This window comes from Nicotiana tabacum, chromosome 7, assembly GCF_000715075.1.
Source record: "Nicotiana tabacum cultivar K326 chromosome 7, ASM71507v2, whole genome shotgun sequence".
Taxonomy (NCBI): domain Eukaryota; kingdom Viridiplantae; phylum Streptophyta; class Magnoliopsida; order Solanales; family Solanaceae; genus Nicotiana; species Nicotiana tabacum.
The window spans coordinates 147584732-147656820 of NC_134086.1; the positions used below are offsets into that span (position 1 = coordinate 147584732).

Here is a 72089-nt window from a genome sequence, read left to right on the forward strand (position 1 = left end):
CCTTCCTCCTCGACGAGCAGCTGCTCGACGTCCAGTCGTCCCCAGCTGTCGCGTCTCCGCTGTCCGTCAACCTCTCATATGGGTTTGTACTGAAACCTCGTCGTCCATGGATGCTGTGGCTGCTTCATCTTCTCCGAACAAACAACCAAACGTTGCTTCTGTTTCGCGTAAATTATTGCTACTGTTTCGACGTTACTCAATAAAGTCGAGTTCAAGCTTTTGTTCGAGCTTTGGTTGATATTTGTCAAAACAGTCCATACATGGTTCGAGTTCGTCGTTGTTCATCTCCGGTTAGTTGTTCTAAGTTTTATTTTTTTTGTTCATATTTTTGTTTGGTATTTTTCGGATCCAAAATCGATAAATGATTCAATTCTTGTTTGGTTTGTTCTTCGTCGAAATAATTTTCTAGTTTGTTCATATGTTTTGATTGAATTAATTTTCAGATTTCAAATGGAAAGTTAATTAGTGGTTTTTTCATGTTTATTTCATGTTTGTTTTATTGTTAGAATAAATATTTGTTAGTTTGATGTTTGTTAGATTCAAATTGAAATTTAATTGATTATTTCTTCAATTTGTTTCATGTGTTTATGTATTTTTAGAAATTGTTAATATTGTTAAGTTCAAGTTTAAGTTCATAATTGTTTCTAACAACAAATCTTGTTATTTGTCTAAAAAATTTTAGTTGTGTTGAAGGAAATATATTGATTTAATCGTTTGAATCCGTCATGTTTGTTGTTTAATATTGATTTAATTCATGTTCATACTTTGTTTGGATGATCTTGAATCCGAATTTTGTATAGTTTGATTTCTTGTTTACCATTTATGATTATTTCTTGAATTGTTCTCATAATCTTGTTTAAATTTTAATATAAGAATTGTTTGTTGTAATGATTTGATTTTAAGTTCAATATGATTGAATTTAGAAATCTTCATACTTTGTTTGTTGTTGGTGTTGAATCCGAAAATAGGATTGTTTGTTGCTAAAATATTGTTCAATCAAATTTTAGTTGTTCTTGGTTGTTCAATTTGTGTTCATGTGATTTGTTGTTGAAATGTTGTTAAAATCATGTTCATATGATATTGTTGTTATGATGTTCATCCGTGTTCATATTGTTGTTTGAACATTGTTAGAAATTGATCATATTGTCTATATTTTGGTTAAGTTTGATTAATTGATGTATTATAGCTGATGGGTAGTTTGGTAAATTTGTAATACGTTCAGGGGTAGTTTGGTAATTTCAGTAAGGTCGGAAGGGGTAGTTTAGGAATTGTACATTTTGTAATTGTTTATTTGAAGCATGGGGGACAAAATGAAATGGGGTGGGTTGTGATATGATTATTTAATATAAAGGGGAGACAAGATTTAATTTAAAGGGGAATCTTGCATTATTTTAAATAAAGCATGGGGGACAAAATGAAATGGGGTGGTGTGATATGTTATTTAATGTAATGGGAATGAGTGGGAAGATAATGGGTTTGGTAGAGAAAATGGGTTGATTTTAATTAATGGAAGGATTTTATGAGATGGGTTATAAGAAGTCTTGAAATCAGAAACACAAGAGGGGGGAAAGACAGAAAAAACGGGAGAGAGAAACAAATCTGAAAATAAGAGAGAAAAGGGCTGAACATTTAAGAGATAGAAAATTCCGAAAAATATTTAAGCTTTCAAATAAAATAAAAAAACTAAAAAAAATATTATCCTTTCTTTTGTTGTTTGAAATCAGAATTGATTGTTGTTTCATAAAAGCTGAAGCTTTTGTTTTTTTTGGATTACTACTCCACCGGTCTGTTACTGGGTTGTTATTGTTGTTGGGCTATTGTTGCTGTGTTGTACTGATTTTACTGCTGCTGTTGATTCTCATCTTCATTTTCTTTTGCTTCCAATATCAGGTACACAACTGACACGCTGGTTATTGTAATCCGAAATATGAAGCATGAATACGAAAAAATGAAGAGTTGAAATTTTGAATTATATTTAATTATATTCTGAATTTTATTTGTATGTATAAATTATGTAGTTTGCAAAAAATCAGAATCATGTAGATATTTAATACATATAGTGGAACATTCGACGATAGCTTAACAAATGAACTATCTACATCTATTGCCTAAAAAATAAATAAATGGTGTAGTAATTCTGTTGAATAAAAAATCAAACGAATAGGCCATCTAGTAGGAAGTTGGTAGAAATTTATTTAGTTAAATAATATTGGTTAATTTCAGCATATAAATGGTCTAGGATTAAAATTAGAATTGCTATGTTTTTTTTAATTTGACAAACTGAGAACATGCCTAGTATAATGTAACTAGGTAATAACATGTAAATAAATTAAGATATTTCTCCTTTATTTTGTAGAGACAAATTTCAATAAAAAATGTAGGCATTTTAGGACTGTCCTTTTAAAAATAAAATGAGATGAGCCTCGCCCAATAAAATGCACTAATTGCGGGGCCCTCAATAAATATTTAATTGAGTATTTAGAATTCGGGATAGACTGTTTAGTGAATTCCACAGTCTTATCCATAAATAATAATATGCTAATCGCTTTAGGCACGATTTAATAATAATACATTCTTAAACATGGGTGCGCATTTATGCGACCCAAATCCAAATCCTAAAACATTGAATAAAAATACGTTCCGGATCGCGGGTGCATTTTATGTGACGCAATCCAAAGACATGTTTTTAAACAATGTTCACATTCTTGTAAAAATAATAATAACAATTATGAAAGCGGTAAAAAGATAAAATTTGCACATAAGTTCATATTTGTATAAAATCAGATAATCAAGCCGAATATAACAGTTGAGCGACCGTGCTAGAACCACGGAACTCGGGAATGCCTAACACCTTCTCCCGGGTTAACAGAATTCCTTATCCGGATTTCTGGTACGCAGACTGTAATATGGAGTCATTCTTTTCCTCGATTCGGGATTAAATTGGTGACTTGGGACACCCTAAATCTCCCAAGTGGCGACTCTGAAATAAATAAATAAATCCCGTTTCGATTGTCCTTTAATTGGAAAACTCCCCTGTACCCTCGCGGGTGTGGAAAAAGGAGGTGCGACAGCTTAATCACAGGCAAAGATCCAAATAGTGGATTAATAGTATTACAAAAGAACGCTTTAATAAAATTAGAACAATTAAGTATAAGCAGTTGGTTTCATATAAAAAAGTTTTTAAATGATTATTTTTATTATTGTACTATTAGTGGAAACGCTTCTGATCAAGATCTAGGTAAAAAGTTATTCAATAAACTACCAGGAGTCTTAGGAAGAGAAATAGAAGAACGATGGTATAAAAGAGAAGATGTAATACAAAATCCACATGCAAAATGGTCTATATGGCACAAAGTACAACATATAATGAAAATACTATAAGAAAAATGTACCCATATACAGTTACAAAAACAACTAAAACAGAACAATATGAGTTTTTGTAGATCAACTGTATATACAACACAAAGTTATGACAAAAATGAATGTAAAAAGAAGAAATATAAAAAATATAAACCTCAATACAACAAGGGATACAACAGAAAAAATTATTATCTTAGAAAATCATCAGCTAGAAAACCATACCTGGATAGGGATAGACATGTTAGAAAGTATAGAGCAGATAGAAACTATAAAAATAAACTAGAATGTTTTACTTATGGTAGTGTAGAAAACACTTAGCAAATACGTGCCAAAAAAGAATTAATAATAAAACAAGAAATTCACAATTAATAGAAGATTTTCAAGAAACCCTAATAAATGTAGACGAACATATGTCAGATAATGAAAGTATATACTCTATAGTAAGCGTGGATGTAGAAGAAAAAACTCAAATAGATACCTCAGAATCAGAAGAAGAAGAATTAATAAATGAGATAGGATTAGAAAAATTAGACTTAGAAGAAAATACCTTTGTAAATATATCAGAGGAATGTACCCATAATTTTGAAAGAAATAAAGGATTAGATAGTAATCAGTGTTTCATATGCAAATGGTACCCTAGTAGAAATAAAAGAGCTAAATGTAAATTATGTTATCTAGAAGGATGTATTTCATGTATAGAAAAAGATTTTGAAACAAAAATAAATAAAGAAGAAAAATACCAAGAAATAAATGATCATACGATGAATTTGAGAATAATGACATTAGAAGGTAGAATAAATGAACTAGAAAAAAGAATACAGAAAATGGAAAAGGGAAAAGAGAAATTAGAAAATATAAAATAAAACATAACGGTAGTAGACGAAGAACTAATGAGTATAGAAAAATTATGACGCGCTGATATGTAATGAAGATAAAAAATTAAGTACAATAAATTTTTTAGCAAGAATCAAAATAAAAGATTACGAAATAGAAACATTAGCTCTAGTAGATTCCGGATGCACAAGATGTATAATAAATAAAAGGATAGTTCCTCCAAATCTAATCAAAACCTTAGATAAGCCAGTTGCAGCTATGCAAATGGATGAAACCCATAATATATACAGACATTATGTAGATAAATCACAGACCAACTTTATAAATACATGTTTAGATTTCTATAAACCTAGCTACAAGGTAGACAAAATCTGGGTAAGAGACTTAAACATAAATGTAGTCTTTGTATTAGGATTAAGTTTTATATTACATAATAATGGTAGCTGCCTACTCAGTAGAGATGGAGTAATATTCTTTAAAAATATTACACAAACGCTCGTACAAACAATAGAAACTGCAACCAGGATAAGGACACGACTGAACACAAGCCAGAAAAACCTGCAAGAAAATCAAAAAGAATGTTGTAAAGAGTGTAAAGATAAAAATACATGTTGTAAGATTAAAGAAGAATCTAAGACCTTAATACTAGAAGAAAATGAAGATAGAGATATATTAGAAAAAGACTATACTTTAATAGATATCGAAACAGAATTATACAATTTTAAAATAGGAGTACAAAAAATATGAATAATAAAGAACGAAAAGGATCTAGATAATATAATAAAAATATTAGATGAAATAGAAATAATAGGAGAAAAATCTTTAAAACATTGGGAAAACAATAAAGTTATGTGTAAACTAGATATAATTAATCCAGAATATATAATTAAAACAGCCTCAATAGAAGCTACAAATCAAGATCTAGAAGACTTCAAAATTCAAATTAAAGAACTTATGAATTTAGGAATAATAAGAAGATCCACTTCTAAACACAGGTCAGCATCCTTTATGGTTAGAAATCATAGTGAGATAGTAAGAGGAAAAACAAGAATGGTAATAAACTATAAAAGACTTAATGATAACACTAGAACAGATGGATATAAGTTACCTGATAAAACAGAACTAATAAATAGAATACAAGGAAAAAGGATATTCAACAAGTTTGACTGTAAATCAGGATATTGACAAGTAAAAATGCATGACGAAAGAATTGAGTGGACTGCATTTACTTGTCCAGAAGGACATTTCGAATGGTTAGTAATGCCGTTCGGACTAAAGACAACTCCACCAATTTTTTAACGAAAAATGGATAGTATATTTGGAAAATATAAAAGATTTGTTTTAGTATATGTAGATGATATATTAGTATTTAGTAAAGATATTAAAAAATATTTAGGACATCTACATACAGTATTTAGATTATTTGTAGACAATGGAATAATAATTAGTAAAAAGAAAATGGAACTATGTAAAAATTATATAAATTTTCTAGGAGTAATTTTAGGGGATGGGAAAATTAAATTGCAACCCCATATAGCCAAAAAGACTCTAGAAATGCCATATAAATTAGATAATACCAAAGAGCTACAAAAGTTTTTGAGAATAGTAAATTATGCGAGAAATTTTATAAAAGACTTAGGAAAAATAGCAGGACCATTATATGCTAAGACAGGCTCTACAAGACAAAAATATTTTAACACAGAAGACATTAAATTAGTACAAAAAGTTAAAGAAAAAACAAAAAATATTCCTGATTTAAACATGCCACTAGAAACAGACTACTTGATAATAAAAACAAACGGTAGTTTTGAAGGATGGGGAGCAGTTTTAAAAGTAAAACCAAATAAATATAGTGACAAGAACACAGAAAAAATATGTGCTTATCAAAGTGGTAAATATAAAGAAAAAGTAAATATGAGTAGTATAGATGCAGAGATATTAGCTGTAATTTACGGATTAAATAATTTTAAATTATATATATCAAATAAACAAGAAGTAACAATTAGAACTGATTGCGAAGCCATAGTTAAGTTTTACTAGAAGATAAACGCAAAGAATAGTAGTATAAGAAGATGGTTAAATTTTATTGATACTATATCAATATATAATTTGGTTTTTGAACATATTAAAGAAAAGATAATAACTTAGCAGATCAGTTAAGTAAGCTTAAAATTACTATCAATTAATAAAAAAGTATTTTACATGTACAACATGAGACCAACAGTTTCCAAGACTGAAGACAAAGGGAAGGGCATTCAAGCCTCACCCTCAGATAGATACTTGCAGACAATATTAGGTAATCTTCATTTTAAGCCACACTCTTTTGCAGAACAGACTAATATGGAAAGAATAAATTTTGGAAAACATAATTTAATATTTTTTCCACCATCAAACATGTCGTTTAGAGTTTTACCAGAATGTGTCATAGACAGACCTCAACAGTGTTTAATTGATAACTTATGGATATCATATAATAAGAAAGACACTAAATATTTTATAGCGGCTCTTAATGCCTTAGGACAATATTTTACAGATAAAAACCAAGACAAAAGATTTAAGTATTATGTGGTTATACATGGTAAGACAAATGGTATTTTTCACACATGGCTAGAAGTACTAGACTCTATTAAAGATATAGAAAAACCGCTTTTCAAAGGTTTTAATGATTTTACTGAAGCATTAGATTATGCAAGACCAAACTACTATATCTCCCCAACACTTAGACAAAACCTAGAAAATCCCCCAATACAACATCCGAAAAGACAACGACAAGATAATATTCTGTGATCATTGCTCATCAATGACGGAAGCCTTTAAAAGAATAAACCAGAAAAATGAAATCCTGGCACAAGAAAAGACAAAACTTATAGAGCAGGTAAAGGTATTAGAACACAGGGTACAAGCATTGAGATTTGAATTGACACAATCACAGACTCAAGTTATTCCTCAACAAGACACAAAGATGAACAGTCCAAAACAGAGTTCTCCATCACAAGCAAAAATGGATGAGAAGGATGTGCATTCCCCAATAAATGCAGCAAGATCTACTGTATTGGATAATGATATAGCTAGTCCGGTTCAAACGGTGACCGGTAAAGACATATCAAATCTGTTTATGGCTGTCACTTTGCCAAAAAGTGAAGATGAAGGTTTATCGAGACGAAGACTACCCAGAATATTAACACAAGGAGAAGCATTTAAAAACAAGGGTATAATTTCAAAAAAGAGAAAAAAAAGAAAAAATAGAAAATATAATCAAACAAACATTAGAAAATTTCTTTCAAGAAAAAGAAGAACAAGACAAACATATGGTTAAGAATCCAAGTCCAAATCCAGAAAGGACTCAAAGTTCAGGAAAAGATGATAACTACTCAAGACCCATATGAAGATGACTCAGGAATGAGTTTTGATTCAATAGCTATACATAATTTAGACACATAAAAGCAAGGTCTTAGTGAAAAATTAAATACAGACGTGACAAGTGACATAAAGTAGAAAAGATGTGACAAAAAGTAATGCTAGCTGTACTAAAAGACAAGCTAAGTTTTTGAGTGGAAGAAAAAATTACAAGCACTAAGGGAATCTCCGACCAAGCCATGTGAAGATGGAGCCCAATGAAGTACCCTGCAAGGTTGGACAAGATAGATTTCTGAAGAATTTGAAATCCATTTTTCAAATCCATTCCAAAACTTAGCTATAAAAAGGAGAAGATACAAGAAGAAGGAAGTCAGAGAAGAAAACCCATCTCAACATCCTTTTCATCACCAACCATCTCCAAAACAAACACTTTGTAAAATATTTCCTTATGAGTACTTTAGTAGTTCCTCATCTAAGCTTGTAAAATAAATAAATCCTTATGCTTATTTGTGATCGTTTTTAATTCCCAAAGCTCAATAGACTTTTTTGGGTTTCCTGAAAGGGAAATCTCTCTCCTATAAGCATGTAAGTTACTCATCTTTATCTAAATTATGTTTCTGCTAGATATTACCCCCGTTAATTTTACAGTTTTATGTTATTCTGTATAGTTTTATGTTCATATGTTCGATTATTAGTTTGATAACAACCAGATATCACTCTTAGTATATGGTTAGATTCCCAATTTCTTAACAATTCTGATGGATTAACCTGTAAATTCCTAGGAGATACCGGTTAAGTAAAACCCGAAAATAATTAAGAAGGGTATAAGTGTTTAACCGTGACTGGGGTGAGGTTAAAGAAATAAAGGTTAAGAAAAGAGTTAAAATCTTTAAAAGATTGGGAAGACGAGATGAACAAAGTGAATTAAAAAAAAAGAGTAGAAAAGGGGTAATCTCAATTCATAATTTGGATAATATTGTAACTATACAAGTCTATAGAATGAGAGAGAGGGAGTACCGAGTAGGATTTTCACAACATAAGAGTTTAATCACAAAAAATAATTTTATTGTTAATGTCCATTAATCGTAATAATTATACCCATCCAGAAAATTTTGCTAGGAGCCTTACCCAAAGTTTAGAAGAATTTATATTAGACATAGAAACCGGATTTTATTCGATAGTAGATTTGGTCGTACATTTTATATACCTACAACACAATAGTAGTATCTGTTCAGATATATATAGAAAACAACTGCATCTGCTATTGTTAATATTATCATACCATCAATCATATCATCTATACCATCTAAAAAGAAGATTTTAACCCTATTAAAGACAGAGACTATTTTCTTTACAACCCCTCTTGTATATTAGGATATTATATTGGCAATATATATATATTGGCAAAATACATGGCCAATAAATTCAGACATCGATCCATTAAATGAAATTGATCTATTCTTAAATTATGAGAAAAATATACAAGTTTTACATTATAATCCTGACATAATTTAGTTCAGGAACCAAAGAAAGTAATCAACATTAGGTGACATTGTCCCACTCCACGTAGAAGATACAGATATTATCTACTTCTCGGGGTTTTTACCCTTTCTGATAAACCCTAACCATATCAACATCTCCAGCATCCATAGCTCTGCTCGAACCACCCGAAGGTCAGTGTATCCTCTTCTTCTCTCTTTTCTCTCACACTGCTTAATAAAACATACGTGATTGTTATCTTTGCTATTTAAATTCTGCTTAAAATCTTAATTTTCATGTTTTATAATCTGTTCGTTTTATAATTCCACCAAGAATTGGGACTCCTCATGGAACCCAAGTTTCTACTTTCCACAGCATCAAAACCCTTTGCTTCAAATGGAGCTTTTCCTTTTTCCCTTTCCCATAAATCATCTTTTCTTCATAAAACCAGACTTTGTCCAGTGACCCATCTGGCTATATCAGCAGAGCATTTAGGAAAGACTCAAATTTTGGGCAAAAGTGTATCGTTTGGAGATAACAATGTATCTTTGTGTAATTTAAGGAAAGCCCGGGTAGAAAAGACTCCATTTTTGGGCAAAAGTTTATCTTTTAGAGAAAAGAATGAATCTTTATGTAATTTAAGGAAAACCCAGGTGCCGAATTTTCCCATTAGAGCAGCTGGTGCTGTGAAGAGAAGGAAAGAGCTTCCTTTTGATAATGTGATTCAAAGGGACAAGAAGTTGAAATTGGTTATGAAGATTAGGAAGATTCTAGTGAGTCAGCCTGATAGAATTATGTCGCTTCGCGAATTGGGTAGGTATAGAAGAGCATTGGGTCTGGAGAAGAAAAGGAGATTTATTGCTTTATTGAAGAAATTTCCTGGTGTGTTTGAAATTATGGAAGAAGGGGCTTACTCACTTAAGTTCAAAATGACTCCTGAGGCCGAGAGGCTTTACTTGGAGGAAATGAAGATTAGGAATGAAATGGAGGATTTGTTGGTTGTCAAGTTGAGGAAACTATTGATGATGTCTTTGGACAAGCGGATTCTGTTGGAGAAGATTGGACATCTGAAAACTGATTTAGGGCTTCCTTTAGAATTTCAGGATACAATCTGTAGGCGATATCCACAATACTTCAAGGTAGTTTCAACTGGACGAGGGCCGGCATTGGAGTTGACTCATTGGGACCCTGAGCTTGCTGTTTCTGCTGCACAGATTGCAGAAGAGGAGACTAGGCAAAGAGAGCTGGAAGAGAAGAATTTGATCATCGATAGACCACCAAGGTTCAATAGGGTGAAGCTTCCTAAGGGTCTTAAGCTTTCAAAGGGTGAGATGAGAAGGATTAGTCAGTTTAGAGACATTCCTTACATTTCTCCTTATGAGGATTTCTCTGGAATAAGGCCTGGTACTCCGGAGAAAGAGAAACACGCATGTGGTGTGGTTCATGAACTTCTGAGCCTCACAGTCGAGAAGAGGACTCTCGTTGATCACCTTACTCATTTTAGGGAAGAATTTAAATTCTCTCAACAGCTGAGAGGCATGCTGATAAGGCATCCCGATATGTTCTATGTCTCTTTGAAAGGGGATCGGGATTCAGTTTTTCTCCGTGAAGCTTATCATGATTCACACTTGATAGAAAAGAACAGGTTATTGCTTATCAAGGAAAAGCTTCGCTCCCTTGTTTCAGTGACGAGATTCAACCGGAGAGGCACTCCACAAACTGATTCTGATGAAGCAGGAAAACCAGAGTCCAAATATCGAAGTGATGCTGATGAAGGTGAAGAGTGGTCTGACATTGATAACTTAGGGAGTGACGGATTTGATGATGATGATGATGACGACGACGACGACGACGGAGATTTGGATGATGACTGGAGTGATGATGGTGATGATATACCTCCCGACTTCAGTGATGATGAAGGCACTGTTAATCTAGAAGATAGCAAACCAACTAAACAAGTTAATGGTGCAAAGAAGAAGGAAGAAAAGATTCTGATCCCTGTTTATCCAGATGGCCGCCCCAGGGAACGCTGGTGACAAATATGAACTTGTGCTTGGAGATTATTTTACGCATGAAAGACATTGATAAAATATCTTAATTTACAACTTCTGCTATTAGCCTATTACATGTGCACGAGGTTTAAATCCCAGGGTAAAAGGCTGTTCCACTCTTTTAACACCCTGCGTGCACATTGCTTTCTCTTAATAGGCCTTGGCTAAGCATCTTACATTAGATGTATGGTTCAATGTTGTCGTTAAGTTAAATATCTTATAGATTACACAGCTCCTATAAGCTTCTGCTGGAAGTGGCTTTGTAAATTCGTAGTTCTGTACTAATTTAAGCACTAAAGCTTTCATATTTCCGATTATTTGCCAGATTGTAAAATGTAGCTTCTTTACATAATACAACATGGTTTTCATGGCTTAATGACTCATGATCTTGTGTGTTGTCGTTTGAAACATATGAGCATTTAGCTAGTCTTGAAAACCCCCTGCTTAGCTCACTTGACCTTAAGAATTGATGGCATATATTTCCCCCAGGGCTTTGGTTCAATGACAAAGGTATTACTTGTCACTACCCAATCCCATGACACGTATTTGGCCGTTGCGGGCCTAGGCCCGTACGGATTTGTCTTTTTGGGCTATGCCACTTCGAGCCCCAAAAGCGCGCGTACCATGTAAACTTGTATCATGCCTTATATAGCTCTTCACTTTCCTCTCCCATTCCGATGTGGGATTCGCCTAAGGTAACATATGCACCCTGCCAACCTAGAAGCCTGCCAGTCCTGCTTGACCCGCCCTCCGTCAGGGACATCACATTACAGTGGGGGATTTGTGGTTGGCGCATATTATGAGTGCGAGTCGTGCTGTGAACCAAGTTTAGTGTTTAAGTGAGGAAGGGTAGAGGGGGCTGGCATTAATTAAAGATTCAATGTTAGAAACAACAGAAATTTTGCTTGTAAAAAAAAGAATATTTATGGCATATATTCTTTTGCTAGCTCTTTGAAGTCATGTTGTGTGTTTGATTGTTCGTGTGAGCAAAGGGTTGTAGAATAAAATGTCCTCTTCCCTTGATCACCATCCTCAAGTCTAATCTAAGTATAGCTGCCACCTGTATCATTATTGTGTTAGTGGATTTCTACTCAAGACAATATCAAAGATACGGATGCTTGAATTATCAATTATACAAGCCTAAGAGTGATTTAGTGGGTTCAAAAAGAATGACAAAGTCAGTACTGCACTGTTTATTCCGTACTCTTCTCCATATTGGTTTTGTATCCACCGGCTGGTTCGGACACCATGATTAAAGAAAATAAGATTGAGCTGCTCGTTCATCATGCGAGAATTACACCAGTCTCTTTATTCAGAAAACAAAGATAAAACTCGATATATCTTTCTTATATTTCTGTGATAACAATTATGTAATCAGATAATGCATCTTACTAATGTTATTTGTCATTACCAATGTTTCTACTCTATTATTCCTGAGCAGCTTCACCACAATGTCCAAACTGTTACAGCCATTGTCTTATCATGAATATTGTCTGCCACCCATTAGATTACTCTGATAAAAAAAAGCTAATCCATATCTCTGATTGGATCATTCTTTATTATCACACTTAACATGTGTCTAGAAGATGTTAGGTCGATTTTTCAACATGGAACCTAGCAGCCTAGTTGTTTGTGGGAATATGGGGACCTCATGCTTTGTTTTTGGGTTCCAAACAAAGAAGATCATTTACTTTGTCATTTCTTTGATCCTTAACAGTGATTATAGTACAATTTTTTTTTAAAAAAAGTTGCGTGTATAGACTAACGCAAAAATCATGCAGATAAGGTGATCCACGTCAATATTTATTATCCTCTTTTCTGTGTAATGCAACTTTGTCTAGAAAAGAATCTTTATGATCCTATTTTCTTAAAGTTAATTCCACCTTCCCGGTACTATCTGTTCAATTTAAAATTGGATGAGTAACTTTCAGTTATAGGCCAATGCAAGAGACGCGGCGTAATGGCTGGTTAAAGTTACAGGAAATGTTGAAAGGGCATGCTATGAGTTATTGAAAATGTTCAACTATACGCTAATTGGATACTTTTTTTTTGGTGTAACCATCCGGTATCCAATCTACTGGGCCGAGTAATCTGGTTTTGCGCGCTGTGTAGGGGCCATTAAAGGGTGGAAGCGCACTCTCTACCAGGAGTTTCGCCATTCTCAGGACTCGAATACAAGATTTTTGGATAAGGATGAAGGTGTATTGGATACTTACAACATCCTTATGTACATATAATGAGTTCATGTCACATGGCTGGGAATTCCCTTGCATCTAGGGAAGTGATGCCATTAAGTTGTGAAGCCGCCATTCAGTATTTGTGCTTGAGCTCTATAATTGTACTAGTATTCGAATATTGTGTTGAGAATTTCAGATATAAACTTCCTTTTTCGTTATCTTATTGAGATAAAGAACATAAAAAACTATCAGAAGCAAGAATTATTCGTTAGGGAATAGGTCAAATATGATAAATTATGGAAGAGGATGAGATGCTTATATTCTTTAATCACAAGGGGGTTGACTTATATCTCTAAGGAAAAAAGATTATATACAATCCACTTTAATGGGGCTCTGTTATGAATCAAAAGAATCTGGTTTTGCCACTCGTATCAAGAGCCAAGATATCAAAGGTCCCACAAATTTCTTTTTTTCATTCTGTATCTTTTCTTGCCTATAAATAGGCTGCTACTACTCTTTTAAATCACTAAGTTTGCCAATCAAAACACACACAGCTCATACAATAAATGAACTCTTCAGGGCACTTATTGTTGCCTCTCCCTCAAGGGCTTCTCTCCTGTAATGTTTATACTATGATTTAAAGTAGAAAGCATGCATGGAAAGAAGCTCGGACGGGGAGAGCCGACAAGAGGTGTCTTGTTTCACAACTGGATTTAGAAACTATGTTATTCTACACAGGGCAGTCTTTGTTCACTCTCCCTCAAGGGCTTCTGGCTTAAAATGCCTTACTCTTTGGTTTGTGCTAAGTGCCAGAGGTCTTTCGAGTGAGAGTGGATAAATTCTGCCATGATATATTGTTAGAATTCTGACTCAACAAAGAAACTGTGCTTCTACCTTCTGATTAACTGATTGTTTTTTCCTATGCAGTTAGGGTGGATCAACTCTGTACCATTGGCTCAAAAGTGCCTTTATGATCACGAGAGACAGACAAATGAGGATCTACTTTTTGACCCTTAATTATGATATTAAGGCCTAATTGAGTCGAGCAGGAGCACATATAATTTAGTCTGCATCAAATGCATTTAACTTGAACTGTGTATGTATGGCCAAAAATCTTAAAGCACCCCTCCTGAAGGAGTAATAGGTGCAGCAGTGACTGACTTAAAATCTCGAATCTGTCTTTTGGAGTCGAGAAGGAGCTGGCTGTATTCTTTCTTCCTAGTTGTATGTTGATCTCTGGTTGTTATTAAACGCGCACGAAAACTCCAAGATTCTGTCTCTGCAAGAAAACTTAATACTTGAGTTTTGGAGTTTGAAGTCACTCATAAGCACTCAGTTGCCATTTAACGAGAAAAAATGGCATAAGGCTTAGTAAAAACAGCTGACCGCAGCAGACACCTCAAGATGCAGTAAGAGTGGGTAGACTGTGCCAATAATATGGATAACTGTGACCACATTTAAACATATGTGATCATAAGTAGCGAGGTAAACTATGTATTGATCATCTATTCAACTGACTTTTGCAACCGCGACATGAAGAGCCTCTTCCCTGATAAACTCTCACTTGGTACTTGTATGAATATTAATTGGTGAAGTAGGAGGCCTATCTTGCAGCCAACTGTGTAGTTATTTGCCATGACATTCTGTGCCTAAACTTTGAAGAAACCTTGTCAATTTCAGATCAAATGCCTGCCAAAACCTGTGAGAGTTTATGCTCATTGAGACAATAAATCATTATCAAACTACAATAGCATAAAATTATCAAGTACATTTTTTATGTGTTGGGTTTGAATTCCATTAGAATTCTCATTGATCTCTAAAAAACTAATGGTGTGAAAATGGTATAAAGGCCATGAGATTTATTTGAAATCATGGATCAACATCTTGATAGAGTAACCAATCTCATTTTTACCCGCTGAACTGCTGCATTTTATTTATTAAGAAGTAGATAATCAAGATTGTTGTTCTTGTTTCAATGCAGTTTACCCTTCCCAAATCATTTCCCACACCCTTTCAAGGAGTTTCAGGTCCCTGTATCCTTAGATACCTCAAGGGGTGGCAAATGGGGTCGCGTCGAATATGGGCGGGTCTAAAATTGGTAATGCAAAAACAGACAAATTGTCCGACACGACCCATATTTAATACGGATAAAAAAGGGTTAACTAGCGGATAATATGGATATAGACATATAACTTCTTGAATATGATCACTTTTGGGAGAATTACTAGTCTCCCAAACTTGAGTAACCCCTAATTTGAAGATTTACAAATGTAACTGTTAAACCCATTTATTATCCATTGATTATCCATTTTCTAAGGGGATAGTATGATTCATATCCATATTTGACCCGTTTTTAAAAAGTCCATTATCCAACCCATTTTTTAATAGAAAATATGAGTGAATAAATATTTTCTTTTAACAAACCTGGAACTTGGAGAGGTTAAATTTTTTATTTTGATTACTCTGACTATTAAGAGCCTTCTGCCTCAATTAAGTTTTCCTTTTTCAGGATCTACCTTAAACAAATTACTAATATCTATACTTGGAAGAAAATTAGCCTGAATAAAATGAAATTGATATAGAGGGCTCATTTAGGTGATCCAACTAACTTAGAATTAAGGGGCAGTTGATTGATCGAGTTGAGGAGCAAATAAATCATGCACCTTGATCCTAGAACTATCATTTGGTCTTTTATCCTTACTGCAATTTTTCTCAAACATTTTACCTTTTAGTTCTTAGTAATTTTTTGGTGGCTCTATCTCAGTTGCTGAATCTTTACTTATAATACGTTTTAGGGTATGGAGGGACCATAGTATTGCACAGTGGCTTATCTATAAAATGGACACAAGATAACCTTATCCACTAAAGATTCTTGATTTTCAGACTTAATTATTTATTTCCCTTTCTGATTTTTCCTTCTAGTTAGTACTCCAGCTTTTATTAGAGCCCTCCAAATCCTACTGTTTTAACTGTCATTATTTCACAATTAACTACTTTGAGTGGATGCCATAATTTTCTTCAAGCTCAAAAGCCACAATGGAGGCTGCTACTCCATTGTACCACTTCATTTCTTCACATCAGCCATTCACCCAAAAGCAACCCAGAAGATATTCCACAAATTTTGGCCTTGTAAATGTAGCAGAAACACTTTCTGAAACTTCACCCTCAACTTCACCTTCTCCACTTTCTTCATTGCAATTTGATTATGAAAAAGAGTTCCACTCACTAAATTCAGTTAGAGCAATGCATGCCAAGATGATAAAATTATCTAGTGTATGGGATTCAAAGAGAAATATGCAGTCTTTTATCTCAGCTTACTTGGAATTTGGTGATTTTCAATCTGCTGCAGTGTTATTCTTTGTGGGGTTTGCAGAGAACTATTTGTACTGGAATTCTTTCCTTGAAGAATTCAGTTATTTCGGTGGAAATCCATGTGAAATTCTTGAAGTTTTCAGTGAGTTACATAGTAAAGGAGTGAACTTTAACACTGAAATTCTAGCTTTTGTCTTGAAAATCTGTTCAAAGTTAAGAGACATGTGGCTAGGATTGGAAGTCCATGCTTGTTTGATCAAGAAAGGTTTTAATTTAGATGTCTATACACAATGTGCGCTGATGAATTTTTATGGGAGATGTTGTGGGACAGAGAGTGCTAATAAGGTGTTTAAAGAAGCATTAATCCATGACTCTTTATTGTGGAATGAAGCAATTTTGGTTAATTTAAGGGATGAGAAATGGGCAGAAGGTCTACAATTGTTTTGTGAAATGCAGGCTTTACTTGTTAAGGCCAACAGCTTAACCATTTCCAAAGTTTTGCAAGCATGTGGGAAATTGGGTGCTCTTGATGAAGGAAAACAGATTCACGGGTATGTTATCCGATATGACTTAGAATCGAATATACTGATACGTACTGCACTGATCAACATGTATGTGAAAAATGACAATATCAAACTTGCTAGAGTAGTTTTTGATTTAACAGATAATCGTAATCTGCCTTGTTGGAATAGTATTATCTCGGGGTATATTGCACTTGGTTACCTTGATGATGCTTTGGAGCTATTTCATGAAATGATAACTTCCAACATAAAACCGGACATAATAACCTGGAACTGCCTTTTATCTGGTCATTTTCTTCATGGATCATATCGAGAGGTTTTGGCGATTCTGAGGAGAATGCAGAGTGCTGGTTATCAGCCAAATCGCAACTCTATAACCAGTGTTCTTCAAGCAGTGACCGAATTAGGCTATTTGAGTAATGGTAAAGAGATCCATTGCCATGTTAGAAGAAATGGACTTGACTATGACCTGCATGTTGCAACTTCACTAGTAGATATGTATGTGAAGAATGATGATTTGACATCTGCTCAAGCTGTTTTCGATTGTATGACAAACAGAAATATTTGTGCTTGGAATTCATTAATTTCTGGTTATTCCTGCAAGGGACATTTTGAAAAAGCTAGTAATCTTTTAAATCAGATGAAGGAAGAAGGGATTAAACCAGATATAGTGACATACAATAGCATGGTTTCCGGTTATTCAACGTCTAGCTGCATTAAGGAAGCTTTGGGTATGATTAGAAGGATCAAAAGTTGTGGCATGTCTCCTAATGTCGTTTCATGGACCTCTTTAATATCAGGTTGTTCACAGCAAGGATATTTTAGAGAAGCATTTGAATTTTTAATTCAGATGCAGGATGAAGGTATCAAAGTAAACTCAGTTACAATTTCAAGCTTACTTCAAGCATGTGCAGGTCTCTCTTTGTTATATATTGGGAAAGAGATACATTGCCTGTGCATACGAAATGATTTTATGGATGATGTGTATGTATCTACGGCTCTCATAGACATGTACAGTAAGTGTGGGAACTTAGAAAATGCCAAGAAGGTTTTTCAAAAGCTTGAGGATAAAACCTTAGCTTCTTGGAATTCCATGATCACCGGATTTGCCATATACGGCCTTAGTACAGAGGCAATTTCAGTCTTTGATAAAATGAGACAAGCACACGTCCAACCAGATGCAATAACTTTTATAGCTCTTCTATCAAGTTATAAACATTCTGGTTTGCTCGATAAAGGTTGGAAATATTTTGATCATATGAAGACAGATTTTGGAGTTACCCCCACAATTGAGCATTACTCTTGCATGGTTGATCTACTGGGAAGAGCTGGTTACCTTGATGAAGCATTGGATTTTATTCAGTCAATGCCGATGGAGCCAAATGCTGCTGTTTGGGGTGCTCTTCTTACATCATGTCGGATCCATGGAAACGTGGAGCTTGGAGAGATTGCAGCAGAATACCTTTTCAAGTTAGAACCATATAATGCAGCTAACTATGCCTTAATGATGAACCTCTATGCACTTTCAAACCGATGGAAGGATGTTGACCGTATCAGGGACAAGATGGAAGCAATGGGAGTGAAAATCGGACCGGTATGGAGTTGGGTACAAGTCAATCAGAGGATTCACATCTTTTCTACAGCAGGAAAAACTCATCAAGAAGAAGGAGAGATATACTTTGAACTGTACAAGTTAATCTCTGAGATGAAGAAGTTGGGATATGCACCTGATACTAAATGTGTTTGTCAGAACATTGCTGAAGTGGAGAAAGAAAAGGTGCTACTTGCTCACACTGAGAAACTGGCAATTACATATGGATTAATCAGGACCACAAGTCCTGCACCTATTAGGGTGATCAATAATACAAGAATATGTTCAGACTGTCATACCGTTGCAAAATACATGTCATTGCTGAGGAGGCGAGAGATTTTCCTAAAAGATGGCGTCCGCTTTCACCACTTTAAGGATGGTAAATGTTCTTGCTGTGACTTCTGGTAGAGGTACGACTAGCATCTTTTTCTCTTAAAACAGAAAACAGATCTTGTGTCATAGCAGTTTTGTACATGGTATTTTTTGTGACATTTCATAGATGTTTGACATATGAATACAGTGATACTTGGAATCAGTTTAAGCGTTATTATATCTCCTAGCCGGAAAGCTTGGTCACGGTTCAATCTATTGCAAAAAAAAGTTTGATTCAGTAGTTCTATTTAGAGCAAGTACATAATCGTTTTGGTATGATGACTCCAGTATTATTTGTCCATATTTTGTTCTTCACTCATTTATTAACAAACTTGTAGCATCTACCTAAGAGATCTTAGTGATCAGTAACTCTTTAAACTATCAAACTATACAAGTCGCACGACGACCCTTGATTCTGAGCAAAAGTCAGCACTGTTTGGAGGCAAAATTGAGCAAACTGTGCACTCTGTTTATGGAAAACTGAGAAATAACTTTTCAGATTTCTTTCTTCACACCATGTTTGGTTAAAAGAAAGAGAAGGGATAGAAGAGAGATTAGAGATAAAGAAGAAAGGAACTCATTGCTGTTTTTTTTTTCAGATCATTGTTTAGTTTCTTTCCTTGTCTATGTTTTATTTTTCAGGGAAGATTTTATAAATAATCTCTCGTTTTTGTAAGAAACTATTCAAACCTAGTTCGTTAATTAAATTGTTCGTCAATATATCTCATAAGGTTAAATCTAAAGTTGCAGGGCTGCAGCTATCTGGCACATAAGGAGAGAAACAATGTCTCTAACTCTATTGAGATATGTAACAGTAGAAGGGTTAAGAAAACAGGTTACTTAACCAAAACACTATTAAGAGATCTCAAAGGAGAAGGGGAAAACTAATGTAACATCACGTGATCTATTTAGCAGTTAAACTCTATATTAACCATTAATCTTTACGAGCCTAGAATGATTCCCTGGATTCCCCTTCCTGAAAAGAAATTCGGATAATTCACCGTCTTTGGAAGCCTTGCATCCTCAATCAGAATGCAGCTTTTGGTGAATGGTAAGGCCTGATTATCCTTTGTTTTTCCTATTCATGGATTAGATTTTCTTTTTTCTTTCTATCATTTCTGCTGATATTACTGCCTTTTGCTAATGCTTCCTTTTTTTCTCCATCTTTTCTTGAGCCGAGGGTCTATTAGAAACAGCCTCTCTACCTTCTCAAGGTAGGGGTAAGGTGCATATACATTACTCTCCCCATGTGATTACACTGGGTGTGTTTGTTGTTGTTATTAGTGTTGTGTTTGACAAAGTAACCAGGATGGATGGTTTTGAATTAAGCACACAAAAAATTTGAGATATTTTTCTAAATCCAAGTCCAACTGTTGAGAATTAACTGTGATAAACATAGACGATTGTAGTTACATCCACTCTTTGGCCATCAATTTATCTTCTTTACCTATGATATTTTCTCCTCAATTTGACCTTTCGCGTTCAAGCAATCAGAGGAAAGATTTTCTCTACTTAAAATTTAGTGACTGAAGTTCTCCTATCAGCTTAGGAAGGTTTTCTCAGGCTGGCCTTTTTTAGGTTAAGTGAGTGTAGCTAATCTACTAATATCTCAGTCCCAAAAATCGAATCTGATTGTTCCCCTTTGAGAGGTATTCTTCGTGCCAACAATGGTAAGAAGAACTCGGTTCCTCATCTTGGATTGAATTGAATTAAAAGCTATATGCTGATCTATGAATGAGCCTTCTATTTGATTAATACTATAAACGTTAAGCTTGTGGTGAAAAAACCTAATGCAAGTATCTAGTCTCATTCCGTCTAATATCGGAGACTATGATTATTGAGCTTGCATAGATAAGGGTGTCCTCAACATTCATACAAGATATATAAATGAAGTCCCGCGTAGAAAAAAATAGCACTGATGCCAAATTTTCCACACTTTGAACTGTCTATTCTTATTGCAAAGGAAGACAGCCTATGCCAATTTGACAACCGTCTGTGATAGATAGGAACAAGATAAGAGATAAAAGAAATGGTTGAAAACTACTCTTTTTAATAGTGTGTTCCAGTTTCCTCTATTGTAATTCCCTACAAGTCTGGGAACAAAAGTCCTCCTTAATGTCTCTTTCCCATCAACCTTTCATTAAGCTGTTGTATTATCCTCAAGACCCAATTCATCTGTCATAATCAAACTCAGCTCAAATGCTAGAGCTCAACGCCTTGCAATTGCGGGAAAATATCTCTTTTTGAGATCGGAGAGAAGTTGACAGTAGACTGGAAAGTAATGACTACGAAATTGAAAGAGATGTTGTCCTAAATTTACACAATTAGCTTACTATAGCTCAGACAAGGTACATATGTGACATGGACTCTGGTTATGCATATGTACTTGATACGTGCATGTAAATATCCAATTCAGGTACATGTAGTTTTTTGCTAATTTTTAGTATATTATGAAAAATCAGCACAAAATAATCACTTCAAGGCAATTCAATGAAAAGATAGAGCTAACAGTACATCAGAGAATACTACACTATAGGATTTGCAGGTGAAAGTTGGTTGAACTGACATATGGTCTTCTACTTGGAAAACCAGCCAGCATCCCTCAACTTGAGAAATTAACTGAATACAAACTTATCTTCCAACTTTATCTTATTCTAAACTTCACACAATCATCCAACAAAAAACATTTGCTTTGACAAGGCAAATGTCCTATTGACACTATGGGTCCAAAGCTGACTTTTTTCTTAACCCCATTGGTGAATATACTCTTTTTGTTCTGATTTATATGTTATTATTGCTATCGCGCCCCGCCCGGGGTGGGTGGGGGAACCCGGCGCCCCGCCCAGGGTGGGTGGGGGACCCGGCCGGTCGTTTTGAGTAATCGAGCCTCGTTGGCTCTATCCCCTATTTGATGTTTCCCGTATGTGTATTTGTTGTTATGTGACTTGCGGGGATGGTAGGTTTGGTTTCAGGAAGTATTTGTTACGTGGTATCAAAGCATATGAAAGATTACGACACACAAGGGAGGATCATCCATTGCGAGATTTAAGATGGTAAGAAGTTAAAGTTCCTTAGAACAGAAACATATAAGCTAATAGGAGTATTTGTTAGCAGATATGGTTTCACTGAGGAAGGCTAGTTTATACCACAAAAGTCTGAAATAACAGTGAAAGTCTGAGACTCAAAGCAAACATAGACAATAATAAAGGAAACTAAACTTATATACAAAGCTCTGGAAACAAGCTGCAATAGAAACATTCTGTCCATAATTTATGCAAGCTAAAAGTTGCATTTGCCAGATCAAAACATTTCTACGAGCAACACTTTCCCTACAGAAGTATTTACAGATATGAAAAGAGCCTCAGCACCACCTTAAGAACAGCGAAAGAAGATAGTAGAGGAAAAACCAAAACCTCCATAGATAAAACTAGTACGACGACAGGGTACAAACCCCATTTATGCATAGAAGTCGAGATGGATTACAAGCAGAAGCAATTTCAAAGAGACTGAAAATTCTTTCATGTCTTGATCTGGTTACTAGACGGACGGCCAGTTTACGCTGATGGGAAGACCTCCACTGGCATTGACATTCTATCTGAGACATCAGCAAGTGATTTCAGGTTGCAATTGATTAGTGCCTTCACAAAGTAGCAGGTCTCCTCTTGAGTGTTCCCTTCAGGCACATCCACCATAAATGACTCAATCACCAGTGTTCCTGGTGTACCGTCAAGTATCTCTGGATGGACTGTAATAACTGAAGAATAGTTCTGCAGAAGTTGATAAGAGTATAACACCAGGTTAGTATGCTTCGTATTAAGACAGGTATAGCAGGCAGCTTAATTAAGAAAAGACGCGCACTAAGATTTTGCAACTTCTTGTTGCAAAATGAAAGTGGACGACAAGCTGAAATGAGCAATGTCGGATGCAAATTACCAAACATTACAGGACATTTGACACTACGGCAGACACAGCAACTAATAACAAAACCCACCATATCAATGCTGATAAGATGCAAAAAACAAAAGATTAGTTTAATGACTCCATTAGTTGATTGGTAGATGTGTGAAATTTTTTATCAACACATCTTATCCATAAGTGTAACTGTTGGATTTTAATAGGTGGGGCAGCAAAAATATTAAAAATATTGATTGAAAATGTCTCTAAATAAATTTTATTAACCAAGAGGGCTTTAAATAGAACTTAAAACAGAATTTGCAAAAAATATGCATAATAAATATTCAAAAACCTAAAATATCTTAAGTAACTTATCCAATTAAATTTAAATTTAAACGAAGATTCCTCCTACGACTAAATTACTTATTATTCTAGTAAATCAAATATCAGCAGTAACAAATGCAAAATCCAACAGTATCAGTTAAAACCACTTAATGATAATGAAAGATCCCAGAATAGACATTCACAAAGTTAAAACACTTAGTACCAATTCATTCCATATCTATAACCTAAAAACCAAGCATTTCTATTCACAAGTTTTAAAGATCTTGTTAAGATCCGAATTGGTGGAATAGACAACATTCCAAGAACTGATCTTTTACCTACTTGGGTCCGAGCATGCATTACTCTGCTCATATGCTGGATACGCGCTACTCAACCCCACCTCAGCTTCTTGCAGAAGTGGAGAGTAACAAGGAAACTATTTTAATGTAGGATACTTCTAAAAAGCAAGTGAAATTGAGCTAATCCTCACCTTCATAATCAACAAAACTAGATTATGCTTGTAGAGAAAACACCTACCTTTAGCCTGTGATCACCACCGACGATTCTAATGCCAAGAATGTGCTCTTCGTCATCAAGAAGTTCCAATCTTTCAGTGCTGGTGGTTGCTGGAAGACCTGACTTAACATTCACCTCTCTAACACTTCCAATCCTAAGATCACCCTTCACAGTACACCTACTAACAAATGGCTTATACTTCTGAGGCTGATCGAATCTCCTCACTAGTGACCAAACCTACAAGTAAATCAACAACCATAAAAGTCAGACTTTAAAACTCAAATGCAAAAATAGAGAAACTCAACATATAGCATATGATAAAAGGGTATTATCACTTTTAGCCCGCACCAGTAACTATTTACGTCTGCTAGCCGAAAAAGTGTATAAAATTTGTATAATTTTTGTATATAACATACAGAATGTATATATATACAAAGTTTATACAACAAAAGCCTTATGTTTTCTTTCTTGCCTTTATAATTGTTTTTTTTCCTCATTATAATTGTTTCTTCAGTTGTTGTTTTTATTTTTTACAGAAAACTGCCTCAACCAAGAAAGACTTTATATAAGACTTTCTACAAACATTTTGAAGAAACCTTACCAAACACATTTTTTTTGGTTACAAACTTTCCACAAATAGACACACCTTTTATGAGTAACTCAACTCTTCTACAACAAAAGCAAAAACGTACCAAAAATTGGTATCCCCATAAAAAAAGAGAAGATTAAACAAAAGATATCAGCTTGATAACAAACTAGAAATACCCAATTTACTATAACTATAAACAAATTAAAAAAAATCACCACAGTCACGATATTGATAAAAATCTCCATAAGAGATACTAAAGAACCCAAAAAAAAAATTAAGAGAAAAGACTCTTAACATATTGCAAAAGCAAGATTAACCAGAATTCAAGAGAATACGAGGAAAAAAGAATAGAGATTAAAACATCAACAACAAGCAAAAATTCATAACTTTTACAGACATATTAGGAATAAAGAGATGATATTTACAATATCAACTGGTGCTTTGATGTGCTTAACAATAGAAGAAGAACACTGATGGTCACTAGGTTGATGACTATGATATCTTGCTATAAACTGTGCCTCCATTTTCCTTCAGAAATTCTCTACTTCAAACCCCTTAAAATTTTCTAGCTTTTTAACACAACTTGAACTTCTACGAAAAGCTTACTGAGTCAAAGAGAAATCGAGAGAGATTGAGAAATTGGTGGTGGTTGGTTAATTGGTCTGTGATAAGTCTTGACTTTAAAGTCTAACAAAGAAGAAGTAGAAAGAGAGAGATCTTTGTGTAAGCTATCATTGTCAGATTCCACCGACAAGTAAGCCCACCAATAACAGCCCAATAAGCCCAAGACTTATTTCTATCCAATGGGCCCACTATTACATAATTCTACAAAATTAACTAACTTCTCTTAAATGTTTATCCTTTTTAAGTTAAAAAATGAAAATTATTGAGTCCGCATTTTTGAATTGTTCTGGTCATGTCAATCTTTCTATGGAAATTTTGTACTAATGAACTTGACCATACAAATATGCCTAAATCAAGACAATACTTTGCTAAATAAAATTTCTAATTTGGTTCTTTGAACATGTTTTTCTCAATAATAATTTCTTGAAGGAGGGAAGTTAATGAGTCAAAGTATAGTGAAATCTCTCTATAACAACCTTGTTTGTTCCGAATATTTTTTGATGTTATAGCGAATTGCTGTTATAAAAAACATATATTACAATAGAACATGAGATTTGATTCCGAAAAAATTTAAATTTTATAAAGAAGTGCTCTTATATAAGGATGATGTCATAGAGAGATATGATTGTATGGCGTTTTTCAAATATTTATGCATATTAGCAATTGAAAATATAAAATTCAACTGCGCAATAATAGCTAGGAGGCCACTAAATTCGTAAATTTTTTATTTAATTAGTGATTTTCTGACCACTAAACTATTTTTGCAATATAGCAGTAAGTATTGCAAGAATACTAACTGAAAAATCCAACTAGGAAAATTGGGAGAATATTATAAAGTTGTTGTTACTAGAAGGTTGGGCATGTGTCCCATATGTATGTAGAGCATAAAAGAGTGGCCATTAAAATACAATGCGATTGGTGGATTAGAACAACTTCACATTGATAAGTTAAACAATTTTGACTGTCTCACTCCCACTCCCACTCCCGTCAACTTAGGTTTTTAGGATTTCAGAATATTCTACCCACCATATATCCTCTAGTGCATGTGCATGCATTTCTCTTATTAGCGGCTTACTATTCTCTCTCTCGTGTTTCTCTTAAATAGGAAAAGATTTTTAATTATTTTATCCTTATTTAAAGTAAAATATAGTAATTTCTTTTTATTTAATATTTACTGGTATTTGTAGTCTTCAAGAACTATTAATATTAAGGATAGAATAGGAAAAATATAATTAATTTACTTTTGAACTTCTAGAATGTCAAATAATTTGAAACAATTATTTTTAGAAACCGTGACAGATAATTTGAGACAGATGGAGTAATTTGAATCATTTAATCACTAAATTTTAAGAAGAGTAATTTAATAATTATAACTTAGTTTTTGATTTCATGGGAAATTTAATTTTATGAGTTACTATTGGACATAGTTATCTACTCGCTAACACTTAGAGCCTGTATGGAAAACTATCTGGGAACTGAATTTGGGTGTAATTGGATGTAATTTTATCGTTTGGTGTGTTTGTCTAGCCAAGTAATTACTTGGTCAACATGGATTTGGGTGTAATTGGCGAGGTGTAATTATACTCTCCAATTCTCAAGGGAGGGGAGGATGAGAATTGATGGTAATTGCATTGTGTAATTACAAGGTTACTTTTTAATTTCTTTTCTTTTTATTTTTATTTTTATTTATTTTCTTTATAACTTTTTATTTCCATTATTTTAATTTTATAATATATTTTTCTGTGTACATTATTTATGTTTTATTTTTTTTTACCTTTACTTCTTGTGAATCCATGTAATTGCTCATATATTTTATTTCTTATTTGTTTTATTTCTTCAGTTAGCTTAACTACGTTGTTATTCTACTTTGGAACTACACCTCCAAATATTAGAAATAATGAATCATTAACAAACTTGGCATATAACGGGTGATGTTATTAAAGTAGAATTTCCTTGTTGAATGAGATTATAAACTTAAATGTTTCCTAATCTTCAGTTGTATTGGAACTTATTTTTATTATGTTGGAATTTGATATATGTTAAACTTGTTTTTTGAAATTGTGTTATATTTGTGGTTCCAATTTACTTGTTTTAGTAGTATGACTTATTATTTCACATTACATGTTGTTAATTTTTTAGTTAGAATTGATATATTAGGTTTGTCAAATATTTGAATAATGTTATGACATTATATTTATCAATATTAATTATTTTATCAATCCTACATTTCATGGTGTTTTTATAAAACGTGTGTTTTTAGTTTTAATAATTAATTAAATTAAATATTATTAATTAAGAAAATATATATCAATTATTTTTACAATATTAGTTATAAATATATGATTACTAATTAATGTATATTCAAGAAAAAAATATGCATCTTAAATATCAAATCTTATATCATATATACTTATAAAAAATATTTATAGGCATATATTTATTATATTAATTTTTAAATTTTGATAATTACTTCATTTAAAATTTAAACTAACTGAGTAATTACACTCGTGCAACAAACAATACGCTTATAATTATACTGTAATTACGTTATGACAAACAAACATGTCTTCGTAATTATTATACTGTGTAATTACTAGGCTGTGTAATGATTATCCTAGTAATTATACCAATTCTAATTATCTGGTGATTTTCCAAACAGACCCTTAAAAATTGAGCACGTAAATTTGATGTTAATATTTCGTGCATCGACAGTCAAAGCTGATCATGAGTTCAAACCTCATCTATATCTCCAACTTGATGTTATTTAACAAAATATTGAATAGCAATTAATCGAAAAGAGAAAAAGAAAAAGAAATATGACATAAGTAATAGGAGTACTCGGATAAAAGGAATATTCTCCCTTTTAACGAAAGCTGATAAAATGAATGCCAAAATTAAAGCAGAAATAAAATAAACCAAAATAGAGGAAACAACAAAGGAAAGGGCAAAATTAGACGATGAAGATAAGAATCCTGCAGTAGATTTTTCGAACACCATAACTTGATGTACGAAAACATCGAAGCACAGGAAACAAACAGTTCAGATTCTAACTCTTAGGTGTGTTTGGTACGAAGGAAAAGGTTTTCGTGGATTTATCATTTTTTTTTTTTGTTTGGTTGGTGAAAAAAAATCGAAAAATATTTTCTAGTATTTGGTTAGAGTCTTAGAGAATATAAAATATTTTTTGAAAAATAATTTTTTATGCTACTCTCCTCAACCCACCTTTCCCAAAATCCTCATGTTTCTTGTACTCCTTCCCGCTTCTATTTTCTTCAAGAATTTAATTATTCTTTTCAAAATTCACACAAATCTAAAGGAACTAATGTGTTACTTTACTTTTTCACATAAGAGCAGCGTTGAACTTTGAGCCCGATAATTAAAAAGAATACACTTTATTTTGTTAAAAAAAAAGTATACTTTCTACAACACGAGATGTGGTTCCTTACGCAGTGGCGAAGCCACCTTTGTCACGACCCAATTTCTCCCTCCGTGATTTGTCGTGATGGCACTAATCTCTACGCCTAGGTAAGCCTAACACTTTGCGAAAATGAAATAAAAGCATGAACATTAATTACTAACAGTAACAAATATCTAATAAGCAATTGAATGTCACTCGACATATACATTGTCACCTCTGAAAAGCACCAAACAATTTTCAAAACCCGGAATACCTTAAGTCACAAGCTACTAAGAAGTCTTAACTGTTCTAAACATCATTTCTACAGAAAGAGGGAAAAACAAACATTGGGGAATAGAGGGGGACTCCGAGGATCTGGGGGCGCAGACAGATGTACCTTGAATATGAGTACACCACAACGGTACCCAATAAGTGGCAAGCCTAACCTCGGTCGAGTAGTGACGAGATCAAGTTAGGGCCCTACTGGTATAAATATAATGAAATAAGACAGAATAAAATATCGCAGTAAAAATAGATACGGAAATCTAACAGGGAGAGAATCAATGAAAGAAAACAGATTATAACACAGTGATAACAACATGGGATCTCCAGAGATACCGTCTCATAGTCCCAAACGTAAATGTGCAGGGGGATCTCCCGGAATACCGTTTCGTAGTTCCAAAGTAAATATGCAACTCAACCAATATGAATAACAGTTACAGCAAGAGAACCTACAGTTTGGACTAAGTGCAAGTTAAGGAAAGCAGAAAAATTTCACTAAACATGCTGCGCAGAGTTCAAATAGATTATTAAAATTTCACATACAGTTTGCACGTATGCATGCTATTCTAATCTAAACAGGATGGTTGCATATGCTGATGTAGTTCAAATAAGGAGAAACAAGTTATGACTTAGTGAAAAAATAGAGTTTTACAACAAGTAGCACGTGTACGTACTCGTTACCTCACGTGCACGGCGCTCACATATCAAACAGTACCAAGTCCTAAGGGGAGCTTCCCCACACAAGGTTAGGCAAGCCATTTACCTCGAACCAAGCTCAAATCAATATGAAACAATGCTCTTTCCACGAAAATCCAACTCCAAATGTACCAAATCTAGCCAAAATCAATCACACAACATGAATACAACTACAAGGAACTAATTAGCTACCGAAATCAAAGCTAAAACAAGAAATTGGAAATTCACCCCAAAAAGCCTCCTCGGACCCACGTCTTGGAATCGAGTAAAAATTACCAAATATGAACACTCATTCACTCACGAGTTCACTCGTACCTAAATTATCCAAATCCGGTATCTAAATCCCACTCAAAACTCAGAAATTAAGTTGGAAAACTTTTCCCCCATTTTTCCAACTTTCCCACTCAAAATCCTTAATTAAATGAAGAAAACAATAATAGATTATTGAAATATAACCAAAATCAACCAAGGAGTCGTTACCCCAAAGCTCTCTCTGAAAATCTCTCAAATAATCGCAAATTTCCGAGCTTCCAAGTCCAAAAATGGAGAATTGAATCAAACCCTCGATTTAGCTCCTTTTTCTGCCAGTTAAACCGCACCTGCGGTCCATTAATCGCTTTTGTGGCTAGAGTTCCGCACCTGCAAAATTTAATTAACTCTTCAGACTCCGCAAATGCGCACCTATATTCGCATCTGCGGATGCGCTTCTGCGCTAACTTGTCTGCCTCTGTGGAACCTCACTTCTTCCCCAAATTCGCTTCTGTGATCACTCATCCGCAGATGTAGCTCCGCTTCTGCGGCTCTTTCATTGCATCTGCGACCACTGACCCTCATGCCTAAAATCGCACCTGCGATCCCGTCCTCGCTTCTGCGGGGCCATACCTGCGTACTTCCCACCGCATGTGCGAAAACACCAGAACCAACAAACTTCAGATTATGCTCAAGTCCAAATTTTCATCCGTTAAGCACCCGAAACTCACTCGAGGCCCCCGGGACCTCAACCAAACATACCAACAAATCCTAAAACATCATACGAACTTAATCGAGCCTCAATCACATCAAACAACGCTAAAAACACAAATCATCCTCCGATTCAAACTTAAAGAACTTAGAATCTCCAAATTCGACAACCGATGCCGAAACCTATCAAACCAGGTCCGATTGACCCCAAATTTTGCATACAAGTCATAATCATTACTACGGATCTACTCCAACTTTCGGAATCAGAATCCAACCCCGATATCAAAAATTCTACTACCGGCCCAAAACTCCAAAAATTCGACTTTCGCCATTTCAAGCCTAAATGAATTACGGACCTTCAAAACACAATATGAACACGCCCCTAAGCCCAAAATCACCCAACGGAGCAAATGGAATCGTCAGAACTCCATTCCGGAGTCGTCTTCACACAGTTCCAACTACGGTCCAAATTCTAAGACTTAAGCCTCCGTTTAGGGACTAAGTGTCCCAAAGCACTCCAAAAACCAAAACGAAACCTCCCGACAAGTCACAATAGCAGAAATAGATACGGGAAAAGAAGTTCACAGGGGATCGGGGCTCTAACTCTCAAATGACCGGCCGGGTCATCACAACCTTATAGGAAGGGGTGTCAGATGACATGACACCCCTTCACGGGAAAAATACACTGTGTAGATAGGTAAAATAAAATTATATGTATATATATTATATGTATTAGCAGTAAGGTCAACCTTGATACTCGAGATGACAACCTAAATACCCTACTAATTTATTTTCCAGCAAAAGTTAAAGTAATCATAAATTGTCTCCATTTTTTAAGTGGATCATTTTGATTATTTCTCTTTCTTTTTTTCTTTTTTCTTTTTTCATTTCCCGTTTCCCTTATTATAGTTCTAGTAAACCATGAAGTACAAACTACAAAGAGATGAATCTTTTGTCTAATACGAAGTGAACCGGGGTCCCGGGTTTTGGGGGTGGGATTGGGGGGGGGGGGGGGGATTAAGCTGCCATTAATTTCGCCTCTCAATCAACTTTTTCTTTCTTATTATCTAATCTTCTTTAAGTTAAATAAAGGAAATAAAGTCGTTGACAATGGATGTTAAAAAGTTATGCAAATTACAATGTCACTTAATAACTGTTCCGTTTCTACTTTAATTTCCTGTTCCACCTCTACCAAACAAGAAAAGATAAAAATAATTTACAAATACAAAAATGTCACATGAAAATTTATTTTGGAAATTTATCTACAAGTTGAGTGGTCATGTAATGTTGATGAGTATTCAATGAGGACCACGTTCACTATTCATTTTTTTGTCAGGATTCATTGAAAAATTCTTCACCTTGCTTGTGAAACAAAGCAATAATTTGTGCCACATTTGTAGTTGGTTTGAGTTCATTGGACCTGATACACGAGAAACGCCAATAGAAACGCCACTTTGTTTGAACTTTTAACTTTTGGCCTGGCCTCAAATTTGAAAAGGATAGATTCGTATACTAACCTCTCGCTATGCGTGGATCCGAGAAAGAGTCGAACCACTATTGTACGCAACAATGGCCTCATATTCGAGAAATACAAAATTGCTCCATTATTAGTTGTTTGGATGAAAGTTAGTATCGGATGTGTTTATGCTGTAGTTTTTAGCTCCAACTTTGTGTTTACTCCTATATGTTAAGGAAATTAAAGAAAATGTACATTTATTTGAAACCTTCTGAGTTATTAGGTGTCAGATAATCTTTTATGGTTTGTCATACATTTACCTGTCACACATCTCATATCAATAGAACCTAACTGTCCTCTCAAATACTGAAAGAAAAAGGGTTAATTAAGCTTAAGTAATAAGCAATCAAAAAACTTTTATTTATTCCCTTATAGATACGAGCATTATATAACTAATCTGATCTTTTTATCTTATGTTATAGCTTTTCAAGATGGACGTACAACCTGTCACTAAACGTACAAAAGTAACTATAATTAAGTTCTAAATTAAAAAGGGTTACCTTCGTTGTCTTTGAAGTTTAAAATCTTGACAAGTGCGTCGTTGGTGGTTGTAAAAAATTAATTAAGGAAGTTGAAACATGAGTAGACTTCAATTATGAAAAGCTGCAAAAGCAGCCAAAACTTTTTACCATGCCTAGGAATTCGTCCAATCAAATTTCCCAAACTTGCCACACTATGATCACTACAACAAAATTATAGTGCTAAGTTCTCGTGTTACACTCCGATTGGAAAATTCTCGTCCTTTGAATGTGGACAAATTTCCTTATCTCATAGAGTTTACTTTTCCTTTCACTAAATTACTAGGAATCATTTTTTATTGGATGCATATAGGGACGACATAGTTTGGCCAACCCAAACCTTATCCTATAGACCGTCCAAATCTAGTTTCTTTGAAATAAAAACTAAATGTTAAAGAAGTATATATATATATATATAAAATAAATTAAATGGTGCATGTTATTTGCAGACGATATTGTTTTGATTAACGAGATGTGAGACGGTGTTAGTGCGAGGTTAGAAGTGTGGAGATAGACCCTGGAGTCTAAAGGTTTCAAGCCGAGCAACACCGAGACAGAATACGTGGAGTGTAAATTTAGTGGTGCTACTCAGGTAGTGAAAGGAAAGGTGAGGTTGGATTCACAAGTCATCCCTATGAGGGAAATCTTAAGTACCTTGGGTCTATTGTACAGGGGTGAGGAGATTGATGAAGATGTCACACATCATATTGGGGTGTGATGGATGAAATGGAGACTTGCTTCCGGTGTTTTGTGTGACAAGAAGGTACCGCCAAAACTTAAAGGTATGTTTTATAGAGCGGTGGTCAGGTGAGCTATGTTGTATGGGGCTGAGAAGTCAAGAGCTCCCACGTTCAGAAGATGAAGGTAGCAGAGATGAGGATGTTGAGATGGATGTGCGGGCACACCAGATTAGATAGGATTCGAAATGAAGTTATTCCGGACAAGGTGGGTGTGGCCCATATTGAGGACAAGATGTGGGAAGCACGTCTTAGATGGTTTAGACATGTGAGGAGGAGAAGCACAGACGCTCAGGCAAGGAGGTGTGAGAGGTTGACATTGGAGAGCCTTAAGAGAGGTAGAGGTAGGCCGAAGAAGAGTTGGGGTGAGGTGATTAGGCATGACGTGACGCAACTACAACTGACCGAGGATATGACCTGTGATAGGAAGGTGTGGAGGTCGAAGATTAGGATAGTAGGTTAGGTAGTCTAGATTATTCATACCGGTAGTGTTAGTACGTACTCTCGTATTTGGTTGGTAGTAGACTTATTTGAATACCTGTCATTTTTTTATTTTTTTACATGTCAATCATCTTACTATCTTGTGGTATATGCTGCTTTTACATGGTTTTGCGGTATTGTCTCATCTTGTTTTCTTGTTATTATTGTGGTATTTATGCTTGTGAGCCGAGAGTCTACTAGAAATAGCCTTTTTACCTCCACAAGGGTAGGGATAAGGTCTGTGTACACATTACCTTCCCCAAACCTCACTATATGGGAATATACTAGGTATGTTGTTGTTGTTGTTGTAATATTTACAGTTAAAGATTTTTTTTTAAAATACTATTTGAATAGTTAAACAATAATAGTGTCATCTGTTGAAGCGGCCGAGAGAGTAGCTCTTAAATACTGTGCAATATGTGCTTCACTTCATCCCGTTAGTGGTGATGTTGCATCAAAAATGGAAAGTTAACTGAATATATATCTCTCAACAAAAGGTAAGAGAAATGATGTGTTCCTCTTTGATGGACAGCAAACCTAAGGGCACTCAAAAAGTTTTTGAGCACTAGGAATGGTCTTTATTTGTTAAGGTTTTCTTCGTTGCATTATTGGACAAATCTTACACCAACAAAAAGAACAACCAAAAATGTCCCATTAAAGTTTAGTTTGTGTGTAAATGGAGAAATAGGAGTTGCCAAATGTAGAATTAATGACTTTTAAGTTATATCACTCACTATATATATTAACAAATTTTAATACTATTAGTGTAGTTTAACATCTTCTAACATATTACCATATATTACGTATATTTTTAGGCTATCAGATCAAATTTACTATAACAGTTACATGTTGTCGTGAATATCAACTTAATCAATAGTGTAATATATTAAAAAAACTTAAGTTTTTATAGAATTAATGCTATACTGAATGTAGTATTTACATGTTTAAGGGATACTTTTATGTATTGGCATGGGCTACCTTAAAAGCTCTTTTCCCTGTATCTATACAGCTTGGTGCTTCAGTGTGGCGAATTAGCTGCTAATTACATTTCCTGCCATTGAGGCAAGTAGGACTATCAAATTTAACTGATCTCGTTCAAACTTACACAAATTCATAATATTCATTGCCAGTTCAAATATACTTGTTCAAAAGTTAGAGTCAATTGAGCCGAATAAGAAAAGAAACATAAGAGCAAAATATAATAATTCAGCTGCGATTCAAGGTAATTATAAGCCTGCTTCAAATCTTGATGACTTGGGTCATTACCTATTGTCCATCTCAACTGATCCAACTTGTTCTGATCCAAAAAAATTACTAAAGTATGACACTTTTTGGGGTGGTCTTTCATTTTTGACCCCTGCTTGCTCCATGGACAAATGTTCAAGGTCAAAAGATATAAGTGTTGCCCATGAAGCAAGCGAGAGACAACACTTGTTAAACTTGTAGTTCTTCTCATGCGGCAAGTGGGGATAAAAAGTCAAGATCATCAATTTTGATTGGTATTTGTGTACTTTTTCATTTTGATCGGATTACGTTTTAGGTAGTCATGACTTAGAGTGTGTTTGACTAAGCTTATAAGCTGGTCAAACTGGCTTATAAGCATTTTTTGGCTTATCTATGCGTTTGGTAAAATTAAAAGTATTTATAAGTTAAGTGCTTATAAGCCAAAAATAAGTTAAAAGTCATAAGTTGGTCTCCCCCAACTTATCAAATTTCAGCTTATAGGCACTTTAGGTTTGACCAAAATATTTACTATTCTATCCCTAAAATAATTCTTTTTAAACAAAACTCTTCGTATACCCTGTTCTTCAGCTGCTTATTATTAATTTCAGCACTTTTATCCAAACACGTAACTGCTTATTTTTTAAATCAGCTTCAGCACTTAAAAGTATTTTTCAGCACCTAATGCTTATCATCTACTCTAAATCAGCTAAGCCAAACGGGCTCTTAATCTGTTAATCAATAAAACTTAACTTATTTTAACCCCTTCAGATTTAACTCGACTCACCCATCTAACATCTAGATTCTAGAGGCAGGGAGGATGGAGGATGTAAATTACATAATAAAGATTATAACATTTGAGTAGCTTAATACATTTAGTAGGGTAAGATATGAAATATAAGAATATGGCCATTAGTTAAAAGGTGCCACATCAATTTTAATTTAATCTATCTATATTATTTTAAAAGCATGAATGTTAAGACGCTAAATGTTGAACGACAAAAATATCCTTGAAATATTAGCTGACTTTTATGCCTCTAAAAATAAAATTATTTCTTCAAAAAAACAATTCCTACAGGATAAAATTGTGATATGTAACTTTATAATTTTTAATTCAATCAAACATGTCTACTAGAATTTCGACGATCAGCTCATTAAATCGTTTCGGAGTCAAACTAATAGCCCGTTTGGCCAAGCTGCAAAAATCAACTTATTTTGAGAAGTGCTTTGCTCAAAAGTACTTTTGGTGAGAAACAGTTTTGTGTTTGGATAATTAGTTTGAAAAGTACTTCTGAGCAGCAATTAGTGTTTGGCCAAGCTTTAAAAAATTGCTTTCTAAGTGTATTTTTCTCAAAAGTGCTTCTAAAAAAAGTGCTTTGAGAGAGAAACTACTTTTTCTGCTTCTACAAAACTACTTCTATTTCTCCTCAAAACACTTTTTTACCTTCCAAAAGTTTGGCCAAACACCTTAATTTTTGGTCAAAAGTGCTTTTGGCAACAAAAAAAATACTTTTGACCGAAAAAAAGCTTGGCCAAACTGGCTATAAGTATGATGAGATTTCTATGAGAAGGATATCATGGTAAGTATATTCAATTCCATAAAGGTTTCATATTCAATAATAAATATTTAATTCCATCTAGGATTCATCTTGAATAAAATGTAAAATTAGTTTAATAGTCGTGGCATCCAAATCAAATATGGAACCCAAGTCCAAGTCAGAATTACTCTTTGGTATATAGATACATACAACTATACAAGTACAATAAATTTCTGCATTTAATTTTTTTCAAGTTTAACTTTAAAAAACACGAACAGAGAGCCAACCATATGTTTTTCTCATTAAACGCAACAGAAAAAAATTGGGTTATTATGTGAGAGTAAAAAAAATTACTTTTTGTTTACTTTTCAAGTACAAAATAAAACTTGGTTTTCCTGATATTCTAAAAATATACTTTACGTAATAACTTTTTAAACATTTTTTTCTTTTTTCTTTTTTCTTTTTTCTTTTTTCTTTTTTCTTTTTTGTTTTATTGAGTAACTTTATTCTGAGAGTACTGTACAATATTTTAATGGATAGTCTGTATTCTTAATGTAGTAAATACTTTAAAATTAAAATAAATACAATAAGACAGATTATAAATTTAATGAAATTATCTACTCCTATCATTTCTTCCTTGAAAATGACAATCAGTTATTAACGACAACTCTAACTAAATTGACTACTCATATATTCACTCCCTTGAAAGATAAATAACGCGGCTTATACCCTAGGGCTATTTCATCTTTGTTAAAATTTCAATTATGCATTAATTACAACTTTGATTAAATTCCTCTCTCCTACTTCTCTCACTTGTCCTACTCTTATATTTTATATCTTTTGAAACTACATTACTCTTACATAGACAATGACGACCCCTAAAATAGATTTACTAAAAAAAACTTGAGAAAATTTTTTGTTCAAAAAATTGATTCCTGAATATTTAGTTCCATTTTGTCCTTTGATTGTATCAAAATATTATTAATGAGTTGGTTTGAATTGTATATTAAAATATAAAGAAATTGATTATTGAATTTTATACATTACTTTTGAAACGTGTCTGATAATACTTGATATAAAATATTCGTGCATCACACCAACATATAGACTAATATAATATAAAGTAAGAATACTAGTTTTCATTAGTTTGAGTTGTCCAAAGAGGAAAAATATTTATGTAATAAAATTAGTCGAATTTTCTATCTCAAAAAAGTTTTTTATTAGGATAAAGACGATGTTTTTCTTATGATAATCATCTTTGGGCAATATTAAATGAATAGACGATAAATTTGAAGAATTTTCTCGATTTGAGCCAAATACTGAACATATTATTATGAACTTTAAAGGGTAAAGGGTTCCGGTCCATCTTAATCCGAATTTATTTTATCCTGATACAATTGGATCGATTAATTTTCAGACTGAAAATTGATATTTGTAAGATAATGGGAATTAGCCCCTTAGGGGACGTCTGATAATATAAAAGAAAAAGATAATCGGAATTAGATGTTCTTAACCTGAAGCCAGTTGTAAATTTGGGCTAAAATACGGCCCAATAAGTGTACAACTTTCCATTGTGTCCTCTTTAATATAGAAGAATTAATCCAAATAGCCGTCCACCCAACCACTTAAACTAAATATGGTCAGTGAAGGTATAATATATGCATAATTTATATATTATATATGTATAATTACGTACATTCAATGTATAATCTATGTATATAGCTAGAAAAAGTAAACAGTAAATGTGACCGACTATTTGTGTAAAGATCCCTTTAATATATGGATTATAACATGGGTTTGATTGATTGTGTCTAGGGGCACGTGCACAGATAATCATTCTCGGGATGCTATTTATGGATTAGTCAATACATATTTTGTCCTGAAATTTTAAACTAAAAATCTTAACTTCGGGACAACTCTGGACATTTGTGTGCTGAAAAATTAAACTGAAAATTGAAATTTAGAATGCACTGGCTAATTTTTAAATCCTAAATAGCAGCCCTTTAGAGTAACTATCTGGTATCATTTCTACGTTAGTGTGTCTTAGATACCAAGGATTATTTGGACCGCTTGACCCTTGCTGAGGTCATTTTTTAAATTAGTTATTTGCAAGAATAGCCTTGAAAGTGGATGATCTAAATTATATTCTGTTAGCTTAATGAGCTGAGTTTTGCTTTAGAATCAGATTTAATCCTATTGCTAATCGTGTTAACGAATTAAATTCAAATCAGTTACAAATAAAAATAGCCAATATATCATGTAGGTTAAATTCCATAACCATATCAAGTTAGGCGGCTTTTCTAATTCACACGGCTTAAGAATGTGTCTAATATCACATACTTTGTTTCACACGCATCTAAAAATATTTTATCTATGTGATGGCCTTAGTTCTGAGGCACGTTCACTATGTGATTGTTGTTGACACAAATTTTGCCAAGGTGGAGATTTGTTGAATTTGACAAAATGTTTGTCCCACATCGGTGGGAAAACAAAAGTTGGGGGGGATTTTCCCCCTATAAAAGAAGGCTTAATGTTTAGGATTTAAACACACCTCTCATTTGCCTTCTCATCTGTTTAAGGCATTTGTATCTTCTCTCTTTAGTATTATTTCACTTGTATTTTTGGAGTGGAATAAAATATTGGTTGTGTCCGAGGAGTAGGCAAAATTAGCCGAACCTCGTAAATTCCGGTGTTCTCTTTATTGTTGCTTTATTGTCTTATTTATTTATTATTTGGTGGTTGTCATAATTTTTGGTATAGTAGTTGTGACTTATTCACACTATATACATTTGGCTTCCGCAACAATTGGTATCAGAGTCAAGGTACTGTCTTAGTATGCTCTGTGGTTGCAGCATAGTCTGATCTTCCACATCAGAAAAGATTTATCTTGGTAACTGTGTCAAGATTCTGTCTTAGTATGCTCTGTGGTTGCAGCTTAGTCTGATCTTCCACACCAGAAAGGAAATAATCTTGATTTGTGTCGTCAGCTATTAAATAATATCTGTGTCAAAGATGAGAGACAATAAACAAGAAGAATCTACATCAAGTGTCAACAATACGTCATCATTGGCATCTTCGCTTATGACAAGAATTGTGTCAAATGCGAAATTTGCGGTAGAAATATTTGACGGGTCCGGACATTTTGGGATGTGGCAAGGCGAGGTTCTAGATGTCCTTTTTCAACAAGGGCTAGATCTTGCTATTGAAGAAAAGAGACCAGATGCTATTGGAGAAGAAGATTGAAGAATTATCAATCGTGTTGCTTGCGGTACCATTCGATCCTACCTTGCTAGAGAGCAGAAATATCCATACACAAAGGAAACTTCTGCAAGTAGATTATGGAAAGCACTGGAGGATAAATTTTTGAAGAAAAACAGTCAAAATAAATTGTACATGAAGAAGAGACTGTTTCACTTCACCTATGTTCCTGGTACCACGATGAATGAACATATCACCAGTTTCAATAAGTTGGTCACAAATTTGCAAAATATGGATACAACTTATGATGATGGTGACTTGGCCTTGATGTTGTTGGCGTCACTTCCTGATGAGTACGAGCACCTTGAAACTACTCTAATCCATGGAAATGACGAAGTTTCTCTCAGAGAAGTTTGTTCGGCTTTGTACAGCTATGAACAAAGAAAGCGAGAAAAACAGAAGGGCGGAGAAGGAGAAGCACTATTTGTGAGGGGTCGTCCTCAAAATCAAACGAGGACAAAGAAGGGAAGATCCAAGTCTAAATCCAGACCCAGCAAAGATGAATGTGCCTTTTGTCGAGAAAAAGGGCACTGGAAGAAAGACTGTCCGAAGTTGAAGAATAAGGCCAAATATAATAATGGAAAGGCCATTATGGATTCAAATGTAGCTGATTGTGATGATTCAGACTTCTCATTAGTTACAACAGAGTCATCAACATCATCAGACATATGGTTGATGGACTCGGCTTGTAGCCATCATATGTGTCCCAACAGGGACTGGTTTGTGGAATTTCAAGAAGGAGAATATGGAGTCATCCACACAGCGGATAACAGCCCTCTTACCTCATATGGCATTGGTTCAATACGATTAAGGAACCATGATGGAATGATCAGAACATTAATAGATGTTCGATATGTACCGGATTTGAAGAAGAATCTCATCTCTGTGGGAGCCCTAGAATCAAAAGGGTTCAAAATCATTGCAGAAAATGGAGTGATGAGAGTATGCTCCGGTGCACTAGTGGTAATGAAGGCTAATCGGAAGAATAATAATATGTACCGCTATCGTGGCAGTACAGTTATTGGGACAGCGACAGTGACATCCAGTGACGACAAAGAGGCAGAAGCAACCAAGCTATGGCACATGCGATTGGGACATGCTGGAGGAAAATCCTTGAAAACTCTATCAGATCAAGGATTGTTAAAAGGAGTAAAGGCTTGCAACTTGGAGTTTTGTGAGCATTGTGTCAAAGGGAAACAGACAAGGGTTAAATTTGGTACAGCGATCCATAATACTAAAGGCATTTTGGATTATGTACACTCTGATGTTTGGGGTCCTTCCAAAACACCTTCATTGGGTGGGAAGCACTATTTTGTAACCTTTGTTGATGATTTTTCCCGAAGAGTATGGGTGTATACAATGAAGAGCAAAGATGAAGTGTTGGGAATTTTTCTCAAATGAAAGACGATGGTGGAGAATCAGACAGGCAGGAGGATCAAGTGTATTCGCACAGACAATGGAGGTGAATACAAAAATGATCATTTCAATAAGGTATGTGAAAATGATGGCATCATCCGACACTTCACTGTTAGACATACACCACAACAAAATGGAGTGGCAGAACGTATGAACCGGACCTTGCTGGAGAAGGTACGGTGTATGTTGTCCAATGCTGGCTTGGGCAAAGAATTTTGGGCTGAGGCAATTACATATGCATGCCACCTCATTAATCGCTTACCATCTGCTGCTATTAATGGCAAGACACCATTTGAAAAATGGTATGGAAAACCTGCTATAGATTATAACTCTTTGCACGTGTTTGGCTCAACTGCATATTATCATGTGACGGAGTCAAAATTGGATCCAAGGGCAAAGAAGGCTATTTTTATGGGAATTACTTCTGGAGTCAAAGGATATCGCTTATGGTGTCCTATGACAAAGAAAGAAATATTCAGCAGGGATGTTACCTTTGATGAATGTGCTATGGTAAATAAGGTAACAGAAGATACCAAACAAAATGAAGGTGCTTCTAAGCAGGTGGAGTTTGAGGGAAAATTTATTTTCCCTACACAAGAAGCAGAGGAGGAAACAAATGAAGATTATCCTCTAGAAGGAGAGCCAGTAGAGGAGATTCCAACTCAGGAACCTCAACAACAACTTGAATCAATAGCAACCAGCAGGACAAAAAGAACAATAACGAAACCTGTTCGTCTCATAGAGACGGTTGCTTGTGCAACCTCAATTGTAGTTGATGATGTTCCTACTACTTATAAAGACGTTGTCCAAAGTTCAGAAGAAGATAAGTGGAGGATTGCCATGAATGATGAAATACAGTCCCTTCATCAGAATCATACATGGAGATTGGCCAATCTCCCGAAGGGAAAGAAAGCAATTGGGTGCAAATGGGTATTTGCAAAGAAGGAAGGATTTCCTAACCAAGTAGATGTTCGCTACAAAGCAAGATTGGTGGCCAAAGGATATGCTCAAAAGGAGGGAATTGATTACAATGAAGTGTTTTCTCCAGTTGTAAAACATTCCTCCATTAGAATTATGTTGGCTTTGGTAGCACAATTGGATTTGGAACTAGTTCAGATGGATGTAAAAACTGTGTTTTTACATGGAAACTTGGAGGAGGAAATCTACATGACTCAGCCAGAAGGATTCAAAGTTGCTGGAAAAGAAAATATGGTGTGCAAACTTGAAAAATCGTTGTACGGATTGAAACAATCTTCTAGACAATGGTACAAGCGATTTGACGAGTTTATGTTGCGGCAAGAGGTACAAGAGAAGCAAATACGATCATTGTGTGTATTTGCACAAGCTTAAAGATGGTTCCTTTGTATATCTTCTCCTATATGTTGATGATATGTTGATAGCTTCCAAGAATTTGGAAGAAATTGATAAGTTGAAGATTCAACTGAAGAAGGAGTTCGAGATGAAGGATTTGGGTGAGGCAAAGAAAATTCTTGGCATGGAGATAATTAGAGATAGACGTTCAAAGAAACTCTGTTTATCTCAAAAGGAATATTTGAAGAGAGTACTTCAACGTTTTGGCATAGATGACAAGACTAAGCCAGTTAGTACTCCACTTGCTTCCCATTTTAAGCTAAGTACTACTATGTCGCCAATGGATGAAGTTGAACGAAAGTATATGTCAAAGGTACCATACGCAAATGCTGTTGGTAGCTTGATGTATGCAATGGTTTGCACAAGGCCTGACATTTCACAAGCTGTTGGAGTTATTAGCAGATATATGCACAATCTAGGGAAGGAGCATTGGCAAGCTATGAAGTGGATTCTACGGTATATTCATAATACTGTAGATGTCGGGTTAGTTTTTGAGCAGGAAGACAATCAGTCTGTAGTTGGATATTGTGACTTAGATTTTGCGGGTGATCTGGACAAACGAAGATCAACTACTGGTTATGTGTTTACTTTTGCAAAGGCACCAGTTAGTTGGAAGTCTACTTTGCAGTCAACAGTTGCTTTGTCTACAACAGAGGCAGAGTACATGGCTATTACAGAGGCTGTGAAAGAGGCAATTTGGCTTCAAGGATTGCTAAAGGAGCTTGGTGTTGAACAAAAAGGTATCACAATTTTTTGTGATAGTCAAAGTGCTATTCAATTAGCGAAGAACTTAGTTTATCATGCAAGGACGAAGCACATTGATGTTCGGTATCATTTTGTACCAGAAATCATAGAAGAAGGTGGAGTCACAGTGAAGAAAATTCATACTACGGAGAATCCTGCTGATATGCTGACAAAGGTGGTGACTGCGATCAAGTTTCAACATTGTTTGGATTTGATCAACATTGTTGAACACTGAAGATTGAAGATGAAGACACAACCAAATTTGTTATTGAGAGAAAATTGAAGATGTGGAATTTTGCCAAGGTGGAGATTTGTTGAATTTGACAAAATGTTTGTCCCACATCGGTGGGAAAACAAAAGTTGGGGGGATTTTCCCCCTATAAAAGAAGGCTTAATGTTTAGGATTTAAACACACCTCTCATTTGCCTTCTCATTTGTTTAAGGCATTTGTATCTTCTCTCTTTAGTATTATTTCACTTGTATTTTTGGAATGGAATAAAATATTGGTTGTGTCCGAGGAGTAGGCAAAATTAGCCGAACCTCGTAAATTCTGGTGTTCTCTTTATTGTTGCTTTATTGTCTTATTTATTTATTATTTGGTGGTTGTCATAATTTTTGGTATAGTAGTTGTGACTTATTCACACTATATACATTTGGCTTCCGCAACAATATCACTTTTAGCCCCGCCAGAATTATTTACATTTGGTACCCGAAAAAGTGTATAAAATTTGTATAATTTTTGTATATAAGCTATTATTTTGAAAACGGCGATACAGTGTCATTTTCTCTATAAGCATTGCTTATAATTTATTTATCCAAACAAGGTACAATAAGTCCCAATCTAGCATGAAAGTAAAATATAAAAGAAGTCGAAAAAATATATTTACTTTTACACTGCAAACCGGCTATCGAGTTTTGCAAGTATAACTAGTTCAAAGTCTGGTAAAGGAAGATATTTCAATTGGTTAATGGATAGAGTAAAAATTGTTAAATTATGATGATCTTCTTGATAGCTATAAAATTAATAATAAAATCCGTTAGTTTGAGTTAAGTAGTTGATGGATTGATGAAAATTGTTAAACATCACCTGAAAAGTTGCTGCATTGTAATGGCATCTAGTAGCATAAAAAAAAGTAATAATAAAATAGAAATCATATATATTCTTCATCCAATTTTTTCCTATGTTGTATTCGAACGTTGAGCTAACTTGCGGGCAACAGTATAGCAAATTTTCTAACCTGCTTCATCAAATTGTATGATCTTCATGTCTTGCACGATTAATGCTCGATCCAAGGGAAAAAGAGAATAAATATAATATTGAAAACATTTCTCTTACCCTACCTAAATATACTGCTTTTCACGTAATAACTCTAATATCTTTTAACTTAGTACAATTACTATTATAGGCCCTTTTCTTTTCCTCTCAATTTCCACCCAATGCTCTCTGACGCCGCTCATAATTGACTGTCAAAAAAAAGTTGTTTTAAAATAAAGAGGCAAAAGAAATGAAAATAGGAAGAAAAAAAAAGTCATTAATGAAGTAAGGGCGGCATGCACAGTAAATTTTCAAGCTACTCAACCTTTGATGAACATTCACAATAAACGAGGATGGCCGCATTGCCATAGACACTAGAACTATGGTCAGTACTTCCTCCAGTTCATCTTAATTGAATTTTTGGCATTTTTTTGTGGTCTACAATATATTTGATCTTTTTAGATATTAAGAAGAAATTAACTTCTTTTTTCGAAAGTTGTCGTTGGAGTAAAGAGCCTAGAAGTATTTGTTGTATTTTCAATAAACAGATTAAGATTAATATGGTCAATTTTATTTTTAATTAATGCTAAAACATGAATGTTTTAACATATGTGAAAACAATCAAAAAAAAATCAATTAAACTGGACAGGAGGGAGTACTTACTAGAGTAGGAGAGAGCATTATATAAACATGTACATTTTGCTTCTTCCATTCTGTTTCTTATATGAACTTTCTTTCCGTACATATTATTATTAGAACGTTATTTATTTGAGCATTGAATAGCTCGAGTTTGTCAGAATATTTAGTATCGCAGGTACTTCAATTACATTGTGCATTACTAACCAAAGGTCGTGGTGTTCTTGAGTAAATTTTCTCTCGTAGTCTCGTTCTACCCCAAATGAAATGCAATAATATACATACCATTTCCTTTCAGTTTTTTTCCATAATTTCAGTTTCTTTTCTTACCCTTTGCCATCCAAACGAAACACGAATTAAATTACATTGATAAAACAACATTTTATATATAAGCGGATTCAGCATGGTGAACAGTGACTGAGACATCTTTTATTAGGGATGTTATTTAATACCCCTTCATGGTGGCGGATCCAACATTTTAAGGTAATAGGTGCTCACTATTAATTAATGCTAGCAAATGATGGGTGAAGTCGGAATGAATACGTTTTAGGCAATACGAATAAAATTTCTGAATCACTCATATTTAATACGGATACACATAAATTGAATGACAAAAAATATGAATATCCATATTTTCTTGAATATTATCTTTATTGTGAGAATTCCAAACCACAATGTAGGTTATCAAATTTGGTGGCGGTAAATTAAAGATATTTTCTTTTTGTGCCACGATGAACTAAATGAATTGAAGAAAGAAAAAACGACAAAGTTAAGAACAAAAGGGAAAGCCATATAAAAGGTAGACGAAAAAGAAAGCCAAAGAGTGCACTACATAAGAATCAAACTCGGAATCACTTAGAACGCATACATAGATTCCATTAACCAGTAGCACACACCAGTCTGTTTGAGTAATGGGTGCTCACCTAAATATATATCCATTTAATGTGAAATTATCTATAAAATTATATGTTAGATATCATGAGCAACGGGTGCTTGAGCACCACAATTCTCTATGTGCATCCATTTCATGTGAAATATTTTAGCGTACATATTGTTTATGTACGCTACTGCCAAGAAATAAACAATATGTCTTAGAAGTGATAGCTGAAACATTTCAGCGATAAGTGAACATGATGTTCAAATTCAATGAACTAGGAGTTTCGTTTTTAAAAAGATCCAATGGGGGATGACACGTTTGTCTTTGCATGGTTTCTGAGAGAGACAAAGTAAGTGGTTTTGCTTCTTTTTGTTTGTTTTCTGGGCATTTGGCTCGCTGCTGGGGGAAATTAAATATGCGTGTTAAACTGTGGGAAAAGGGCAACTGTACTTCTGTAGCCGGGTGGCGAGAGACACCGGTGTTCCGCTGCATGCAACCGCACATTTGGCACTCACTTTAACTAAACTTTATTCACTCAACTGGAATTAGTATGTCATATTCTCAATAAATATTTCTCCGCTGTCAGATTTTTTCCCCTGACTAAAATACCCCCTTTCTGTTTTTATTTAAATTTTTTATTTTCCCGGATCTGTAGTATATTCCCTCTTAAACGTGATTTAATTTGAATCTACAATATATACGTTGAACTAAAAATAATATTCCTCATAGCATCTTCAATATGCAGGTTGATTAAGATAGAAATATCCCGGGCGCTCATAATTAGGACACTCACGGTGGACAATGCATATTTCTTTGATCCTTTCTTTCGGAGCGACTTAAAGAGGAATTTGTAAAAATATTTCAACTCTTTTCTTTTTCTGTATTAAATTAAAGTAGATACAGTACTTAATTTGACAAGGAAAAGATCATATAATTATATGAGACTATGTTGATCCCGTACATATTAATCTGTCTTTGTCGTTGTAAAAATGCTTTTGCATGGTAAAGTTCAATGTCACGAGCAAGTGCGACGGCTGAAAACCTTCGTTCTCTTTGTCATCAAAAGGAGCTTTTGCATGGTTATAGGCTCAATCTCACGAGCTCAATGGCCAAGAAACGATACAAAGCTTTATGTACAATGTTCTAGTTTTATGAAAAGAATTGTAAATGATAAGTGAAAGTTTGAAGTTATACAAACATTTTTGATTTATTTTTTGGCCTCCAATGTTTGTTAGTGACAACACATGATTACTATATATGTCGACATTAACCTTCCGATATGATTGATATTTTTTTGCTTATCGATGACTAATTCAACTGATGCACTCTTTTTAAAATTAGACTTTACTAATTCAGAAATTGCATCCGTAAAAAGAATACATTTTAAAAATAACTAAAAATGATAAAGATATGAGGTAATGGGCTTAATGCCAAGGTTAAAAATGTAAAGTGGAGGTGAAGATTCTCAAAGGAAAGAGGGACTCAAATACCACGTGACAAGATTCTGTGAGGCTGGTTTTTGTTATTCCACCCTGCCATTTGCCAACGTCCCTTATATAATACCCCTACAGACATCACAACACTACCCCAGATCCCACTCTCTCCAACTTTTCTGTATGTTCTTAGCAAAGAGAGAGAGAGAGAGAGAGTGAAGATCTTTGGCGTTCATGAGTTTTCTCAGCAAGTTCACGACATTCTCACCATATGAAAATTTACCAAATAATTTCAGCACTTGAACAACTTTTTGTTCAAGTACATTTATTTAACTTTAGATTTGTATTAGGATTCAGTGCAGTGGTACGCATTGACATTTAGTTTATACATAACTTTTTTTTGGCAATCGGAGCTTTGATTCAATCGGCCTTGAAGTAGCTCCAAGACCAAGAGTGGTATCGGCTATCGCATTGTATGTTAATCATTTATTTGTTGTATTTAATTCTACCGTCTTTTTTTTTTCATTTGTTTCGAATAAAAAATACAACATTCATTAGTATGTTAGGTTTCGTTTGTTGTGGTAGATTTTTTGAGTAAATGCTGGACGCATGAGCTTCACCACATTATTTGAGCCGGAAATGCACTAAATCTTTTCCACTTTCACAGACGCGTTCACATTTGGAGTTAGGCTTTTGCTCCGAGGAAAGTGACTCCATTTCTCGAACGTTTTCCGGCAGAGACGATTGATCGGAGTGATCAGAGGTTTCCTCTGTTTTTGCTGCTCTTTGTTCAACGTGGCGATTGGATTTATGTATAAAATAGTTTCGGAATAAGACGGCATTCGGTTTCTCTTTCTTGGTGGCTTTCTGATCGGAACTTCAATATCTGATTTCATGACCTGGAAAAAGCTCTAGAAGTCGTGTGGAATCGTATGTGATCGTAATCATATTGAGAATTTCCAGGTATTTATTTCTCTTTTGCTTCATAGTATCTTTAATTATTATTATTTTACTACTAGCGAAAATAAGATTTCTCAACATTTTGACTGATGTAGTAATTCTCATATTTTCAACGTTGACCGATACATACATTGAATTGTTCAGAAATGACAAAATATGTTCTTTCTTTATTTTGTTCTTTGTATCATTGTTTGGAGTAAATGTGGATGGTGTACTTGTTCTTAAATGCTGCTATAGTTCGCTGGTAGATCGTTCACTTCAATAACGACGTATAGCGTATAGCTAAAGGGGTCTGTTTGTTTGGGAAACACATTATCTAGGGCTACCTATCCCGGGATTGTTATCTCACTCTACCATAGTGATAAAAATAAAGCTACAATTCGGAGATTAATTATACTATGATTTTATCTCAACCAAACAGGGGATACCCTCATCTTAAATTTAATCTACGGATTAATTATCTCTTATCCTTCATACCAAATATAAACGTAGTATAAACTCATCTCAAATTTAATGCAGAAACTTATTTAATTTTGCAAATGAGTAGTCTCGCTATGTTTATTTATGTGCCCTGTTCTGCTTGGGGTTATTGGGGGGGGGTTGGGGGCAGTTTAATCAACTTCCGGAATGAGATTAAATATAATTAAGTACCTTTTGAGAAAACCGATTTTCTAGACTTAAAATCTACATTAGTTGATTTATTTGAAAAATACATTGATTTCCTTTTTATACAATTTACAACAAAAAATCAAAAGGAAGTCATAATTATAGAGCTGGAGTTAGAACCTACTTTTGAACCATTACTAAATACTAAGCGTTATTTCTTTTAAGTAGTTGAGCAGCAATCAGAATTGCAATGTGCTTAACTTCCATAATAAATTGTCACAAAAGTAACAGAAATGTCTTGCAAACAAAATAGTAAAACAGAACCAAGTGGGCAAAGCATAGGTGAAGGCTGATTTGTGGCAAATATTTTTATCGTTAATTGTTTGGTTATTTATTATTAGAACAATATGGGTTTGAATATTTTTTTTAAATAAATACTGAAAATTCATACAGCTGACTCGAATTAATTTAGAACTAAGACAGAGTTAATGGACTTTATACCCTTTTATGTTTTCTCTTTAAGTTGCTTGACTATTATTTGTTCATCTAAAATAGTGTAATTACTAGGGGTGTGCGTAGGTCGAGTTGGTTCAGGTTTTGCAATTACCAAATCAAACCAATTGTGTCGGATTATTAAATCTAAAAACCAAATCAAACCAATAAAATTCGAGTTTTTTACTCTCGGGTTTTCGATTTTTTCGGGTTATTCGGGTATTTTCCGGTAAAATCTTCGTAGCACAAAACATATAACTTGTGCTCAAAATATTTTTATAATCCTAGTAAGATACAACTATATAAGGTATTTTTCAAGAAAATAATACAAAATATGAGATGTGTCATGTCATTAGCCTAAAATATTCAACAATAAAAATAATAAAATTATGTAATGCTAATTAAAAATAAACATAATCTAAAAGTACTAAGTTATGCTAAAATAAGTAGACTAATAAGTGGAGTATTAATTACATGACTAAACGCTAAAGAAAAATAAAAATAGGTTATGTATTTTTATCTAAAGCATTGTAAAACAAAAATTAGATATTCAATACATTGTCATTCCTAGAATTGAACTGAATATCTTTTGTTAACATTAGTATTGATTTGATTTTGGTTTGGTCTTTTGTTAGCATTATTTAAGGGGTTTTGACATAGTTACCCACAAAAATAAAATTATTTACCCTTGTTTACTCATTTGTTTTTCTACCCATAAACTAATTACATTTCCTACCCATAATAGTTTTTGTGGGGAATATTTCTTTATTCTCCAATTCTTTTTTTTATTTCTATGTTTCTTTTCTTCTTTTTTTCTTTTGCCTTTTCTTTTTTCTCGTTTTCTTCTTATGTTTTTCTTTTTTCCTTTTCTAATTTCATTTAACTTCTTTTTTTTATTCTTTTTCTCTTCATAATCTAATTTCATTTACCGTTTTCACTATTTTTTATTATTCCTTTTTATACAATAAGAAAAATTAACTGATATAGCAAATATTTGTTCACCTTTTTTTAATATAACTTGTACAATATACCTTATGTTTTTTTTCTTTCTCATTTATTAAATTCAATTATTAAACTAAAATAATATTAGTTGTCACTTGATCTAATTCACCGAATATCACATTGATTGCTGTTGCGCACCATAAATTACATAATCAGATTGTAAGAATCAACACGTGATTGCCATGCAAACCTTGATCTACTTCCCTATAAATATCAGTACACACTCTATCATTAGCAGTAATACAACCAGTTATAGAGCAAGAAAACATAATCTACGGCAACCAAATCTCCATATATACTAGTTAGAATAAAAATGACAATAAAATATTGAAAAATGCAACAAAAATATAAGTAGCAAAAAAGACTTCTAGTACCATGTGATACCAATAGGGTATATATTTATACAGAGGCGGATCCAAGATTCTAAGTTTATGGGTTCCTGTCGCAATTTCAAATTAATATACAATAATAACTAGGTTCACAAATAGATATTTAATAAAAAATTTAACAAAAATACAGGATCTACACAAAAGTTACTGGGTTCCCGGGAACCCATATACTACACGCTAGATCCGCCCCTGTATGTATACCAACAGAGCATGTGATTTCTCTAAAATATTGCTACAACTATTTGCGACTATATTACTGTACCAAAACATTAAAGGACGCAATAAAAGTATGAGAAAATTACATGCTCGTATTGCAAGCTAAATATTCGCAAAATAACTTGCTCATTTTGTATACTAAGAGGGTATATAGTTGTATGGGGTTGTTCCAACAATTGCCTATAACTATAAAAACTATTACATAATACACATAATTTATGTCCATCGGCACACAAAAATTCCAGCATTGCAACTCATGTTTATATAAATAATTTCATAATAGAATTCACTTAAGATGCAGCTAAAACAACCAAAACAATGTTCAACTACCATATGATACCAATATGGCATATAACTATACCAACATGGTATACAATTTTACTAGTTAATTCCCGGCAACTATATGACTATACTACTATTACATAACACACATGCATAAAGAGAAAAATAAAAAAATAGTGTACCACATATTAATATAATAAGGTATTTCAAGATATTGTACTATATTACTATTATTAAAAGAAAATCAAATATTGTACCAATTAAATGCAGCTAATACAACCAAAAAATGATTCAACTAGTATATGATACCAATATAGTATATAGATATACTAATAGGGTAATAGTTGGAATGAATTGTATACTAAAATGGTATATTTGTATACTATTTGAGTATACAATACAAATTCGTCTTCTACTCTGGTTCAACTATATTTCAACCCAAATTTCTAAAATCTACTACAAAATCTCCACTAAATTGACTAAAACTTTAGCTACAACCTCCAATCAACTTTCCAAACAAACCCATACAGGATCAGATCAAAATAATTAAAAACTCAAACAAACCAAGTTATGAGTTACAAGCTTCAAGGTCCTTCAATGGTGGATTTAAATTTTTGTACAATAAATCTCCAAAAACCAACATCAAAGGTACAATCTACATATCAAAGAACAATAACTAACGAATCTACACAACTGTGGATGAAAAACGGTTGCCACAGAAAGATTTCATCAACAATGAGTACTTGGGTTCATCAGGAAAAAAAGAAGGATTGTTGTTTTTTTGGAGAGATGTTTGAAGCTCTAAAGAATTTGCCAAGATCAGTGTGGATTCTTCTAATGGTCACAGTTGTGAACCGGATTGCTTGGTTTCCATTCATCTAATGGTCACAGGCTTCTGTACAATAAATTTTGAATTCTTGAAAACAAAATCTGTCATAAAATTTCAAGAAAAGAGCAGTTTTCTAATGCATAAACTGGACGATAGAAGAAAGAAAGAAAGATGGTTGGCAAGGAAAAAATCGGGTAAATAGTTTGGGCCTCATGGGTAGGAGTAGTAAATAGTTTGGGCCTGGGCATTAATGGGTAAATAGTTTAGGATTAATGGGTATAAAGTGAGATTTTCTCATTATTTAAGTTACTAGTATTAATGACTATAAAACGTATTGGGACATTCAAAAGTTCTAAGTCTAACCTTGAAATAATAATACCTTAAAAGATAAAATTATGAAAAAGTTTAAGAAATATTTATAAATTACATCACAATAAATATATTTATATATTAGATATATCTAAAAAATTTATATATGTAGTGTCGGGTTGGTTTAGTTTCGGTTAGTTAAAACCAAACCAAACCAATTATGGTCGGAGTTTTTTTTCCAACACCAAACCAAATTATAATCAAATTTTTTACTCGGTTTGACTTGAATTATCGAATTGGTACAGTTTGTCGGTTTCCTTTGTACACCCCTAGTAATTACTAAACCAACGGTGACCGAAAATTTTGTTTCAGTACAAAGGGGATGAAACGAAACAGGAAAAAACAAAGGAATTAATAGAGCCACAAGTTTTTTCTCAATTGAACAATAAAAATGACGAAAGACAAAGAAAACCAGGAATTGGTGACTAAGATAAATTTAATTAGAAGAATACATTTGCGAGGTAGTAGTAAAAGAACCAACTCCTTTACAGCAATTAAGCAAGAACTTTCCAAAAGTAGGTGTACTTTATTAAGGAGCCTCCTTTTAAGTTGTGACTATTTTGCAGTGTTCATTTATGATGGGCAAAAGAAATATTATATTCATAATATTACTATTTTGCATAGAAATTTCCGTTCTAATGCGAACATATTAGGTGGTAGCTAGGAAACTTATGGGACTACAAATCGTAGGACTTAACCAGAGACGATAAATCCAAGGATGCAGAAGGATTGGATGAACGATATGGTCAATGTAGGAGTTGAAATTAGGAGTGACCCATCTTCCCATACCCAAACTTCAATTTCTAGCTTCAATTTCTTTGTGTCATCCTCTCATTAAATGGTTCCATGGGCTGTTACAGTAAGTCATATGCCTTGGATTTTGTAGGTTGTAACTCTTTTAGTACACTCTTAATTCGAATCATGTTATTTATAGGCGTTTGTATACGTTAAAGACATTATATATGGACTTAATTATAAGAGTATTTTTCTAACTTGTGATTTATATTTCTTTAAATATTTTATTTAATTAATACTCCACTAATTGAAATAGTAAGAGTATATTAGAAAAAGATTAATAAATGACTTTCTTAGTTTTTACAACATCAAATAGTTTGAAAAAATTTAATTTGTCAAAACTATTAATATTTGAGATTGGAGTAGTATTGAGCAAGTTCATAACAATTACAAAGAATACAGCGTATACACTTTTTGATCCAACAGCCATCACCCTCCATGCCCCTTTTTTCTCCTTAGACTGATCCAGCACCTAGCAGATAAAATTCCACGTCATCGTTCTTTTCATGAAAAATGGAGTTCAAATTTGTTTCCAATGCTGAAGTTTAATAGTAATACTGATCCTCTTTCATCTTCTTCTTGGACATCGTCTTCGTCGAGAACGCTAAAATTGAGGATTCTACATCGAAATCAACAGCAAAATGCTTATTTTGTCAAGTTTATAGCTCAAGACAAATCTTTGTTGCTTACCAAGGTACGGACTTAGTTAATATTTCGTGTAAACTTCAAAAGGAAAATGTAGTTGCCACATGCATTACGCAACAGCGACATGGATGGCTAAATCTAAACCTTCTTTTCACAAATTTGTTCTCTAGCCATGTTGGGGTTCGGCATGAGGCAGCCCCAGATTGGACTTCGCCATATAAACTATGCTAATAGAAAACTTAGACGTTCATTTGTCCTTGGAAATCTAAAGTCAAATTTTAGGAATATGAAAAGATTGTAGAATCCAAAGTAAACATCGATTACAGTGTTGAACTCTAACATTCGATCACTGTCTCATTACAGGTCCAAATTACTGTTATGCCCATATCCTTTTGATAGAATAGGCAAGCTACATTAATTATGATAAAGTAGTCATGTTCAAAGTCCTCCAAATTTGTGCTTTACGGTCGTTAAATGGAATCATCCTTATGTCCTCGTTGTGCACAAAGCCATACTTTGTCATGAATAGCTTCTTTATAAGACCCCTCTTCTTTAATGTTCAAATTCAACAAGCCCCCAAGAATCCTTCTTATTAGATCTCTCCTTGATTTCTTCTTCTAATGTGTAGGCTCTAGGTCGCCACAAGCAGTGATCAAGTCTTGGCAATCATGGCATGCAGTTGTGTATCCATAATAAGCTCTCCTGTGACCAAAAGCTCTAAAGATGCGTGGAAGGAGCAAGACAACTTCCGGAGTTCATTTTCGAGCAAAGGGACTCGCGAAAAGGCTCAAATAAGAAGATCCTATTCCGACAACCACCTGTGCTGTCGTGCAAATCGTATCCAGAGTTCAGCAACACAGCCAAAACTGAAGAGTAGTCATTCCACAGGAGGTCCCTTTAAACTTCAGTTGTCAAGTTCTTTCCTCCCTGATTCTCTTCGGTCGTTCTTGTTTGATATTGACACCAATAAGGATATTAACATAGAGGACGTTATCTTTGAGACTGATCCTGACCATGATAATGATCATGACAACAACGGGATAGAGGTTGAGGACGAAACAAGAAGGTCCAATTGGATTCGAAGGCTCGTGGAGCTTAGGAGAAATTGGATAGAGAAACAGAAGAAGAATGACACTGCAGAGATGCTCGAAGACAACATGGAAAGTAGTGGAGGAGGTTGTGAGGATGAAGGTTGTGATGTAGACTATGAAGATGATAATGATGCAGCTGGGGAGATGAACATTGATAGAGAATCCTTCTCCAGGTTGTTAAGGCGAGTCTCCTGGTCGGATTCAAAGCTTTTCTCTCGGATGGCGTTCCTATGCAACATGGCTTATGTTATTCCCGAGATTAAGGTTTGTTCACTTATCCTGGACATGAATAAGGCAAAGTTATTTCTTTATTACTAATTTTCTCATAATCTGGTTTCAATCTTCACCTACCAAATCCTCCCTCTCCACTACATATGAAAAGGTAAAACAGAAAATGGATAAAGAATAGCTATTTAATAGTATTCATCATTGTGTATGTCACCCTTTTCTTTTGCGTGTGTATGTTTTTCCTTTTTTCTTTTTTAATTTTCTTTCCTTGCTGTGCAAAAAAAGATATAACATGCATGACAAGAAAGCTGTTGAACTTGAACATTACATCCATCGTAGTGAAAACTACCAGGGAAAAGCTCCCAGGTTTTCCCCCTTTCCGCTTTGCTCTTTCTTTTTAGAGGTCATTATCTGGAAGTAAATGGTTCATCAGCATTTGGCACTTGCCTTTCATTTCAAAGGCTAGGGGATTTCTTTGGAAGGGAAGCCTTAAGGCCACATAATAACACTGAAACCAGAACAAGGTAGGTTGGGCAGCCATATGCATGCAGTGCTCAAGGAAGGCCTCCCAGTCCCAATGCGGTCCCAAACATCTTTTCCCAGTTGATGTTAGATAAGTTTACCATAGCTGTACTTCAGTTAAATAGTCATTTAATCAAGAGGCGCCTAGAACAATTCACGCCTTTAGGTCATTCTTAATCTATCTCGCCTTTGAGGAAATTCTCCCTGCTTGTGGCATGATTGATTAATTAATACTAGTATTTATTTCAAGTTGTTCTAATCAAGTCTAAGAAGTGAATATCACTCCTCCAATATGCAGCCCGAGGATTTAGAGAGATGCTATGGTCTAGACTTCGTAACATCTTCCTTGGTGAAAAAAGCGGAAGCTATGGCTATCAAAGCCAAGTTCGACAAGGATTCAATTCGTATTCTAGTGCCATCATCAGATAGTGCAGTGCCTAATACAGATAAAACAGAGGAAACTGAGCATAAGCATCTACCTCGGCCATCTGTTGCTTATGATATAGCAGTTTCGGCAGCATCTTATGTCCAATCCCGTGCTAAGGACCTATTATCACTTGGCAATGAAACCAATTTGGCAGTTGATGATGTGACCTTGAAAGGCAATAAAGAGTGTTTCACAGATGAAAAAGATAACTCTTCCCCAAGGGTATACAAGTCAGAGATGGCTGCATATGTAGCTGCATCAACAATGACAACAATGGTTGCTGCTGATGAGGAACAAAAACTGGAGGCAGCAAGGGACCTTCAATCACTGCAGTCCTCACCTTGCGAATGGTTCATTTGTGATGACTTAACCACATATACTCGTTGTTTTGTTATTCAGGTAAATAAATTCTTGTATAGATATAGAACAGTTTAAATAAACAATTGGATATCCAATAGAGTGGGATACTGAAAAATAAAACTTTTTCCCAGAAAAGTGTGGGTATTATTCACTTTCATCCAGATTGACAAACTAATCTATGTGTGAACTGCAGGGATCAGACTCATTGGCATCATGGCAGGCAAATCTTTTCTTTGAACCCAGCAACTTTGAGGTAGGCATCAGTAGTGACTCTTTATATCTTGTATCTACTTATTCTTTGATAGGAAAATCTTGTATTTATAATTATGGAGAAGATGAACTGAATCAGCTACAACTAATTTAATTTTCACAGGAAATGGATGTGTTGGTTCATCGAGGAATTTATGAAGCTGCAAAAGGAATATATGACCAATTCATGCCAGAGATAATGGAGCATCTGCAGAGGTTTGGCAACAAGGCAAAGTTTCAATTTACCGGCCACTCTCTTGGAGGAAGCCTCTCACTTTTGGTCAACTTAATGCTGCTAACTCGAAAGGTCGTCAAACCATCCTCTCTTCTACCAGTTGTCACTTTTGGATCACCATTTGTGTTCTGTGGTGGTCAAAAAGTGCTCAATGATTTGGGTTTGGATGAGAATCATGTGCAATGTGTGATGATCCATAGAGACATTGTCCCGAGGGCATTTTCATGCGTCTACCCAAACCATGTGGCCCAAGTCCTCAAACGTTTGAATAGTACATTCAGATCCCATCCGTGTCTGAATAAGAATGTGAGCACGCTCTCTCTTTCATAGTTTCTAGATTTAGAATTTTGGAGTTACTTTAAATCCCATCCAGTGACCAAGAAAAAAGTTACATTTACATTTTTACAACTCAGATGTTACTTCCAGCTTTGTGTACCAATCTAACCCACCCTGGTAAATGTGCTTATTTTTGCAGAAAATGTTATACTCTCCAATGGGAAAAATATTCATCGTCCAGCCTGATGAGAAGTCATCCGCTCCTCACCCTTTTCTTCCTCCGGGCAGTGGCCTTTATACCCTAGACAACAACCATTGTGCATTTACTAGGAGAGCTTTCAGAGCCTTTCTGAATTCTCCACACCCATTAGAAATTCTAAGTGACCCTACAGCATATGGTTCTGGTGGTACAATTCTCAGGGACCATGACTCGAGCAATTATCTGAAGGCTGTGAACAGCATTATAAGACAACGGAAGAAGCTCCTTGTCCGGAGAGTAAGAAAACAGAGGAACATTATTTGGCCGTTATTGGCTTCACAATCTCCACATGCATGGAGCCATGAGCGCAACATGGAAACTAGAGGAATATTAAGAAAGGAAATAATGTCAAGCGTTTGATTTCTTAGCGAGAATTCATACCCCCTCCCTTGAGTTTTCTCTTGCCTCAGACGTGCCAAATTACAAACTGTTAGAAGAGCTCAACCTCATTTGAGAAGTCTTCCTGCCAACTAGAACCTCTTAAGTTATCCTATAACATAAGATTTTGACAGAACCATAAGAGGGAGAAAATGGTTCAGCCTATTATATGAAGACTGTTGATGTACCATATAGCAACAAAGTGCTGATTTATCAGGAAAGCAATAAGCAAAGGAGACTGGTATGGCTACTATTCTTCACACTGCAATATTGAAGTGCATGGTGTTAGTAACGATCTTCGGAAAAGGAGAACGGATATAGTAATGACAGAAATCATAAGAGGAAGTACAGGAAATGTTTCTAAAAGTTGTCAAATCGTATCATCTTGTATATAGTCTAGTGAGTCACAACACCTTGTCAAGTAAATTTATCATGGAAATAGTTGTTTATAATGTAAATAAAATGTCACTTGTGAGTTGTGAAGTCTTACTTGAAAACTAGTAATAAGATTTTGGAAGCTCATCTCCCATCATCCACACAGCATCAGATCACAGAAAGGTTCATAATGCTCTCTCCTCATCACAACCAAGAAGCTATACTACGTTGTCCTATATTGTTCAAAGTTGTTTCAAGTACCTGATGTGAACACTCATCCATATAAAGCACAAACATGTTATAGAAACCCACACTCCTCCTTTCAGATATTAAAAGAGGAAAGTCTCAAGAGTTAAGTGTCCAAGGACCAACAGATTTGAAAGGTGAACTGATGATTTGAGAAAGTGGATGCTAGCTAATGCATAAATTTAACTCTCTGCTCCATGTTATTCAATTATATCAGCAGATATACTCTTTTAGAAGCAGTGGTCTTCTCTCAATTGTCGTTTCCTGTTTTATTGAGAATTATACAGGCAGCTATAGAACTAGTACATTTATAGTACCTTCTTGTTTCTTTATAATGAATTTACTTCACCTATTAAAAAGTAAAACTATACCGGAAGCCAAAAATATCACAAGCAAAGACAACATCACAATTCCAAATGACCAGAAAAAAATACGAAACTCGAGAATCAGTAATTCAACAACTCATACTCTATTTAACCATAAGACAAATTTTAAAATGCATTCCTCCGAGGATAACCTATTACAGAGTAAATAAACAGAGATTAGCTTCAGTTCTCACCCTTCAACCTGCAGGTACTTTCAAAAACTCCTCTAAATTCACATAAATGAGAAGAAGAAAAATACAGATTGGCTAAACAAGTCGGAAAACTGACTTTAGGAGAAAATTTCATCTTAATCCTCATAACTATCCTAAATTTAACTTGACTTCTAACTTCTAAGATGCAGGGTCTCACTTTTCCTCTTGTTCATTCATAACTTCTTCATTCCTCCTCCTTCTCATCTAAGGCTATAAGGTATTTTTCCTGTAGCTTAGCTACTTTAAAGGCATCAATAATGCTTGTCGGGTTTTTCATATCCACCATAGTCTTAATTTCTGGCTTCAGGCCTGCAATAAAACACGACAAGTAGAACATCTCCTGTAAACCGGGATAGGCATCAATCATGTCGCACTGAACCTTCTCAAAACTTAATAGGTATTGCTCAACATCCATTTCCTCAGTCTGTTCAAGACTCCTAAATTTGGCCATTACATCCATGGGTTCAGGACCAAACCTTTAACAGATGTCAACGCAGAATTTCTCCCAAGTAACCGATCCTCCATTGTCCTTAAAATAGCATTGATACCAAATATAAGCTTCACCCTTAATGTTCAGGGCAACATATGCCATTTTCTTATGCTCTGGAATTTGACAAAGGTCGAACAGGTTGTTGCGTCGGAATATCCATCCCTTTAGGTTTTCAAGGTCAAATTCGGGGAATTTGAGTTTAATTTTCGGGGGTTTGTTAATGATTGAGTGTAACATGGAGGTTAGCTGGTTGTGGTTTGTTTCAAGCTTATCGAGACGCTGCTTGTTGCCAGCAACAAACAACTGAAGCTGCGACTCCATTCGCTTAATGCCCACCTCCAGACTTTTCAGTTCTTGGTTCAAATCAGCCATGGAAGATTTCTATCTCCAAACACAAAGGAAAGAAGGTTAAAAGGAAGAAAAAGAGGCAAAGAAAAGCTAAGCTCAAAAGAGCTAGGGTTTCAATGAGCAGGTTGCACAGCTCGTACGGGGGGGTATTTGTAGGCTGTAGTACTGATCAGTTAACTGCATATTCCATGCACGACGCTAACAAACTGACACAGCACAATTTCACTCGCTACAATTACCCCTGCTATTTTCCAATTGGACAGTAAACCCCCCTCCATAGGCAATAAAACGAAACTATCATTTGTATTTCACCTGAGCCTGTTAATCGGGCCGGGCCAGCCCAATCACAGTCCGATTCGACCCAGTTCAGCCCGGTAAGCTGGGGGTAGGGACGGGTTGGGGAGGGTTGGGCGGGAATGAACAAATTTTGGTAACCGGTGCCCCGGAACCCGGTTAGTCCGGTTAACCGTTACCGTATTTTTGCCGAGTTACAACCCGGTCCAGCCCGGATACCGTTGTAAAATTTTATTTTAATTTTAATTTTTGGACCGTTGCCAACGGTCAAATTCAAAAATGACCGTTGGGCAATAGTCATTTCGGCCTACCCCCTTAAGAAAATAGCCCCCGCCCCTAATAATTGATAAATTATAATTTTAACCTTTTAAAAACTATAAATAGCCCCCCTTCTTCTTCACTTTTTCTCACAATTTGCTCTCTTACTACTCTAATTCTCTCTCAATTCACTCTTGATAATATTGCTTATTGCTCTTAAATTCTCAATTACTTATTATTTCAAGTTCAATCTAATATTTACTTTAGTCACTACAAAATTATAATTATCAAATATCAAGTATTCAAGTGAAGTGTGATATCAATATTCAAATCATCAAATATCAAGTATCAACTGAAGTTAATATCAAATTTAGTGCGGCATTCGGAATACCGGTACACTTGTTCAATCTTTTTCTCTTCTTTGGTGTATATTATTATTTTATTATTTAGAATTTTTAATTTAATTTACATAGTGGATATATTTAGAGCAGCCAAAAAAATGTGTACTAGTAGGAGTGGTAGTAGTAAGAGTAAAACTTCTAAAAAATCAAGAGGTGGTGTTGGTTCTTCTAGTAGCTTTACACATATTTATGAAAGTTCACCTGAAAATTAAAATGTAGATTATGAGCGACTTCAAGAAAATTATAGTATAGATGATAATTTAGATGATATTCAATCACTTGATAATCTTGAAACACCACCAGCTATACTTGGTAATGCTAGTCAAACTCAAAATGTTAGGGGTGGAGGTCGTGGTAATACAGGTAGGCCTCCCCTCCCTATTAAGAAGAATCGAAGATTAAGAAGTTAGTGTTGAAATTTTTTTGAAAGACTAGAATAAGATAAAAATTATGTAAGATGTCAAATTTGTAAGGAAGTTTATAAACATGAGACCAGAGGTAAGGCAGGGGGAACGGGTCAACTTCTTTGGCACATGGTAGATAACCACCCTATTGCATGGGGTGCTGATGAGGAAGGTGGGTAACAAAGACTTAACCCGGGTACTGGCGGTTTAATGGTAAATACGATATAGTGAAAGATCTGGAAGAATTAGCTAAAATGATTGTTTTAGGTTGTTTACCTTTTAGTTTTGCTGCTTCACCATATCTTGTTACTTATATTCAAAGAATTTATAACCTTTTATTTAAAGGTATTCCTAAAAGTACTTGTAGAGTTGATAACTTTAAGCTTTTTGGATAATGTCAGACGTATATCCGTTATTTATTCGTCCGTCTTTCTTGTAGAGTTTCTCTTACTTCTGATATTGGTCGTGCTGTAAATGAAAATGATTATTTGACTATTACATGACATTGGATAAATGATACTTTTTGTATGAAAAAACGTATTATTGCTTTTAAATATGATGAAGATCAAAGTCATACTGGTGCATTTATAAGTAATATTATCCATGAAGTTGTTATATTTTACAATCTTGCAGATTTTTTTTTTGTGTATGTCAGTTGATAATGTTTCTAACAACAATGCTGCTATTACAATATTAAAATTGCATCTATACCCACCACTTCCTGAAATATTTCATGTTAGGTGTGCATGTCAAAATTATAATTTGATTGTGAAGGGTGGCCTTGAATGATTTATAGATGAGATCACTTTAGTTAGAAGAGATGTTGGTGTAATTCAAGGAAATAATATAAGTGCTAGATTAAATGCATTTAAGGGAAAATGTGTACATTCTGGACTAAAATCAAAACTCATGCCTGAATAAATAGTTACTAGGTGGAATTATACTTATTTATTCTTAAGATGTTGTTATAAATGTTAAATGTCTATAACTTAATTGCTAATTCTCGTTGTACCGATCCTAACCGTTTGTTAACATGTAGAACTTGGGATGTCATTGAAGATGTTGTAAAAAAAATTATGTGGCAACACTTGAGTTTTCTCGAGCTTATTATCCTACTATTGCAAATGGTTTAGTTCATATTGCTGAAATTTCTCCTTTACTCTATAATTTGAAGAAGAAAGAAGGATATATTTCTGTTGTTAAATCTTAGCTAGATAAATTTAAGAAATATTTCTACACAATTGGTGCTATCTTAAACCATTCTATCAAAATGGTCACTTGTCGCCAATTAATCATTGCTTTATATGTTTATATGGATATTGGACCAACTGAAACCCCTAATATTGAAACTTGTATTTTTGATCTACACAAATATTTACAAACTTTATATAATTATTATGCTAACATTGTTGATGCTTCTGCTGCTGTAGATGCAAATATTCCTTAAAGTTCAGTTTCAACATTTTGGACCGGTGCTTTGGAGGATAATGATGGTGTTGAAGATTATTTGATTTGGTCTACACTAGGAGAGCATCAACAAACCAGTAGCAGAAATATTGATGAACTCCAATTCTACCAGCAAAAGTCATTAGAGACCCGCACAAAGGAATTTCTACCGCTGGGTTGGTGGAGGAGCAACTCAAATCAATTTTTTGTTCTTTCGACCATGGCTCGAGACGTGCTAATTGTGTCAATTTCAACAGTCGCATCAGAGAGCGCATTTAGCCAAGCAAGGTAGCAACTAGGAGATACTTGTCATTCACTGAGCAGCAACGCGTTGGAAATTCTAGTGTGCTTCAGAGATTGGATAAGATCATAACGGCAACATCAAGGGCGTGAAGAGGTAGATGAAGAAGAGGACCAAAAAATTGGAGATATAATGGTTTATGGTTCTGATTCAAGCAATGCCGGAAACCAAGAAACTCATGTTGACATGGATGAACTTACGAAAATGATGCAAAAAATGTGATGTACTCTTTTTTATTTTTATAATTGTTGTAAACTTTTAAGTTGCAAGATCAAAAATAAAAAATCAAAATAGAACATGTAAATTAATTTGAAGTATTATTTATTATTCAATAAAAATATAAAATGAAAGCCTTCGGAGTTTGATCCTTACATATTTTCTATTGGTCTTATTAAATAATTTTTTGTAGCCACTTACTTTCAAATTTTAAAATTTAAAACTTTAAACTTTAATTCTAAGCCTTAAAAGTTTGCAAACTCTTAGGTATCAATAATACTCAATAAGAAAAATAAAATATGCTACAATATAAATAAATAAGTAACCCGGCCCGGCCCGGACCTGCTAAGCCCGAACCCGGACGGGCCCTAATTAGACCGAAATTTTCCAACCCGTTACCATCCTGTTTATCCAGCCCACTAATTAGCCCAGAACAATAACCGAATGGGGGTGTTTTTTCATGTCGAGCCCGGAACTGCCCGTCCGGTTAACACCCATAATTTTACCTTAGATATTTTTTAAAAATAATTAAACCTTGAAATATGTGGAATGGCATAATAATAGGAAAAATGCTTTACCAAAAAAAATCAACTAGTTATAATAATATCTTCAACAATAGCTATAACACAAATTAATAAAGTACATTGAGTTAATTTAAATTTTAAAATTCTACATAAAAATCCTTTGAAGCAAAATAAGTTTTCAAAATCAAAAGAAAAGAAAGGTATGAAATTTAATTGTTGTACAATACTATTGCTTAAACTTTTAACTACTGAAAAATGCATGATTTAATTCATATTAGGTGAGGGTTTGAGGATTTTGTCACTCATTTATACTTTCTTTGGATCACTGTTCCCCATCGTTTTATAATATATTATATTATATTGTATCGTACTGTATCGTATCATTTTATGAATACAATGTTCGGATAGATTGTATTGTTTGTTATTGTTAAATAATATTTTGTTGTTTAGTTTGATTGTATCGTACTATACTATAACTGATAAGTTTACTAAAATACCCTCAATTGTTTAAATATTAAATTTATCAAAAATTATGCGTAAAAATAATTTAAAAAACAAAGCAGAAGAATGCAAAACACCTTAAGAAAGCAGAACAAATGAGAGAGATAGAAGAAGGCAAAACAAAGGAGCATAGCTAATTAGAATTGGGTTAAAAGCAAATTAGGAGAAAAAATAAAACTGAATACGGCAAACACCTTTAATGTTGGCGGCAGAAGTTCTGGAAAAAAATTAAGTAGGTCATAGGTTGGAGATTTGGAGTTAAAATAGCAAAAAAAAAAAAAAAAAAAAAGCTAAAGGGTAAAATAGAATTATGGAGTAATAAGTTAGGGCATAATTAGAAAGAAAAATAGGAAACAATCCCACCATACGAAATCAGTTGTTTCAAAAAAAGGGACTTTTTCATTGTTCCGAAAAATGAATTTAACAATTCAATACAATCGATTTTAATGAAACAATCAAAACAAATATTGTTTTGGGATAAGAATACAATACGATACAATGGGGAACAACCATCCAAACAAGCTGCTAGCCTTTGATTTTGAGGTCAAAGGAAATTCTTTAGCCCAGTCAAAGGGAGAGTGGAGTATTATTTCCCAACTCAACAAGTTAAAGGGATTAGGTGAAATTTATTCTTTATCACGATCCGGATTTTCCACCCTCGGAAGTTGTGATGACACTTACTAGTGAAAGCTAGGCAAGCCAACTATTCCGATTAACTTACCCTTTTTATCTTTAACCGCTTAACAATTTTAAGTCAACAAGTCATAAACAATAGAAAATAATAATGCGGAAGAAAGAAATTTAATAATTTAAGCTAATACCAATGTGAATCCATACACATAACCACCTAAAACAGGTGTCACAATCTCATGGACTATCTAGGAATAATACAAATAAGGTACAAACAAAATAAATACACGTTTGTCTCTAAAATAGTAAAGAACAGAAGAAAACTAGATAGGGAGGGGACGCCTAGGCCTGCGAACGCCTGCAGAACTACCTCGGGTCTCCTGATGGACTGAAGGCAGCAACCCCTAGCTAAGGTTTGTATGCTCCAGTACATAGATCTGCACAAAAGAGTGCAGAGTGTAGTATCAACACAACCGACCCCATGTGTTGGTAAGTGTCGAGTCTAACCTCGGCGAAGTAGTGATGAGGCTAGGACATAACAAACCAATAACCTGCATCTAAACAGTATCTAACAAAATGATAGTAATAAAAGTAATTCAAAGTAACGGGGGAAGGGTAACATGCTGTGTAGAAATACCAACATAAAGAATCACAATAATAGAGGAATAAAACAATTAATATATTTGAACTGAAAACAACAAGAAGTCAAAACAAACAGGCAATAAGTGCACGACATCACCCTTTGTGTTTTTACTCTTGATCCTCACCAATGCAATCAAGTAATGAAAATGTGCACGACATCACCCTTCGTGATTTATCTCTCTTCTTCACCATGTAATTATTAGAAATGTGCACGGCATCACCCTTCGTGCTTTATCTCTCTTCCTCACCATATGCCTCAATATCAATAAAAATGTACAAGGCATCAACCTTCGTGCTTTATCACTCTTTCCTCACCAAATGCATAAATATAAATGTGCACGGCGTTACCCTTCGTGCTTTATATCTCTTTCCTCACCCAAATAATAGCAACAATAATCCGGCAAGGGAGTCATCAACAAGAATAGACACATCTCGGCAAGGGAACCAACAGTAAGAAATAAATACGTCCCGGCAAGAGAATCAGCTATAACCAAACTTGTACCAACAATTAACTTCACAAGTGAAATCTTAACTGGATCCAATGCTCAACAATAAACAAATACCACGAAAAATAATCATAAGTCTTGCACAACACGGAGAATCAACAATTTAGGCATTTGTAGTACTTAGTAAGAAACACCACAATTACAATTTAAGACTCACGGGCATGCTTGACAACGACGTATAGATACACGTCACCATACCTATATGTCGTACACTACACTAGCACATAGCAAATAAAGCACAATTCCTATTCCCTCAAGCTAAGATTAGACCAAACACTTACCTCGAACTTCCATGGCCAACTCAAGCCTCAAACACCGCTTTTCCTTTAGAATTCGCCTCCAATTTACATATATCTAGCCCAAATTAATTAAACAACATAAATAAATGCTAAAGAATTCATACCCAATGCTTAATTATAGGTTTTCTATCATTTTTCCCAAAAAGTCAAAAATCGACCCCGGGCCCGCTTGGTCAAAACTCGATGTTCGGACTAAAACCCGATCACTCATTCACCCACGAGCCCGAATATGCAATTAGTTTCAAAACTGATCCCAAAACGAGGTCTAAATTCCAACTATTGAAAAAGCCCTAACTCTACCCAAATCCTTAATTTCTACCATAGAAGAACAATATTTAAGCCTAGAAATCCAATGTGTGTTGATGGAAAAGGAAGGATATGAGTTTAGGAACACATACCTATGATTTGGGATTGAATTTGCTCTTCAAAAATTGCCTAAGGTATGATTTTAGGAAAGGAGATATGAAAATATGGCTTATTCCCTTTTTTGGTTTTGTTTTTAATTCACTAGACAGGTCTTCTTCACATTCACGAACGGTTAACCCCACATAACCTTCGCATTCGCGAGACCTACGTCGCATTCCCGTAGGGTAAAATCCCTTCCCCCAATGCTTCGCGTTCGCGTCCTGAGCCTCGCGTTAGCGTAGAGGAAAAATTCCCTTAGACAGACTTACTCTTCACGTTCGCTAGAGTTCCTTCGCGAACGTGAAGAACAATACACCAGCACACCAGAAGCAGCAAAACAGCAGAAAATCCTAAGTCCAAAACACCCTGAAACCTATCCGAAACTTCCCCAAGCCCTCGAGGCTCCAAACTAAACATGCATACTAACTCAAAAATATCATATGGACATACTCGTGCGATCAAATCGCCAAATTAATATCTCGAACTACGAGTTTAGCATCAAAATTAAAGAAAAATCTCCATAACTCTTAAGTTCAAATTTTAACAATCGAGGGTCTGATTCACGTCATATCAAGTCCGTTTCTTATCAAATTTTACAAGCTCAACCTAAATACCATATAAGACCTGTACCGGGCTCCGGAACCAAAATACGTGCCCAATACCATCAATTTCAAATACATTTAAATTTCTAAAAACTCTTAAAATTTAAGTTAAACAATTTTCTTCAAAAATTTATTTCTCGGGCTTGGGACCTCGGAATTCGATTCCGGGCATACGCCCAAGTCCCATATTTTCCCACGGACCCTCCGGAACCGTCAAATCACAGGTCCGGGTCCGTATACCCAAAATATTGACCGAAGTCAACTTAAATTTAATTTTTAAGGCAAAATTAGCATTTTTATCAAATTTCCACATAAAAGCGTTTCGGATATACGCCCGGACCGCACACGCAAATCGAGGTGAGTCAAAAGGAGGATTTTAAGGCCTCAAAACACAAAATTGACCCGAAAATCATCACATCCTCCACCTCTAAAACAACTATTTGTCCTCGAACGGACATAGAAAAGAAGTACCTGAGTCGGGGAAAAGATGGGGATTTCGGCTCCGCATATCGGATTTGAACTACCAGGTAGCTGCCTCGACAAGCTGACCTCTCCACTGAATATGAATTGAAGGGAACTTCTTCGATCTCAACTCACGAACCTGGCGGTCTAGAATAGCTACTGGCTCATCCTCATAGGTCAAGTCCTTGTCCAACGGGACAGTGTTGTAGTCTAACACGTGGGATGGACCGTCATGATACTTCCAAAGCATAGATACATGAAACACTGGGTGCACAACGGATAAACTCAGCGGCAACGCAAGTCTATAAGCCACCTCTCCCACTCGATCAAGAATCTCAAAAGGACCAATGAACCTAGGTCTTAGCTTGCCCTTCTTCCCAAATCTCATCACGCCCTTCATGGGCAACACCCGGAGCAACACTCGCTCTCCGACCATGAATGCCACATCACGAACCTTGCAGTCAGCATAACTCTTCTGCCTGGACTGAGCAGTACGAAGCCTATCCTGAATGATTTTCACCTTGTCCAAGGCATCCTGTTCTAGATCCGTACTCAACAATCGAGCATCTCCCGGCTCAAACTATCTAACCGGCGACCGACACTGCCTACAATATAAAGCCTCATAGAGAGCCATTTGAATGCTCGACTGATAACTGTTGTTGCAGGCAAACTCCGCTAAAGGCAAGAAGTGATCCCACGAACCTCCAAAGTCAATGACACATGCTCAGAGCATATCCTCCAAAATCTGAATGGTACGCTCGGACTGTCCATCCGTCTGAGGATGAAATGCTATGCTCAACTCGACTCGCGTACCCAACACACATTGTACTGCCCTCCAGAAATGCGAGATAAACTGCGTACCTCGATCATAAATGATAGACACATGCACACCATGAAGACGAACAATCTCCCGGATATAGATCTCAACTAACCTCTCGGAAGAATAAGAGACTGCCACAGGAATGAAATACGCTGACTTGGTCGGCTTATCAACAATAACCCATACAGATCGAACTTCCTCTGAGTCCGTGGGAGTCAACATCAAAGTCCATAGTGATCCGCTCCCACTTCCACTCAGGAATCTCAATCTTTTTAAACAACCCACCAGGTCTCTGATGCTCGTACTTTACCTACTGACAATTCAAACACCGAGCTACATAGGCAACAATGTCCTTATTCATCCTCCTCCACCAATAATGTTGCCGCAAATATTGATACATCTTAGCAACGCCTAGATGAATAGAATATCGGGAACTATAGGCCTCATCTAGAATTAACTCATGAAGCTCATCCACATTAGGCACACAAATACAACCTTGCATCCTTAAAACTCCATCATCTCCAACTATAACATGTTTGGCACCTCCGTGCCGCACTGTGTCTCTAAGGACAAGCAAATGAGGGTCATCATACTGCCGATCTCGGATACGCTCAAACAATGAAGAACGAATGACTGTGCAAGCTAAAACACGGTCGGGCTCAGAAATATCCAACCTCACAAACTGATTAGCTAAAGCCTGAACATCTAAAGCAAGCGACCTCTCACCGACCGGAATATACGCAAGGCTACCTATACTGGCTGAATTCCTACTCAAAGCATCAACCACTACATTGGCCTTCCCCGAATGATACAAGATGGTGGTATCATAGTCTTTCAACAGCTCCAACCACCTTCTCTGCCTCATTTAGCTCCTTATGCTTGAACAATTATTGCAAACTCTTGTGATCCGTGAATACCTCACATGACATGCCATATAAGTAATGCCTCCAAATCTTCAGCGCGTGAACAATGACTGCTAACTCCAAATCATGAACTAGATAATTCTTCTCGTGAATCTTCAACTGTCGCGAAGCATATGCAATAACCTTGCCATTCTACATCAACATTGTACCAAGTCCAATACGCGATGCATCACAATACACAGTACATGGCCTTGAACCTGTGGGCAAAACTAATACTAGCGTTGTAGTCAAAGCTGACTTGAGCTTTTGAAAGCTCGCCTCACACTCATCCGACCACCTGAATTGGGCACCCTTCTGGGTCAACTTGGTCATCGGGGCTGCAATAGATGAAAACCCCTCCACAAACCGACGGTAATAACCCGCCAAGCCCAAGAAATTACAGATCTTTGTAGCTGATATGGGTCTAAGTCAGTCCTTGACTGTCGCAATCTACTTAGGATCCACCTGAATACCCTCTGATGATAAACATGACCCAAGAATGCAACCGAACTCAACCAAAACTCACACTTCGAGAACTTACCATACAATTGAGTATCCCTCAGAGTCTAAAGAACGACTCGAAGATGATGCTCATGCTCCTCCCGGTTGCGGGAATAAATCAAAATATCATCAATGAAGACAATCACGAAGGAATCCAAATAAGGCTTGAACACTCAGTTCATCAAATCCATGAAAGCTACTGGGGCATTTGTCAACCCGAATAACATCACTAAGAAATCATAATGCCCCTATCGAGTGCGAAAAACTATCTTAGGGACATCGAATGCCTTAATCCTCAACTGATGGTAGCCAGATCTCAGATCAAAATTCGAAAATACCTTGGCACCCTGAAGCTGATCAAACAAATCATCAATCCTCGGCAATGGATACTTGTTCTTGATGGTGACTTTGTTCAACTGTCGATAAACTATACACATCCTCATCGACACATCCTTATTCTTAACAAACAACACTGGCACATCCTAAGGCGAGACACTCAGTCTAATAAAGCCTTTATCCAGCAAGTCCTGCAACTATTCTTTCAATTTTTTCAATTCTGGCGGGGCCATACGATATGACGGAATAGAAATGGGCTGAGTGTCTGGAGCCAAATCAATGCAAAAGTCAATATCCATATCGGGTGGCATCCCCGACAGTTCTGAAGGGAATACCTTTGGAAACTCACGAACAACGGGCACAGAATCCATAGAAGGAACCTCAGCACTAGAATCACGAACATACGCCAAATAGGCCAAATATCCCTTATCAACCATACGCCGAGCCTTCATATATGAGATAACCTTGCTGGTAGAATGATCAGGAGTCCCTCTGCACTCCAAATGAGGCAACCCCGGTAATGCTAAGTTCATGGTCTTGGCATGACAATCCAATATAACATGATATGGGGATAACCAATCCATCCCCAGAATGACGTCGAAATCTACCATGTCGAAACGTATGAGATCTACATGGGTCTCAAGACCCCCAATAATGACTACACAAGCATGATAAACACGATCTACCATGATAGATCGCCCACCGGTGTAGACACATATACAGGAGCACTAAAAAAATCACGAGGCATAACCAGATAAGGGGTAAAATAAGATGATACATAAGAATATGTGGACCTTGGATCAAATAGAACTGAGGCATCTCTACTGCACACTGAAACCATACCTGTGATAACTGCATCGGAGGCCTCAGCCTTAGGTCTGCCTAGCATAGCATAACATCGGGGCTGAGCCCCACCACTCTAAACTGTATCCCTAGGACGACCTCCTACTGGATGGCCTCCACCTCTAGCTACCTGACCTCCACCTATAGCGGTCTGGCCTCTACTTCTAACACCTCTACTACTACCTCTAGTTGGCTGAGTAGGCGGTGAAACACCCGATGCTAGAACCATAGCACGAGAACTCTGGTGCTGAGAACTGCTTGAGGCTCGAGGGCAAAACCTAGCAATGTGCCTCGTATCACCACAAGTATAGCAAGACTTGGGTTGCTGAGACTGCTGACCCTGAAACTGACCCTGATGGCCTGGATTACCACCCTGAAAACTCTGGAGCGGAGGTGCACTGATAGGAGCTGGTGGTGCACTGTAGGGCAACTGATCAGAATACTGCATATGAGAACCACGGCCACCTAGAGGCACTGTGAGAAACCTGAAGTGCTGACTGAAAGGGCCTAGGAGGATGACCTCTACCAAAAGAATCCCTGCTTCCAGACGAGGCACCACTGAATTTGCTAGAATGACGAGGCCTCTTATTAGATCCCTGACCGCTACCCTGAGCTAAAACCATCTCAACCCGCCTGGCTACATTGGCCGCATCCTGAAAAGAAATCTTGCTACCTGTCTCTTTAGCCATCTGTAGTCTAATAGGCTGAGCGAGTCCCTCAATAAACCTCCTCACCCTCTCTCTCTCTCGGTGGGGAGTATCAGAAGAGCATGACGAGCCAAATCAATAAACCTCATCTCGTACTGGGTGACAGT

The 72089-nt window shown here is 35.1% G+C and overlaps 4 protein-coding genes across 5 annotated transcripts; 3 read left to right on the plus strand and 1 right to left on the minus strand.

Annotated features, from left to right (window-relative positions):
* The first annotated feature begins 9223 nt into the window (after nucleotides 1–9223).
* On the plus strand, nucleotides 9224–11461 carry LOC107760322 (protein WHAT'S THIS FACTOR 1 homolog, chloroplastic-like). The gene has a single exon (XM_016578355.2). It carries the CDS (start codon nucleotides 9378–9380, stop codon nucleotides 11064–11066), a length of 1689 nt encoding a protein of 562 aa, XP_016433841.1. The 5' UTR covers nucleotides 9224–9377; the 3' UTR covers nucleotides 11067–11461.
* A 4505-nt stretch (nucleotides 11462–15966) lies between these two features.
* On the plus strand, nucleotides 15967–19249 carry LOC107760323 (pentatricopeptide repeat-containing protein At4g01030, mitochondrial-like). The gene has a single exon (XM_016578356.2). It carries the CDS (start codon nucleotides 16295–16297, stop codon nucleotides 19088–19090), a length of 2796 nt encoding a protein of 931 aa, XP_016433842.2. The 5' UTR covers nucleotides 15967–16294; the 3' UTR covers nucleotides 19091–19249.
* A 3008-nt stretch (nucleotides 19250–22257) lies between these two features.
* LOC107760324 (abscisic acid receptor PYL3) lies at nucleotides 22258–25069 on the minus strand. Its single transcript, XM_016578358.2, has 3 exons — nucleotides 24803–25069; nucleotides 23810–24025; nucleotides 22258–22821 (listed from the first exon to the last, which is right to left on the minus strand). Exons 1-3 carry the CDS (start codon nucleotides 24899–24901, stop codon nucleotides 22609–22611), a joined length of 528 nt encoding a protein of 175 aa, XP_016433844.1. The 5' UTR covers nucleotides 24902–25069; the 3' UTR covers nucleotides 22258–22608.
* A 22421-nt stretch (nucleotides 25070–47490) lies between these two features.
* LOC107760325 (phospholipase A1 PLIP1, chloroplastic-like) lies at nucleotides 47491–58478 on the plus strand. Of its 2 annotated transcripts, XM_075217837.1 has the most exons (8): nucleotides 47492–47809; nucleotides 48004–48299; nucleotides 53877–53970; nucleotides 54550–55276; nucleotides 56061–56588; nucleotides 56743–56802; nucleotides 56923–57339; nucleotides 57509–58478. In XM_075217837.1, the coding sequence occupies exons 4-8, from the start codon at nucleotides 54590–54592 to the stop codon at nucleotides 57926–57928; spliced, it is 2112 nt and encodes a 703-aa protein (XP_075073938.1). In that variant the 5' UTR covers nucleotides 47492–47809; nucleotides 48004–48299; nucleotides 53877–53970; nucleotides 54550–54589; the 3' UTR covers nucleotides 57929–58478. The 2 variants fall into 2 exon arrangements, with proteins under 2 accessions (XP_075073939.1, XP_075073938.1); XM_075217838.1 differs by lacking the exon at nucleotides 53877–53970 and having other exon boundaries at nucleotides 47491–47809.
* Nucleotides 58479–72089: the final 13611 nt, after the last annotated feature.

Coding starts and splice junctions, on each gene's coding strand:
- LOC107760322 (XM_016578355.2), top strand. CDS start 9,378: ATGGAACCCAAGTTTCTACTTTCCACAGCATCAAAACCCTTTGCTTCA.
- LOC107760323 (XM_016578356.2), top strand. CDS start 16,295: ATGGAGGCTGCTACTCCATTGTACCACTTCATTTCTTCACATCAGCCA.
- LOC107760325 (XM_075217838.1), top strand. CDS start 54,590: ATGGCATGCAGTTGTGTATCCATAATAAGCTCTCCTGTGACCAAAAGC. Junction 55,277..56,060: donor ATGTTATTCCCGAGATTAAG/GTTTGTTCACTT, acceptor TCCAATATGCAG/CCCGAGGATTTAGAGAGATG. Junction 56,803..56,922: donor TTGAACCCAGCAACTTTGAG/GTAGGCATCAGT, acceptor TAATTTTCACAG/GAAATGGATGTGTTGGTTCA.
- LOC107760324 (XM_016578358.2), bottom strand. CDS start 24,901: ATGGAGGCACAGTTTATAGCAAGATATCATAGTCATCAACCTAGTGAC. Junction 24,026..24,802: donor TCAAAGCACCAGTTGATATT/GTAAATATCATC, acceptor ATTTACTTGTAG/GTTTGGTCACTAGTGAGGAG. Junction 22,822..23,809: donor GTGGTGATCACAGGCTAAAG/GTAGGTGTTTTC, acceptor CAACTTCTGCAG/AACTATTCTTCAGTTATTAC.